Genomic DNA, 60,386 nt, shown 5'->3' with positions numbered 1-60,386 from the left:
TAACTTCAGTAACACTACATATGTGACAGAACTTTACAAGGTAAGTAAATTAAAATAGCTAACTTTTGGTTCACGCTGGACTCCTACATGGAAGTCCTGCTTGTTTGGCCTGACCATCCATCACCGACCTCCTCCCTGCGTGGACCATATGACTCTTTATACAGCGTTCCCTGATGTTCTTGTTTGTGGCCGTGACAAAACCAGGTATTTTAAACCAAAACACATTTTTTTCCTAACCCTAACCAACTGGTTTCTGTACCTAAACCTGTAACATGAAATTGAAAATTTAAACATAACATCCCATCATTTATTCTGGCAGTTGGGTTGCAGGCATAGACCTCTATTTAACCGCTCACATGCATTTCTGGAGGGAAGGATTGCATCTATGATCAGTATCAAGTATCAAATATTCCCTAATTTCATATATCATCCCAAAATTTAACTGGTTGGGGACGAGTGCATTTATTGATCCTAAAAAATTAAGAGTGAAAAACACTATTTTATTTATTATGTTTCATAAATATTTGTGATTCCACAACATTTCTAATTCAGGAAACAGCGATGCCGGTGACAGAGATGTTGCATAATGTCCAGTTATTGTAGACACCCTTGTTTCTTTCTACGGAGGACAAAAAACAGCAATAGTTATATGTCAAACAGCTAAACTGCGTAAGATTTAGTTATGTGAGCTATATAAAATACAGTCCAAACCTTTACAATGACCTTGTTGTCGCTGAACTGACAAGTGCATCAACACGTGAATTATGTTCCAATCATATGGAGTAACATAGCTTCTACATTCATCTGTTGTGACTGTGGAGGTGTCTTGCAGAGGGGACAAATCATTCTCTGCTGAATGAAGGATAAGCTTGTGGATTTTTTCCCCGAGTCCAGTTTTGATTTGGTAATTATGTGTGTATTATGTTTTCAGCTTTGACAAATGGAGTTGTGCAGGTTCCTGCTCAAGGCTGGATTTGGACTCATTTCTTTTAAGTTCAAGTGAAAAATAGCTGACTTGTGGCCATATTTGATTTATACTTTCCATTCTTTTTCATAAGTAAAGGAAAAGAAAAAAGATTTATCACCATATTATGGATGTAATGTAACAAAATATAATGCATATGAAGCTCATATTCTCACATCTTTTGCAGTTTTCTTATCCTGCCCAGATATAGCAACCAGGAGCAGCACACCTGCCTGACAATTGTGAGAAAAGGTGTTTGTTTTTTTTCTTCTTAGCACATTTTAATTACAGCTGACATTAGCTAATTCACAACATGCATCGTGAATGCCTCTTGGGTCTGGCTTGGCTGTTTCATTTGCTGGTGTTGAGCCAATGTGTCTGTGATTATAAGACCAGCAATGCTTCAACCACATCTGGACACTGGTGGGACTTGCCGGCTGCTGGGCTATCATTACTGATGATCACTTGATGACAGCGAGTGTGAAGCGCTATTTAGACGGAGGCGGCAGCGTTCTTTTTCATATGCTCTGCTTTTCTTCATTCATATCCTATTGTGTTTCCCTCCTGGAACAAACCAATGATATTAGAGCTAAAACATCCTACTGGTTGGAGAAAAAAGGCTGTAAACCCTGTTGCCAGAATAAATGTACATTACTGGAAACAATGGATTGTTGAAACTTGACATTTCTTGATGCAGTTTCTTTGGGTTCATTTTTCAATATAATCTTGTGCAACAGCTGTGCTTACTGACTGGTTGGCGTTAGGCACAAAGGTCATTTGGTTAGGGTAAGGAAAACATCGTGTTTTGGGGTAAAATACCCGTTTTTGTTGCCACCAACATGGCTGGAAAGGTCTCAACTTTGCGTCAAAATATCACATTTTTGTCACCACAATCACAGAGGGAAGTGTCCTGACTTCCCCTCAAAATATCAGGTTTTTGTCACCACGAATAGAGAGGGAAATGTCCCGACCTCACATAAAAATATCAGATTTTTGTTGCCACAAACACAGAGGGAAATCAAAATATTGGGTTTTTGTTGCCACAAACATGGCTGGAAATGTCCTGAGCGGTCCTTAAAAATATCCAGTAATTTCACACTTGTGTTTTGCAGAAATGTAAACAACAAACTTTTTTATCTCGGAGGACTGGGCTGGTAAATTTTGAATCTCATTTTTGAGAGGGGAAAGAGACGTTTCTCAAGACACATTCGAGACATGACCAAAGGCCCAACATAAAACATTCGCTCAGATCTTTTATGTGCTTTTGGCAATAAGCTACACAACTGACATGTGGCGGAGAAGATTTTAATTGCTCCGGCGAGCTGAAGCCGTTGAATCATCAAGCTGATATTCAAATAACGATTTTTGCAATGTAAATATGTCAGACACATAATCAGCTGTTTTACATCGTTTCAGATGCCGCGGCCGTTTCATGTCTTTCAGTCTGAGAGGGTTTTTTTCCTGCGATGAAAGAGCAAAAAGACAGAAATAGAAAGACAGACATCGGAGGAGGAAGTGGAAGATGATTTTAAGCAGAGAGGCACGCAGCGGGGAGAAGGCTGCTGTCTCCTTGTTAGATGCCCTTGGAGTGCAGCTTTGTGGTGTGAACTCCCATAAGACCTCTCTTTGTTCTCAGAAGATGAGGGCTAGCAGAGTGTGACCGTGCACTTACACCTGAAGCGGATGGAATAACACTTTTATACCGTACGATGCCTTCTGCTCTCATCCCCCCTGATGTTCCTGGCCACAAACAGGCCAAGAGGGTCCTCCTGGAAATACTGCACGCCTTCACACGGATGCAAAGAAACCAACTGTCAATCAAGTGCGGTCAAAAAAAAAAAAGAAAAGTCCAAACCTGCATGTGTAGATACACAAATGGCAATCTGAATGTCAGATTTTCATCTTGGTTGAATGCACAGTTTGACATTTGCATCAAAGGAATGTGCGATGTGTTGCAAAATTGAACAAAAAAAACAGCAGAGCTCATTATTGAGATCAATTTAGGAGCTGCCACACACGGATTATTGAAATATTGATTAGGACGACGGCAGAAAATCAATGCCGGATTAATTACACTCGACGACACCGTTTTGTTTCATTTGCATATCACCTTTGAAACAGTGACAGGCTAGCTACAGTCACACAGCAGTGTTTGTGTTCGCTAATAAAGTCCAGGGAGAAGTGACAAGAGTAGAAACCTTGAAGATAAGACAGAATATCAGCCTAAAAAGCCATGTGTCCTACATCCTGTGTCCCATATCTCCCTCTCAGAGGAGCAGGGATAGATAGCACAGAGGAGTGAGACTGGCAGGCAGAAAAGAGTTGTGGACACAACAATAGAGCGGTTTCCTGGCAAATCATTTAGTGTGACAGCGAAGGTTTTGTCAGGTTTGATTAAGATTTAAGAGTTTATATCAAGTTGGATTATAAGATTTTTTTTTTTTGATTGATTGTTTGGTCAGAAATGATAAAAAAAAATGTCATGTCCAATTTCCCAAAGCCCAAGATGACATCTTAAAGGAACAGTTCAGCCAAAACTGAAAATTCAGTCATTATCTACTCACCCTGATGCCGATGGAAAGTCAAGTGAAGTTTTGTAGTCTACAAAACATTTCTGGGGCTTCACAGCAAAACAGCATCGCAGCATTCTGAAAAACAACTGAAGCAGATGGGGACTTGATTTAAAAACATTAAAAAAAAACAATAGTTAAATACATAAATACAGAGAACATAAATACATGCAGCTCTTCCAGCGTAATCTGAGTCATTCAATCCCAAATTGAATTTAAAAAAGACAATATTTACGTCCTTTTTGAAGCTGGAAACTTCACTGTAGCGTCTAAGCTAAAATAGTTAGCCCGCACCCCGTCTTAAGTGGCCACACAAGCTCGACTACACATTGAAGGCGTAATAAATAACATCTTTTCAAATCAATTTGGGGTCACGGGGCCTCTGGTGACTTGGCTTATGCCGGAGGAGCCGTATGGAGCCATTTTGAAACAAGTCCCCATCTACTTCAGCTGTTTAGGAGAATGCTGCGACACTGTTTTGCTGCGAAGCTCCGGAAAGGTTTTGTGGACTACGAAACTTCACCTGACTTTCCAATCGGCATGAGTGTGAGCGGATAATGACTGAATTTTCATTTATGGGTGAACTTATCCTTTAATTGGAATGTCAAATCTAATGCATATTCACTTTCTGTCGCTCGACTGATCGATTAATCTCTTCTCTTGAGCTTTCTGAGCCAAGACGAGCACTGGCTCTGACGCTTCTACATGACCAGACTGCCTCTTTTACAGAACGCAGCTTCCTTTTTTTTTGCATCTGAATTTGGTTGCCTGCCAAATACTTTACTTCTCTGCTTCTATTTCTACGTCCCATCCCATTTTCCCCCCTCTTTGTTTACCTGTCACACTACAGTACATACACTCATAGCTGAGTTAAATCAGTGAGAGCCTGAAACACAAACAGCTATCAGAGATTGGAGAGAGAGAGAGAGGGAGGGAGAGGGAGGGGACAGAAGGCATGTTAGTGTCCTGGTAGCATGGCAGAGTGCTGGACTTTTTGCATCCATCTGTCACTTTCTTACACCCTCCCTGGCACTGACGGGTCATGGCAGCGGCAGCCTGTGACGGATGACTAATCTTCCCCTGGTAATGAATGAGACACCACCCCCTGAATGCCAAGAGGGTGCTGCTTGTGGTGGTGAGGGTGGCAACACAGAAAATCATATGATGAATGGTATGCGGGCATGATACCACGCGTCGGTGCCAGGCAGAAAATTCAGTGCAGCTGCCAGCCAGAGAAATTTCATGAATCACGGTCTGAAAGCATTGAAACACAGTGCATCTATTAATTCTCCTCATGTGAAGAAGGAGGGGGGAAAAAAAGGGGGAGGGACACAGAGCATAAATGGATCAACATGTGAGAAATTAGATTGCGGTGCTTTAATGATGGAAACATGTCATGTGTAGGTGGAGAAGGGGAGGACATGTATGTGTGTGTTTATGTGTGTGTGTGTGTGTGTGATGGATGTGATCGTCTTGACTGTGCGTTGAGTAGCTGAGACCTGTCTTATCTTCACCTCATAATGCGCAGGCGTGATCCTATCTGAGCCCCGCAACAAAAAAAAAAGAGAAGAAGCTTTTACCATCACCATCTGAACTAGACGTCGTGCGCGCTGCTCCTCAAAGGAAGACATCTGAGAGAGAGAGAGAGAAGGAGAGAGATTTTTTTTTTTGCAGATCGCATGCAAACACAGCCGCAGCATGAAGCTTTCTGTGACAGCTGATCCCTCCGAACAACACACTTCAACCTGTGGATAGTGCGGAGCGCGTCTGGTGGCCACCGGCCAGTCTCGGCTATCTGGGACGCTCTGCCTCCCTCCAGCCGGGCTTGTGCGCGTCTTCTCCCCCTCTCCTCCTCCTCCTCCAACCCCCTCCTCCCCCGCTGGCTCCCCGCTCCGTGTCGGCGTGTTCGGTTTGACCTCAGCCGTGAGCAGGTATTCAGTTTATGAATGGCACTGACATGGAGGAAATACCGTTTCAGAAAGTCAAAACCAGGCGAAAGAGAAGTCACTGTCCACCGGGCGTCCCCTTGACCACCATCGTGTGCGAGGACGAGTTCGACTGCAAGGAGCTCGAGTCCCTCTTCCAGAACTACAACCTGAAGCTGGAGCAGACCTCCACCCTCAAAGCCCTGGCCGTGCTCATCTTCATGTCCTCGACGCTGGCCGTGGTGGAGTTGCTGTCCGGCCCCAGCCTCACCATCTCCAAGGGGTCCCATCCGGTGCACTGTGTCATCTTCGTGTCCCTCTTCATCGTAACTAATGTCAAGTACCTGCAAGTGACTCAGCTGCAGCAGATCGTCAACCTGACGCTGCTCTTCGGCTTCACCTTCTCGTTCCTCTGCTGTCCCTTCTCGCTCGGCGCGATGGGGCTGGAGCCCCCGACGTCCCCGGAGCAGGGCATGTGGCAGCTCATCCTGGTCACCTTCGTCGCCTATGCGCTCCTGCCCGTGCGGACGCTGCTGGCCGTCGTGTTGGGAATAATGGTCTCCATCTCGCATTTGATTGTGACCGCCACTTCTGTCACGGTGAAGACACAGAAACTGTGGAGAACGGTACGTGCAATGCTTTCACCTTCATCCGAGGGGGTTTCATGTGAATGTTTCACCTTGAATAAGCCTTTATTTAATAGTCAGTCCAGCTTTCCTCTACATGCACGTACAGTATAGTGACATATGATATAGACCCATGCAGTGGAAAACACTGTCAGGAGCTCAGATCAGCACCGAGGACAGCTCCCACCACTGTGGTTTGACTTGATGGGATTTGCTCAGGCTTTGATCGAATTTGACCAAAAAAAAAAAGTGTAATTCTGCCACAACCTGTTCTGGTGAGAAAAAACTACCTCCTGTCAACCATAAAGGAGAACTTCTGGTGGACGAACACAAAGTGAGACTGTGTTTCTAACCTAGAAATACAAGAACATCCCACCTGTATGCAGTTCTGCATGTGTACACTGGACTGACAAAATAAGTGAACAAGCAGTGTACGCAAGCAGTGGTGATCCTAGTCTGTTGGGGCCCAAGGGAGAAAACAAATCCCAGGGTGCCCCTCCAACCAGCCTTCATCACCATGGTGTTAAAAAATAGTCTGACACAAGGAAAAGTGTACACGATCCTAACCTTTTCATTTTTATTTCCAATTTCAGGTTAGTAGATTTAGAGCGATCCAAACCTAAATTAGCAACTAAACAACTTCAGCATTGTCATATAGTAAGGCCAGTGATCAATAACACATAAAGCATTGACTTTAAAGGGGCTCCGTGTAACAAATTCTTAGTCATGTGCATGTATTAATCGCTTGTTATCGGCCCTATGTGAGGCGACAAAATGAGACCTTCCCCGTCTGTACGAGCCTGTGGACGATTTGTTGAAGTTGTTTAATGCTGCAGGACTGTGGGTTTCTTTGTGAAGGACTCGGGTCGGGTTTTCCAACGACAGTCCAAAGGATGTGGCTCGATTCACGTTCTCGAGCGCCTCTCTGCTCTGCTGACAGAGAGCAACAGTAGCTAATGTTGCAAAGAGTAAAAAAAAAACTAAATTGTCTAAAAACAAGCCTCATTTATTGGGCTCCTTTCTAGACGATTGAGTCTTAAAGGTGCAGTATGTAGGTTTGGGGAAGCTATTTCAATCACTGACTGATTGTTTTGTTTGTTTGCCTATATAAACAAACTCTCTACGTTTTCATGCCTGAATAAACTGAATAAACAAACTGACCTTAAAGGACGACACAATTCCATACTGTTTTACTTTGTTTATATGTGGCGGACCCTGCCACCTTTCTAGCTTCAAACAGTGTTCTGGGGACCTTATTTCCCTCTGAGAACAGCTTGTTTATTCCGTTATGTAAAAAATAAATATTTATTATTACCCCGTTAATATTGTAAATGTTAAAATTCTGAGTTTGAATTTCTTCTCCCAAACTACGTAGTGCCCCTTTAAGTGTAATGAGATATTTTTGACTGGTAAGACTTCTACTACAGTCAGGTTATAGTGGACTACTGTATAGGACGTAGCGGGTGGTCGTGCATACCTGAAGGCTCCTAAAAAGAAAACAAGGAAAGACAAAAAAAAAAAAAAAAAAGAGCAGTCTGTACTTGCTCACGGCTGTTTCCCCTAGGGATATGATTCAGTCCCAAAGGAGCTGGCTGGGAATGAAGAACAAGACTGACATCCTGAAGTAGGGCAAACAGAGGGGCACACACACACACACACACACACACATACTCACACACACTTTCACCACACTATATGCTTCAGTTATGAAAAAGAGGGCAGAGTCATGCATGCCATTTCCCAAGCTGAAATAGAAATTGATACACTGCTCTCTGTACATTTATATCTTGGCACCTTTTTCTGTCACAATGAAACACACTCTCTTTCTCTCTCACTCTCTCACACACACACACACACACACACACACACACACACACACACACACACACTCTCTCTCTCTCTCTCCCTCACACACATTTCAGACTGTCATCAGGTGTGAGGAAAGAAGATATGTCACATCAGTCAAACCCTCCAGGGGTAATGGAACATTTCTGCCTCCGTATGACACGAAGATTGTGCATTTCTTGGCAAAGGAAAATTGAGACGCGATCAGTTCATCACGCCCTCGGATGATGACAGCGTATTTGCCGAGGAGATTGTTTTTCCCTGTACGTAGGCTATGAGATACCTGCGTAGCCATGTGAAGGACAGTGTTAGCTGGACTACCAGAGATAGCTAATCCATTAAGCTTAGAGATGAGCTGTGTGGCATGACCCCGCGCAGCCCAGGCTCGCACCAACCACCCACCGAGGTCCCAGGCACTCAGCCTGCAGTACTGTCTGCTTTACCTGAAATATCTTATTACTGGAGCGACTGTTGTGGAGAATATAACTTGGTTGAAAACCTGGTTATTTCTCGCTCCCTGCTCTTGAGTTGTTGTTGTTGTTGTTGTGTGCTGTCAAGAATATAGTCCATTCTTCTCACTGCCACATTTTATTGACACGCTAACAAGTTTGGAGTTATGTGGCATTAGTTTACAACCTTGCATGTCTAGATAAAGCCGGCTTGGTTAAACAGAAGAAGGAGAACAACACGGATCAGCTATTATATTAAACCCTAATGCAAAACATAGTCAAACTATAATGGCTGCGATAAACAACAACCAAGCCCAGGAGTCTTTTATTTAAGTATAACAGTGAGAACATGAAACACTGTATATTCAAATGTTAGATACACGTTTGCAACCATAAAGGTGCACTATGTTGTTTTGGGGGAGAATTTTGAATCAGAAGAGAAAGATCTTGATTGATTGATTTTTTTTGTATGCCTTAACAAACTAAACTCTTAAAGGACAACACAACTTCATATCATTTTTACTCTGTGTACATGTGGCGGACCCTGCCACCTTTCTAGCTTCAAACACTGTTCTGGAGACTTCCGCTGAGAACAGCTTGTTAATTCAGTTATGGAAAAAATAAATATTTCAGAGCTTGTATTATTATGTATGTACATATGTATTGTACAGTATATCTTACTGTCAGTGAACGCAACGCATGAGGATCATTTATGGCTGCCCAGAGTCAAATTGGGGTTATCGCCACAGATAAGCAGAGGTGTGAGTGTTTTACACCACTCAACTCCGATGCCAACGTTTACTTACTCGCGGCTGTAGAGTAACTCGAGCATCGTCTGAACATGCCGATGCTCGCCAGCACTCCTGCCAAGCACAAAGACAGACCGCTGCTGCCAAAAACAGTCTTTTCAAGGCAATGCATTATTCATCGGACTGGGAAACATGCCTGTCTGCAGTGATAGAAGTTTGTTAAAGTTGAGAAGTTGTGTGTATACTGTATAAAGCTTTGACAGTGTGTTTATGATGCTCGCTGAAACACCAGCGCCCTGAAATGACACTGTATTTTTTACAAGTGAAGAACAGTGTAATTTGTAATAGCTTTTCCTGAGGTCAAATACGCTCCACTGTTGACTCCATCTTCAGAAAAAAAACACTGATGATGAACGAGCCGAGATATAAAGAGAATGAATACCTTTATTCTTTACGAATATACAATTACTGCCCGGGGTGACAGCCTGCTTGTGTACACTCCAGAGGTGAATATAGGACCTTGTTTGGTTTGTGTACAAAGTCGCAGCCAGCGGACCTCCGTCAAGTAGGAAAAAAATGCTCTTTTCTTTTGTGTCCTGCACAAGGTTGAAGCAGTCATGCTGCTGTGCATCCGCTGTGATGGATGAAGCAGGGCACGGATTCAGAAATGTTTTAATGTCACAGACCCCAAAATAGAGAAATATTAGGCCCCACCACCCTCTCGCCCATCTCTCATGTAGGAGGAGGTTTGTTGTTGTGGATTTAGTTTTCAATCATTTTGCTTCATACATGAGAGAATCCAAGTGAGACAAGTAAAACCTGTTGGAATAGGGATCCATACAGCAGCTCTATACACTGGTTGCTATAAATCTAAGTAGTTAATTACAGAGCCTCGACCGATATTGGATTTTTGGAGGCCGATGCGATACTAAAAGAATCCGATATCGTTATGTCGGCCGATATATACACATCTTTTGTAATAATCTCACAAATGTGGTTATCAAGCGCTTGTCACAGAGATATGTAGCAGGGGCAGGAGAGGTTACAGTTTAACAATAAGCTGTAGTGTCTACAGTCATCATATTCTGCATTATCAGCTCTAAAAGAAAGTTTTCATATCAGCTGACATCGGAAAAAAGAAATGGGGAATTAATAATAAATACCTTCATAAAAAAAAATCTCAAAAGATCTTCTACTTAAACTCCGTTTAGGATACTTAACCCCTGGTTTCAGGGCTTCAGAATGAGAGGCACGCTTTCACTGTTACTGTCTAACGAGTATGAGCATCATGTACGCGCGTCAATCAAATGACATGTTGAAAATCTGATAATGTACTGTACATGCGTGAAACTACAAATCCTCCTCTCACATCTAAGGTTATTAAGCGCACTCGCAGATAAAGTGTGAAGAGTGTATACAAACACACAAATTGTCTGATAGTCGGTACATTCACAGCGTCTCCTAATGACTGCCTAGCACCGTATGTGTCAGGAAATCAAATTTTTTTTTCTCTCCTGTCTGCAGTTGGTTGCCAACACAGTGCTGTTCACCAGTGTCAACCTGTCAGGGCTGTTTGTGCGCATCCTGACAGAACGAGCCCAGAGGAAGGCCTTCCTGCAGGCTCGCAACTGCATCGAGGAGAGACTCCGCATGGAGGACGAGAACGAGAAACAGGTACGGGCACCTGAGCTCAAGCTATTGGTAAAATGAAATATGTGTCTATGTTTTTTTTACCCCCACCCCCTCCCCCCTTCTCTCTATCTTGTGCCGTGAGTCATTTCGACACATTATTCATTTCTGTTAGATTTCATGCCTCTATGTCTCGCACATTTTCTTATCGCTACTAACACTTTGTCCTATGATAACTTTGACTGTATGAATGTATATTTTAACTTACTTCTTTGCTCTCTCTCTCTCTTTCTCTCCCTCTGACACACACACACACACACACACACACACGCACACACACTCAGGAGCGCCTGCTAATGAGTCTGTTGCCCAGGAACGTAGCTATGGAGATGAAAGAGGATTTCCTGAAGCCCCCAGAAAGGATCTTTCACAAAATCTACATCCAGCGCCATGACAATGTCAGGTAGGATCCTCACATCAACACGACCAATGCAGACCAATCCCAGTGATATTTATATCCCTCTTTGCTGTGAATTGTCTTAACTTATACCAATTTTAACAGTGGTCTTTAGTACAAAACTGTATTCTCCATGGGAGAAGTAGTGGCGTAAACGCTGTCTCGATGCATCATGGCGCATGCTGAAAATGAACTGTATAACTTGACCAAACATGTCCTTTGGAAAGAACACTTAGGGCTACACAGTGTAGTGTGATCTGACCCAACAGTGTCCTAAAACATCAACAGCGCCCAAGGCTGCAAAAACTGAAACATTTAATTCCTCACGTTGAATATCGAGGGTTGGCCCCTGAGTCACTTCTTTGCGATCAGTCCTGAAAAGTCCAAAGACATAAGGCTGCGCTCTTTCCTTTTGTTTAATATGGGGGGCAAATTATGGAGAGAAATGCTATATGGGCAAAAAAAGGAAATAACCCAAATCCGATCATATTTCTCTGCGTTGAGGCTAACATGCCAGTGGTGCATATGCCAACTCCCTGGCTGTCATATCTCAGTAGCCCCTGGGGGAAACAAGGCTTTTGGAGTGAGGGATCCTACTGGGGAAATAGAAGGGCAGATTAAGTGATGCTTAGTGACGAGAAGCTCCCTCTGGTACTTTGTTATGTGCCGTACAGTTGCCAGCAGTTTGAGAGCGATGTGTTCTGTCTTAAGATTACTCTTTGCTAAAGGTTCATCGCTACCGCACATAAATTATCTCACAGTAGCACAATCTCTAGTTAATGGATATTCTCTCTCTTGGATCCAGTCTCTCTCTTTGAGAATTTATAATAACTGCTTCTTCAGAGGACATTGGCTGTCGTACTGTATCAAAACAAAGCTGACACAATTTTTTGCAGAATTAGTTGGGAATACCTTGATTGCTCAGTAAATCCCCAACTTCTTGCCTTCATTTCATCATCGATCTTTTTTTTTACCTCACCTTTCTTCCTCCCAGCAAACACACCAGCTATTAATCAATTTTATGTCTCTGGGCTGGCCCTTCAGTTTGAGCTATTCGCCAGGTTTCTGCAAACTGCAAATATGTTGAATATGTTAATATGTTAAATGTAATCTTCCTTATCTGTGATAACACTGTGCTGATGGTCTGTTTAGATTTAGGTCCAAAAAACACTTGGTCAGGGTCAAGAAAAGATCATGTAGCGACTTGCCTGTGTCACCACAAGCACAGCTGGAAATGGTCCTCACGTTATTGTTGTGTTATTGTTGCTCCTAGAATATTATAATTAATGTTGTTCCAGGGCCATCACTGCAAGTGACCAATCACACTGTTGTGACGTCATACAGAAGCTCTGTGACTCATGTCGGTGTTGCTCCTGGAACATCATAACTAATGTGGCTCCAGGAAGTCCAAATCTGGAGCGAGCTGTCGTGGCTGAGTGTGTTATTTATTTACTTATTCTTCTTGGTTTCTATTCAGTTTTCTGTCGTTGTTTGGTTAGATTTAGGGAACTAAAATACTTGGTTAGGTTTGGGGAACTAAAATACTTGGATAGGTATAGGGAACTAAAATACTTGGTTAGGTTTGGGGGACTAAAATACTTGGTTTGGTCCAGGGAAGTAAAATACTTGGTTAGGTTTAGGGAACTAGAATACTTGTTTAGGTTTAGGGAACTAAAATACTTGGTTTGGTTCAGGTAACTTAAATGCTTGGTTTGGTTTAGGGAACTAAAATACTCCATTAAGTTTAGGAAAATGTGCTTTGGGTTAAAATATACCTTTTCACATCGTTAAACACGTGTCTGGAAGGATAACTTCTTCCATGTGTGTATTTTTCTGGTCTTTTTGCCCAAGTTGCTAAGCGATGACATTGCAAAACTATGATTGGTCGGTCTCGCTGATGCTCCTGGATCAACATTAATTATGATATTCCAGGAACAACACCAACACGGCCATATCAGATTGTGCGTCTCAAACAATGGTCTTGGCAGCCGTCTCGTCCATCTCTCACACCACCACTACCCCCTCCTCTTCCTGACATGAAAATCCACTCATATGATGTGATCTGAACCTGATATGACACGTATTGTGGAAGTATTGATATGATTCTTACGAAACATACAAATGTAACATATTCATGGTTTGCAGAAATTTACAGTGCCAACAGATAGTCTCTTGATTGGGCTGGTTTAAGCACATTTAATGTCTTAATGTTGCTTATTTACTTTGGTCTTGTGTTATATTAATATTATTATGTCTAATTGTTACAGATTCATTAACATGTGAGCAGCATTTCAATGTTGGAGCTAATTTTACTACTTTATTTACGTTGGTTTAGTTTAACCTGAAGCAACGAATCATATTTTCTAAACTGATTATATGTTTTGCATGTTAATACTGTGTGAGATACATTCTCAGTAAAGTAAAGTACCTGTTAATCTTACTTGGTAAAGTACTTAAGTAAATGCACTTAGTTACAATCCAAAACTGCAGATCTGCAGAGTCATGACCTTCACTCTTCTGACACCTGCAGCTGTGAACAACCTTTTAACCCTTCACATGTAAACAGTATGTTAGAAAGCGTGGCATTCACCGCTCCATTCCCTTCAATCTATAAATTCTCTCCTCTTCATCATCTACTTTAATCTGCGTTTCTTACTGTATTGCCAGATCTCCTTTATCATGCTACATTTCCTCATTTCCTTTCCTTATCTTCTTCTCTCCCTCCTTTCCTCTGTATTCTCAGAGCAGCAGGGAGGCTTGAGGAGAAGGGTTTGCTTAGCCTCAGGATTAAGTTGCTACAGGGGATTAAATGCAATGGAGACTAAATTCTTGTTGCATAACGCTGTGTGTTTGCCCGTGCGTGTTGCGCACGTGTGTGCGCGCACGCACGGCGGTTAAATATGGACACATCTCAGTGGAGCTCTGCTGATTACTTTCGTGCCTTGAACTCCTTCAGATAGCGCCACCCTTTGAGAGCGATCTAGACTGGATGCAGACATGATTTATGTGATTTGGGCGGACTGTAATTAGAAAGTAAACAGTGTGCAGCACAATGTACTCCGAGTTTTCTTCATTACTTTCTAAGACTGTGGGCAGTGTTTGATCTGATTAAAATCCAGCCAGGGGGATATTGTAGTAATCACTCACTAAAAGAAAAAGAATATGACTTCAAAGTAACAAACAAGATATCGGAAATATCAGCCCCATATTGACTTAAAATGTTCATTATTTTTAGTGGTGGTAATACAGGAGCTCATATATTTTCAAAAATGCTCTCGATTATGAGCATGCACAGTTTAATATCACACCGTTGTTTCAATGGAAGAGCATTTCCTGCATGTGTATTTATAACGTTTCATTCCACCATTTGTTTAATGCGAGTTAAAGACAAATTCCCGCTGATGAAAATATTCACATCACGAAATAGATGTTATGTTGCTCAGATTGAAGGAAGCTTTATAAAAGACTTTTTCAAGTTCGCGTCAAATAGAGTGCAACAGGGATGATGTATTTTGCAGGTTAACCCGGGAGTTAGCATCTCCCTGGTTCCCTCGACAAAAATGATACTTGCATGTTTTGTTCAGCAAGATAACAAACACCACTCTGCATTATTTTTAAGGGCGTAAATGCGACCGCCAGAAGTAAAAGTGGACATTAGGCTATAAACAAACTACACTTTACGATAAATGTATCAATATACAAGTTGGAAAGTTCGAGTTAGAATGCAACTAAAGTCCACCTGTAAAGACATGAAGTAGATGAGTCTCCGTGTTCGGCATAATGGTGTCCCACAACAACCTCTCTAGTCTCATTTAGCCTCTTGCTAGCAACTGCCTTTTCGAAAGACACAAAGACACGCTTAAAAACTCACATGTGGGGTATTTACTGACATATTTTAAACATGAAAATCTGTTAAACCAAGTTGTATCTAAGTTCTATCTTATCTTAACCAAAAAACCCCACTGATTTTGAGACCAGGGAGCCGGAAGTGCAAAAATGCAAAAATTCTTGCAGCACTCTAAAATGCCTAAAAAACAAATGAGTTCACTGAAGAGAAACATCAGAAAAATCTAAAGTATGTCATTCTGTTTTAAATGTGACCTACTTGGGTCACTGATGTCTCCAGCAGCTCACTCATACAGTACTATCACAGAGAAGTTACAGTTTCCCCTTTCTAAAATGTGTGATTTGGATCTCTCACACTCTGCTGTGCTGGCCCCTTTATTGGCCTGACATCAGCACACACTGGGGTGTTCTGGGGCTCTGGAGGGGCCGGTCCAAACTTAACCCTTGAGTTGGCATGCGGCTTGTCTTCCACTAATTGAAATAACGTCAGCCAAAATTACTCCAGTAATGCCTTCCACAGAGGGAAAACGGAGATTAACATACATAATTAGGGGAATAACTTTGCTCAAATATGTGCCAGTGGAGAGGAAATAATGGATGAGGGTCTGAGGGAGGTCGAATTAGACAATATTAGACATGAGAGAAGTTACCTCGGGGAAAATCATGTTTGTATTACATGGCTTAATCATTTGAATTTGCAGTGCTTTGCCTGCTGTAGATAATAGAGTTTACTGAGTCAGACACTTGCATTGGGGATGTGGTTTTGACCTTGAGCAGTGAATATAGTGCAGTACAGTACAGTAGGTGTGGTGATAGGCAAAGGCGAAACTTATAGCTGCTGCCAAGAGTGCTGCGGTGTTTGTTTTGAAGTTTTTGCTGGAGGATATTCAAAATCAGATACAGAAGTTCACAGCCTGCGCTCTCTGCGCCTTTCAGTGCTCCAACTCATTAAAACAAAGTCTATCTCAAATATCTCTGGCAATGTACAGCGAGTCAACTAGTCTATTGGCGATAAATGCAACTTAATCCTGCATTCGGCACAAGGGTCTTACAATAGAATTGTAATCATGTTTTGAAGACATATGTTAAAGGTCCAGTGTTTAGGATTGGGGGGGATCCATTGTGAAACTAAGAATCTTGGTGTTGTGTTTTCGTGTTGGTTGTTCCACCAAACACTGGCTCTAGAGAGGGCCTTTCACGTCTTTTTTGTGATTTCAGTGCCCACCATAGGGGAGGGTGAGATGAGGGGTATTCAGTTGGTCCTGGTCCTTTAAAAGTAATGCTGTGTAGATTAAAATAAGGCCCCAGATGTATGTGGTATTAACTGCATGCTCGGTACACACTCATTGTGATTTAATGTCCCTGCAGAGCACACGTGAATAAGGATACTAATTCTCATGTGTGCTAATGTATATTTACTAGATTCACGTACCTTTATGATGTGCTAAGCAGAACAAGCTGCTCATGTTCAAGGTACTTAATCATAAACATTTTTAAGAGCTGAAGATGCAGCGACACAACATTTGTGGCTTATTTCGAATTTAGCAGCATCTTTTGACCCATATAACAAGCTGATCGCAGAACATTTTCTACGGGCTGAACACTGATTTAAAGGGCTGTTCTGTTGCATTTTTTCCAACAAGGCCCACATCTCCCACTGTACAGTGTTGTGGCGCCTCGTACGTCACGAGTGCCTCACGTGAAAGCAGTGACAATGGTGCGCATGTGGTTTAACTGGGGCCAAGAATAATTGAGGTCAGAGAAGTTCACGTGGGGTCATGAGACATTGGGACCATGCACTCAATGGGAGGCTCTCTGCAGCACGTTACCAGTTCAACATACAGCAGGGAGAGCACAAACCGAGACATGTGTCACTTTGCAGGAGGATGTGTGTTATATTGGCGTTCAATATCACATCAGAGAAAGAGATTAGAGGGATCAGATCTTTACTTTTGTCCCACCGATATGAAATATGTTATAGCATCACTTCAGTTCTTGTCAGAGTTTTAGTGGCTTGAACTTTGAGTGTTTACTCCACCACAGTATTTAACGTTTCAAATATTTGTCAGCCGCAGATGGTCGCCAATTAAAACATTCACACAAATTGAATCCGTTCCCCCTCGTTACCGTGACATCTGTGAGACAACAAAATGACATTTAGCAGCTCCTTCTTCGAGATCCAGCACTCTGTCACACTGCGAAGACTCCAGCCCACATGCAGACAGCGCCGCAGACATGCGAGTTGTTCAGGACAGCCAGAGTTTGATGACTAATCCCTTTCACACCCTCCGTCGCCACCTAGCACTCAGGGCGAATCCCTCATGGTAAAAGTTCCTGCTCCGCTCTGATGTAGATTGATAGTGAGTCGTCTCTCAGGGGCAGCGGGGCCATATTAAGACACCAGAATTTTCAGCACAGGTAACCTTTCCTTCAGGGCCCGTTGTCAAGTTTTAATGAAACATGACAAATGAGATTATCAGCAAAAATCACAAACAACACACACGAATGCGTAGGGTTTTTAATGTTTTAAAAGTTTGGGCATATTGGTGGAAACTACAGGTTTCTGGAGGGGAGTAGCTTCTCATGACAGCGTTTGGATCTGATGTCTTCTCTCCCTTTTTTGCAACAAGGCGCTGGTTTTGTACTTTTAGCAGTTTAAGACTTTTCATGTCCCGCACGCTACAGGCACACCAGACCTCAGACACCCAGTTTGAAAGGAGTTTTTCCCGCCACAGCACTTGAATAAATGGGAAGTTTAATGTTTAATGTTTGATTCACCTCATCTTTCTTGGTGTATTTCTCTGTGTATTTGCATGATATCCTCCTCTCCCATGCCTATTAGAAGTGAGAACTATTAGATCTGCAGCCACTCCAAGTCAGTTGAAACCGTTGTGAATCCCGACTGTGTACTCGCGTCAGTCTAACAACGCGATAGGCGGATGTGTTTCCCGGTTCAGCTGTGATGAAGCAGACGGTTGGCTTTTGGACTTTCCTTGTCAAAATGCTAGGCTAACTAGCTTCCACTCCAATGCAATTATTTTTTTTCCAAGGACTCTGCCTCTGATTGGCTTACCCTGATAATCTTTCCTTCGGCCTAACCAATCTCAATCATCAAGGCTAAACCTAACCAACCCAACTAATAAAGGCAACAAGTATTAGCCAGTCACAGGCAGAGGAGGGCAGGTCATGACTTCACCACCCTGGGAAACTCAGACGGTGGAAGCCTCGCTCGTTACCATTACCTGATTGTCATGACACATTACTTCTGTACACCTGTAAAAAAGCATATATGAAAAATAATTTTACTTTCAGTTCAACTTTAAACCTAAAGCACTTTCAGTCCAATATACCAGCTGTCAAAAGGGAATACAAGTTCACCTGGAGACGGTGACAGTGCCTTGTTGGTTGCATTATATCCCAGAACAGCTCCTCACCAGCTCCTAACAGGACATGTCTCCTCCTTGATCCCCATGAGAATGCTCTCGCTTCTATTTTGAGTCGCTCTGCTTGACTGCGCTGCCAGTCAGTTTGAGAATGGAGCAGACTCTCTCTCTCTCTGTTTTATTTCTTTTATTTTTTTACTGCTGCAGGTCATTAATTTGAAAGTTTGACTTGTCTCTCTTTAATCATCCAAGGAGTGTTCAAATTGACTCCATCTCAGGCTTCCTTAATGTCATTTTAAACAAATTCCTGAGAGCTAATCTGATCAGGCTTCCACTAATTCTTCTTTTTCTCTCTCTCCCTCTCTCTGTTGCAGCATCCTGTTTGCAGATATAGTCGGTTTCACCAGCCTGGCCTCCCAGTGCACGGCCCAGGAACTGGTTAAACTGCTGAATGAGCTGTTTGGAAAGTTTGATGAGCTCGCCACGGTGAGTCTGTTTCCCTTCCTTGAACACATATCCCTCAATTAGAGCCACTGTTGGCATAGGAAGCTGCTCTTTTTCTCTGTGTCTACATTTTGTCCAAACTTTGACGCGGGAAGGGTGTGTGTGTGTGTGTGTGTGTGTGTGTGTGTGTGTGTGTGTGTGTGTGTGTGTGTGTGTGTGTGTGTGTGTGTGTGCATGCACTGCTCAGGCCACAGGCTGTTGGCACATGCCACTATAGTACCAGCTTAGCATGATGTCACACTGAATAATGGAAGCCCATATGATGCTTAATATGATTATCCAGTGCTTCATTTGAGGAGGAGTTGACAGACCTTTTTAATCTAGGCCAGATTTACCCAGGGCTAAACCTCGCCTCCACTCGGGTAGTGTGAATGAACTCAATGAAGGGGCCACTGAGTTGCACTTGTTGTCCCAATCTCTCTTGGTTCGCATGTGTAAAAGATTTTCAGCTCTCCCATCTGTCTATATTTCTCCCTTTGTGATTTCGTTGCTGAAAATCCTCTCAACTTTCACTGTGAATTCGACCGCTGCGGTTAATCTAGTCGCTCTCAAATGTGACGCCGTCAGTGGTCGCGCTGCAAAATCTTTTAATCAAAACACAGCAGGTACTATGACGTGCTTTTGCCTTAAGTTAATCAGAATCAGAGCACATCTCCAGACAAGGTGCAGTATCCCTCCGTCTGCAACACTTTCAGTTTGGCTGACACGTACAGTATCTTTGTTTGGTGAGAAGGTTGAGCCCCTGCAGATCACCCTGCCACAGCCTTATCTACATGTAATCTGGCCTCTATTACTTACACTAGGCACATGCCCTTGTCAAATCCATTAATCCACAGGATTACAACTAACCCTTTTTTGCTTTCATAGAAGGTTTTACTTGGCTGTGTCGAGAGCTGCTATTTTTAGCTTGTTTGTTTACAGGCTCAAAATTAGACCTGACTAAAAAAGAGAGGGCCCCTCTTGTCACGTGTCAAATAACTGTCATTGCATTTCCAGATAAATTGCAAACCAGTCACCAGAATAAATGTTGGCAATGTGTGACTGCTGATATGTTCAAGCTTTATATTTGTTTTCACTGTGTGTTGGTTTAGTTATTTCCTGTTTTATTTTGTAGTTCTCTCCTCATGTGTCATGTTTTGCTTCTCACTTCCTCCCTTCATGCACATTAGGGCCTCAATGAAGTCCACAAGCTCATCTGAAATTGTGCCTGCTGGGTCCATGTTTGGTCAGTCAGTATAGTCACAGTTATGAAAATAGGACCCGAATGCAAACACACAATGTCAGGCAGGTAACAGAACAAAAGGCAAGCTTTAATAAAGTAAGCTGTAATCACTAAAAATACAAAATGCAAGAAGCAAAAGGCAAAAAATATGAAAACAAACCAATGAAGCACTGGGAACTCGAATACAGGACTGACACGAGGAAACAGAAAAGACAAACTGACAGAGAGGGAGAGAAAAACACAGGCTGAAATAGACAGGGAAAAAGCAAAACATGACACATGAGGAGAGAACTACAAAATCAAACAGGAAATAACTCAAAACATGACAATCTTGTGATAAACGCTGTAGTTATGGTCTGGTTAGGTTTGGGCACAAAAAACACTTGGTTAGGGTGAGGAAAAGATCATGTTTTGGCTTAAAATACCTGAAATCGCCCTGAGGTCTTGTTAAAAGCAACAGTCGTTGTCGCCACAAACATGGATGCAAATGTCCCGACTTCCTGTCAAAAATATTCAGGTTTTTTCGCCACAAAAGGGGTGTCACGTTTACAAATATTTTAGCTCTGCAGTCCCTCGTCAAATATACAGTATCCAGTGGTTTCACACTTGTTAAACAAATGTTGATCCGCAGTCTTGAACTATGGTCACTGGTTTGCCAGCCTTGTCGCCTGTAACCATCCCCTCCACATCCAGTCATGAAACGTCTCGCTGTTTTGATTCGAGCTGTCTCGTTCATTTGGTTACAACTGAATACATTGATCTGATTGGCTGCTCGCTGGGATCCCCGTGTTACACTGAAAGGCTGTCCGCAGCCGCCAAAACTGTCTTCAAACGTTTCAGCCTTGCCCTGACCCAAAGCTCCACTCATTCTGATCCACTTTGGCAGGAAGTGGCAGTGCCAGTGACTCATAGCCGTGGTCACTGTGGGCACTCAGACTCTTCTCGTTCCATACGAAGAGCGGGCGATGCCACATGGCCACTGGGCATCGTCTCATAATACCATTCCAGCACCATCCCCACACCACCTGTCCACTCTTTGGACTTGTCAAGCTGCATGGGAAGTGGGCCAGGAACGCAGTGTTCTCCTAAGTGCTGTTGGTGTAGTAAACCAAGTCTCCTCTCCTCTCCTCTCCTCTCCTCTCCTCTCCTCTCCTCTCCTCTCCTCTAGCTATCTGGCAAAATTTTTAACATAAACAAAGATTAGGCTGCAAAAAATGATCCAAGCTTTATCCGAAAGCTTCCACTCACATTACAGGCTCATCTCGTTTTAACCCCAGGTAGCTTTCAAACACGTACACGAATTTCACACGCATCAGATAAAAATAGGCACTTTTGTGATTGAGCATTTAGGAGCAGTTTGCCACTTTTTCAACCTCATCTCCATATCAATTATCACTAGTGCACTATTTCTGGTTAGCTGTGTCAAAGAGGCTTTGATTTACTCAGATCTGCACTGGTGAGAATTTGAAACTCATTTGTTCTCTTCCGGCTGTGTGCATACAAAAACACTGACATATTATCTCCTCATAAAGATAATATCTGTTAGTTATTTACACATCCAGCATTGGCATTCACTCAGTGCCGTGTTTTTAGCCCTGTGGCAGATATAAGTTAAGTATTCAGTCTACTTTTGGCTCTGTTTCTGGTCTCCACCAACTCCTGAGGGAAACATGGGGCTCTTCAGTTCCATTCCACTTTATATTCACTTGCTAGTCGCAAACTTTGTCATTAATTTTGCAGCCACCTTTGAGGGTTTTTAACAAGATGTCGCGACATTATCCGGCCGTATTTGTGGCATCAAAGCCGAATATTCTTAGCGAGCCGTTTTCTAGACGTGTTTGTGGCGACAAAATCCGGTGTTTTAGGCCAAAACATGATCTATTCCTGCCCCCCAACCAAGTGCTTTTTGTGCCTAAATCTAACCAGCATTGTCAATTAATCACATCCATCACAGACATGTACAGTATGTGTCTATATCAACGGAGCACTTTCACTGCATCCTGGGTTTAGTGCTGCCCAAGACAATTGTGTTAAATACACATGTTGATAACGCCTGATGAGATATGTAGATTGTGAGCCTTTTCAGAGTGGACATTTCACTTAGAGGGAGAAAAAAAAAACTATTTCTCTCTTGCACTGTGCCATATTCAGTTGGGAGCGTAGCTTGAAAATTGAAGTTTACAGGGAACCCACTCACACTGATAAGTATTTGCTGTTTGATTCCCACCACCCACAAGAACACAAGCTGGGAGTAATTATAACTCTTCACCACCAGGCTGAGAATCTGCCGACTACCGCTGAGATCCAAGACAAGGGGCGCAAACATCTCAGGAAAGCTTTGAAACCTTATCACTATCCAAACTCGGTCCGTGTTGAAGTAGTGGAAATATAACACCGAGACTGGCTACACAGAATAGGCACATATTTATGTCGTACATGGCATGGGAACTTTTCTGTGCGAGTCTAATTACGGGAAGCGTTAAAGATTAACATAACCGTCACAATAATGATGACATTGTTTGCTTTTAAAGAAAGTGATAGAAGGGATAGATTTATTAAGAGAATGTAAATTAACACACCAACTGGTCGCCCCTCTCACACGATAAACACTTCCTCTCCCTGGCTGAGTTTCCCACAGTCTGTCCAGCACCCGAAACAACAGTTTCTGTTGTGAGAGGGACTCTGTGATTAATTTATGGTTGCCGTGATGCTATATAACATTAATAGCTCTGGACTGGATGTGCTTCTGTGCCTGTAAGCATGTGTGTGTGTGTATGCATGCGTGCATGTGCCGTCGCTGTTTCCATGGCAGACTTTCACAAAGCTTTTTCATTCTTGTCTCTCTTCTTTTCTCTCCTCTCGCAACACCTCCCTGCATCACAGCTTTAAGACTCCTCCGCTCCTTGTTTCTCGGCTCCTTGATTGACATGCAGCAGCCTACTTCCCTCAACTGTGTCTTTTATGCCCCGTGGTTCTCTGCACTCTCTTCCTCTCTCATGTTTCCATTTTTAGGACAGCTCAGTGATGTATCTATCTGCTGCCTCTTACTTCCTCGACAAGTCAGAGTTCCCTTTTTTCATTCACATATATGTGTGACTGTGAAAGCTTAGGAAAAGGCCTGCGCCACATGTGCTGTGCGTGAATCTGCGCTGTTGTTTGCACGCATTGGATTTTTAGAAAAATATTTTTTTTCTCGTTCTTAAAGCTCGGGATGGTAAGATTTTCAAAACCAGTGAGAGCAAGCTAAATTTTCAAAGTATCCAACCGATAAAAATCCCACCTCATCCCTTCAGCTGGGAGATAGCGGATGTGTTTACAGCTAGTTTGTTACGTTTCACAAGCTCTCTTAGCTTTTTTAGTCCAATAAATGCATAAATAAACAACTCTGTTAAATGCCACAATCATATAAACACAAGCAAAAAAGCCATCAAAAACTTAACCTCAGGCTGGGTTAGCTTGGTTCAGGGGCTGTTTGCTTTGAGCTGACGTTAACCGCTGCAGGAGGCTGTTGCTGCCACCAAAGCTCTGTTCGGCTCAGAGGGTGTGTGCTTTGTGCTAACGTTAGCAACTACAGGCATGTGTTGCTGCCACAGTGGTACTTTTTATTGGGCTCAGGGGCTGTTTTCTTTGAGCTGATGTTATACGCTGCAGGAGGCTGTTGCTGCCACCAAAGCTCTGTTTGACTCAGAGGGTGTGTGCTTTGTGCTAACGTTAGCAACTACAGGCATGTGTTGCTGCCACAGTGGTACTTTTTATTGGACTCAGGGGCTGTGTGCTTTCTGGTTCTCTGTTAGCGGCTAAACAATGGCAATGTCACTGCCCCTGCCGCTCACTTGTCCTTTGGGTCAGGGGCCTTAGGCTAAGTGCTACTGAGTTAGCAAGAATGATATATATGGAGCCTGTTTAACCAGTACATGACTCAATTTTAAGGTTTCCTGACTAATTGAGGCCTAATTCATGATCAATTTAAGAATATAAATGAGTTCAAAGATAGACATGAGTAAATAACTTTTAAAACAAGATGATTAATCACATTATTTCAAATCAAGGAGCTCTTTGTAGTGTGAGTCACCTTTTACAACTATTTTTAAGCAAATAACACTCAACCCAAGAAGCATATCTGACATTTGATAGTGAGAACTATCATTCACTGTTTAGACATGATACTGTGAGTACATCAATTACTGTCAGAACTGACAGAGCAAAGACGAGGTAACCTGATGTGGTGCAATGTCAGTCGTAATCTCTTTTTGTGAGGAAACAAGTTTTTGTAAAGATTGTGAAAGAAATCGAACTACACACAATTATATTCTCAACGAAAGCGTAATTCTGCAAAAAGTTAACTTTAGGAAACCTTTTCCAAATCTAGACGTGATCATTTGTACATCTGCAGGTTTATATAATATAAAATCCTATGCCAAGAAAAATAGAACAAATACAAGTGGTTAGGAGGCTAATAAAAATTTGTGATATTTTTAAATTGAGCACAAGGACTGCTCACTGCCCACACTGTGACAGCTGCCTGCTGGAAAACCAAAGTCTGGGTGTAAACACAACTCAAATAACCCTGTTTGGGTTTCTCTCACGAGCAGGTGCAAGGATCACTGTCGAGTCCTGCAGTTTCCCCCTCAGGCGCCTGCGAGTGAGAAAACTGTGGACTGAAGCAAAACCCAAACCAAACAAGCAAGCTTCAGTTCTTGGGGGAGCAGTACGACAGGAAAAATGTTTCTGTTTCAAGAAAAAAAACAAAATCAAGAAGATGGCTGCCATTTCAGTGACCGTAAAGCATCTTGCACTTCCATATCTGAACACTGAGCAGTCGTTATCTGTCATATCCGCCATGTCTGTTAAATATATCCATATAGGTTTACTTCACAGATCTCCGACAGCTGCTCACTCCAACCCACCAGGTTGTGGTGGGAGGAGGAAGTGTTGATATATTATTCATTTTGTTGTTGCACATAAATGATTGCACATGAATTCAAATCAATAAGAGAGCTGGTGACCAAAAGGAAAGTATCCAGTCAGTGCAGCTCGAGAGAACTTTTTCAAAAAGATTTTGCCCAACAGAGGCGCCTCGCAATGAATCATCGTCTGCCGATATTGATGAAATGTTGACTCGAAGTAATTCAACAAATCAAGGTAGACTCATTTTTCTTTCCAATCTATGTAATGTTCTGATATAGCATGCATAAAATAGTGTGATTGCGCGAGAATAGTGTATGCTATAAATCTACACGGTCAAACAGCTGGAGACAGACAGCCTGTCCTTTCAACCACCCGAAGCTACAGGAGTGGAAACCCTAATCTTTGGCCTCATCAATAATGTGTACACAGCACTGATCTTTGTCTTTGTATGACAGACAAAGCACGGTGTGTACTGCTCTGTCCTTTGGGGCCTCATAGGAAATGAACTGCTGCCTCTCTCAGCTGGCTCATCTTTTCCTTCATCATCATTCACTGAATATTCCCCTTCCCTGTCTCTGTCCCTCTTTGTCTCCCTCTCTTTGTCTGTGCGCACTGAAGTGTTTGCTTATTTGCATCTCTGCAAGCGTATGGGTTTACTGTATGTAAGGTGCCTGGTAATACAGCTACACCTGCTCTAAATATAGTCTGACCTCAGCGAAAACAAAACAAAATACCCAAAATATATTGCCTGTGCTTCCTTTCTAGTGGGAATAGGTGTCTGACTCTACCTGTGCTTAATACACTCTGCTCATCGTTCTTCTTCGCTGATGACCACCCAGATTGCCCACAATGCTTCAGTCACATGACGGTGGTAATCCAGCTTGTGACTGAATCAGCTCCTAAGCCCTCACAGTGCAGATTAGCACAGGAAAAGTACAGAGTAGGAGACTCTATAAGTACCAGGGCTTTCCCTGCTTCCTGTAGCTTCAACCATGCCTCACTGTAGCGCCATCTGCTACTGCTCCACTGTGACCTTAGTTACCCCGAAAAGGCCTGAGTAACCTTTATTTATCTAATCAGGTATGTCCCATTGAGATCACTACATTTCATTTACATTAAAATATTACCAATAGTTACGTGATAGTCAATAGACCTCTTTGGCTCTGTTCGGAAAAGTTTATATTGCCAAATGAAGATGTGGAAGACTTCAAACAAGGGAGTAAATACATTGAGACCGAGTTTCAGGACACCCAGTTTAAGTGTTTAGGTAAATAGTTTTTCGACATGTGACTCGTAAGTTGCTTTTGACACCCATTCTAGGCATCTGTCCATAGAGCTCCACCTTACATCATCATTACATCTTAATTTTAAAGGCTTAATCTAAAGACGAAAAGACATTTTCTCAAAAAAAGTGTAATATTTAATGTTCACAAGTCTTTCTGCTGCCAAGAAAATAAATATCATATCTGCAATGCCCAGCATTGTTTTATTTCTCAAAGATGCTATAAAACATTGATATTTTTCAAGATATTGAAATTCACTAATTCTGCATGAACATATTTATTAAATGTTATTAAGGGCCCATACTGAGCAAAGCATAGTAAGATTTTAATTTATGTACAACAACTTCCTTCCTTACTATCAATAAGCAGTAATAAGAAGGTTAGAAAACCCTGAGGTAATGGCCTTGAAGATGGTCATGCAGGATAAGGCATCCATAAGTGTTTTATAATGACTATGCATGCTAATAGGTAACTGATTAATGGTTAAAATGTGTTCCTTAACCTTAATTAATCAGCATGATGTTTATCTAAGTAGCTAATTATTATATCTCAAATAATTTTGAGTTCTTTTTGAATGAGATCAGTAGTTATCATTTCATTTTGGGATTCAATATTCCCTAAAATATTTGAACAGAAGCTGCCTTTGTCAGAGCAGAACTACAAAGAGCTGCTCAACAGTCTACAGTACCGCTGCTGAGTGCTTTTCACTTTATACCTTTGTGTCCAACATTATATTTTACATGACCGGCACGTGGTGGGCCTCCATGCCACGAAAGCATGGCCGGCAAATATTTGCCGCCGACGATCCCGAGCTGTCTCTCTTTCCTGAAACTCACATGGCTCGCATGTTAAAAATAGAGCATCCATCTTGTCTTGTGCCCACCATTGTGCATAATTATGAGTCTTTGTGCTCGTCACATGCATGGCCAGCGATCCCATTACCTCCATGGAAACAATAAAGGGTTATGAGGAGGCGTCCACGGTAAACCCGGTCTCCCTGGTAAAATGAGCGTCTGTTGCTCATATCCTCTAATAATGGGTTACGTTTGTGAGCCGCCTTTTCATGCCGCTGCTTAGAGTGAGAGAGTGACTCACCTTATTCCCCAAAGTGAGGCTGAGCCGTTGATTTGGTGCTGCAGGTGGGGGAACCATTTCGGTGTCGTGTTGTTCAAGTTCAAAGTCTCGAGAGTTTGCATGGGACAACGAACATGTGATCAGTCCATGTGTCGTGGCTGTTGTGTTCTAACGGTCTTTTACCTTATTGACTGTCTCTGTCTCTCAGATTTTGTGCCAATATGTATACCTATATATACATCAGACATGAGTCTTTGGTTGGGTACTGTTACTCCGTTGCCTCCAACATTTTTTGCAATTGGTCATTCCGAACCACACAGCAGGTGTTGCCAGCATGCTGTCTACTACCGTGCTGGCATAAACACTCATTTATGCCAAGGTTATTTATGAGTTTCAGGCTTTTTCATGCCCTTCTGTCAGCTTTTGTTGTGGATCTCTAATATGCTCTAAACTATATCTTATGAAAACTCATCTCTGTACTACGTTGCAGCCTATATACTCCACCAGGATCATAGAGGCACACTGCTGCCTGTAGTATTCCTATAAAATTCCAGTAATATTTCCGATATTTCAGGGGGTGGTGCTCCCACTGGGGCATCCCCACTGTTAAAAACAATCAGCGAACTGAAGACCAGAAACTGTTGGCGTTTAGCTGTTTCTAACTGTTTCCAATCTTTGAGTGAAGCTAAGCTAACCTGCTGGCTGTAGCTTCATATTTAGCATCAAGACATGAGAGTGGTATTGATCTTCTCTCATCTAACTCTTGGTAAGAAGAGTTTACTGTTGTGTTGGTGTTTCACTGTGGCCAGCAGATTTTTGAAAAATGTCATTGTTCACTTTACTCTAATGTTTCAAATAATCCCAAAAATGTGCCGATATTGTCCAAAAAAACACATGTCCAGTACAACTTTTAAGAAAGTATTGATCGTTAAACTCTTACATCACAAGTGTGATTAGCTTGAAATGTTTGGTGAAGACAGATTTTTTATGATGATGATGATGATGTTACACTTTAAGGTAAAAACCTTCGTATTTTGAAAGGCTATAACTCCTGCACCACAAACTCAATCGACCCTGTTACTTGCAGCAACGGGTAGCTTGAAGCGATACTTTATAAATTACACTGATGGATATGGATCGGTGTAATTAGCGTAATGGATAAACTGTAATTAAATGTCAGAATTTTTTTAACACAAACAACACTGTTGCTGCGATTTTGATTGAGCTAGAAGAATGATGCCTTTTGGTCCTGTTAGAAAGGTTTTTAGTAATAAATGAGCCGACTATGATGATTAAAGGCTCATTTTGAATCCTGTGAAAGGCCAGAAGTGCTGCACCATGACTTGTTTTGTGAAGTCGATCTTGTTACTGATTGGCTGATTTCTTTTTTGAGGAAGACGTTGAATCACATGTAAGATCTTGTACTACATGTGAATGTACATGTGAGAGTTATTGGCCAAAATGCACCTACCTTGGCGGTGGACGTGTGTTTTTTAGGTTTGTGCAGGGTTCTATACCACCCCTGAAATTTCACCTGCATAACCATGATGGTGTATGCTGCAGTACCACTTCGACCAAAGGAAGAATTATATAATAACTAGACCTACAGGCAGGTTTTAACAGCGTCCAAGCCCCCCGTGCAGGTCGCACCAATGGCCGTCAAGGAAATACAAGTCAAGATCAAAATCATGATGATGTTACATTTGTTTGATGTAAAGAAAACATTTTCTTACATCTGAAGAACAGGATTTATAGGCCAGGGCATCCCTGCAGCACTACAGTACTTTGTTATAACGCTGTTTTTTGGTTTGCAGGAGAACCACTGTCGCAGGATTAAAATCCTGGGGGATTGTTACTACTGTGTGTCTGGACTGACCCAACCCAAGACCGACCACGCCCACTGCTGTGTCGAGATGGGTCTGGACATGATCGACACCATAACGTGAGTGTTCATATTTGTTTGGGTCTTTCATTTCATAGTGTTTTTTATATATATATATATATATATATATGTATATATATATTGAAAGCGACATATTGAATTGTTTTATTGTTGTAATCTTTATCCGTCCATCTGTTCAGCAGAATATGCTTTTGCACTATAATCGTCCTTCTTATTGTTATTTGTTATCCAAACACACTGTTTAACTGAGTCCATGTTGAGAGATTTCCTTCAAGTAGAGCAAACTGCAGCCTGATTAGCCATGTGTGCTGCGATTGAATTCTAACACTGAACATTTGAGCGAGCAGAACCACAGTTGGGTGGGAGACAAGGCTTTAGTGGCGGAAGAAAATAAGCAATTTTACCGAGCTTGAAAGTGTTTCCTCTCTCTGCATAGCCCGCGTTGTTTGGAAGTGTGAAAAAAAAGGACAAAAAGAAAGTGAGAGATTGAGATGCAGCAGAAGATAATATCAGATACTTTCATGACTTGACTGAACGCCTGCTAATTAAGATTAGACTTTTTCCTCAACACTGATTAAATAGAAATGCTCAACTTAGCAGTCTGTTTTGTTCTTCCAGTCTATTTTGGGATGTTAGAGCAAAGTAGAGATTTTTTTGTTCTTGACGGACTGACATACAGTATTTACAAAGAATGCCTGTAGTAACAGATTCTGAGTTCAGGACGTGTGTTCGTCGCCTGTATCTGACCTCAATCATCATACATAAAAACTTCTTTTCTTGAATTGCCTAATTACAGATATACTGTCCATACTGATATAGATTTGATCCTACGACCTCACTCCCACCCTCCATGTGTTCTGCCCCTGCAGGTCAGTAGCCGAGGCCACTGAAGTCAACCTAAACATGCGCGTGGGCTTGCATACAGGTCGGGTGCTATGTGGAGTGCTGGGCCTCAGGAAATGGCAATATGATGTGTGGTCCAATGATGTGACCCTAGCCAATGTGATGGAGGCTGGAGGACTACCTGGGTAAGTACTGGACTTTTTTTTGTTTTTTTTACAAGCCTCTACGCCGATGAACACATGATTTATTTTTTTGGTGCTCTGGAAAAAGGATTTTAACTGATGATGAAAGCTAGAAGCAACTATTGAAATCTAGACACTACTGGTGAATAGAGTAAAAACTTTTAATTGATACACATTTTCCCTGTTGATTACTTACATTACGATGATTAAATTTTGCATCTAAATTTTCTAAAAATTGTGTTTAAATATGCTAAACATTGGATAAAATTAGGTAAAATATTCTTGTTACATTTTGTTGACAATCTCTTTTTATCAGTCTATAAATCAGAGAATACTGTCAACAGCCATTAAAAATGCATTTTCACCATATTTTTTGTATAAAATGTTAAATCAATCAGGCTCTGAATGATATACTGTACGAACAAACCCCTCAGTAAACCTCCAGACTATGGATAGGAATAAAACTGGATAGTTTGGTGTATGTAAGTGCTACTGAAGTGGAAATATCTGGCTCAGATTATGAGAAAAAATGGCTTAAATTCCATGCACTTTTAAACCAGGAATGAATAGGGTTAAGAATGTAAACATTATAACAATGTTATGTGTTGAAAACTTGCATGCTGAAGTAAACATGTATGTAACGCTGTGATCCCCTCTCACTGAAGTTACATAGTGCAGAAACAACTGATGGGGGTGCAGAGACACCATTCACCCTATTACAAAACACTGTACCATCAAAATGATTTTGAATCTGTTATTTTATGGTAAAAATGTTACATAATGTTGCTTTATAAGCAGAATGACCTTTTTTTCAGTATCCTAAAGTAAGTCTTGTCATCTTTTCATTTTTGCAAATTGCCTACAGGAGCAAGATGTCTCCTGTAAAACTCTTTTGCAGATGACCTGCCCTGAACAGTTTGTGCCAAAATGCACCTAACTGCTGCTGCAGTGGCTCTGAGTCTACTTTTCTTGTGTATATTATCCTGTCCTGCCTGTCCCTGTGCTCTGCAGGAAAGTCCACATCACCAGATCCACGCTGGAGTGCCTAAATGGAGATTATGAGGTGGAGCCTGGAAACGGACATGAAAGGAACGCCTTCCTCCAAAAACATGAAATTGAAACCTTCTTTATAGTGCCATCTCACCGACGGAAGGTATCGTATTGTAATACTGTGCTCACAAATGTATATTTAATATACTGTATATTTCTATGAGCCTTTCGCAGAGGAAAATGATATGACAGTGTCAGTTTTATCTTCAGATAACCCTTCCTATTAGACGTTGGCCTTAGCTGAACCTTTTATCAGCTAGACAGTGTACTGTACACATTAGCAAAGCTTCTGCAGGTCGTATGCTAATCCATATTAACCGGAACTACAGCACGTGGTAAATCAGAGTAGGTTGACAAAGCAGGCTTATCTTGACCAGTGGTTGCCAAGATCTACAATAACACCATCCTTTAAATAGAAATATAGCGTCCATCATATGATGGAGCTGGCACACATTTGTTGTTGAGCCGATCTCACGTCCAGCCTATAATGGATTGGACTGGGGCTATAAGGAATAAGAAAACAGCCAGTGGCATCTTAAATCTGCACAGTCTGACAAACTAACAGAGATATGTGTGTGTGTGTGCACGTCAGTGCATACGCATTAATAACATGGACATCTCCAACAGATGTGCCACAAGCAGCTGGAGAGGGAATTTCAGTCTTGTTTCCTTTCCTTTCCTTTCCTTTCCTTTCCTTTCCTTTCCTTTCCTTTCCTCTCCTCTCCTCTCCTCTCCTTTCTCCCTCTCCTCATTATTTCTTGCAGCAGGTTTCATGTTATGCAAGATAAGGCTTTCACATAGGTTACATGAGTCCTTATGTGACCTGTGACATCCCAGTTGCGTGCTTTTTTATTTCTTTGATATGCAGGAGACTTTGCTAATCCTCTTAATGGAGCTGATGGTTGGACTCCATCAAAGACAGAGTTTAGAGAAAGATGTGCCCTAACTAAGCTGTGTTGGATAGGCTTTTACCCATTTCTCTATTGTGCCATTCATTTCTCCTGCTTACTGACCAACCTCCAACCTTGTGTATCGAACAAAGCATATATTTCTTACATTTCCCCAAACTCTATGCTTAATCTACATCACTCTTTCTAAAATAGCTTTAAGAAAGAGAAATGAGGGCAGCAAAGTCCTGAAACTATTAAAATCACCTAAGGGATTGACCTTGTTTAACCACTTTAGTAAAATTCCTGAGCCTGGTAATAGTGATTGCATGCGTGTGTGTGTGCACGAGCATGTGTGCGCATGCATACTGACAGTCCAATGCCTGTGCATGATTTCTAGACCCTTACATAATATATATAAGTGTGTGGGGTATCATGACTAAATCCTTGTTCCCGTCTCTTATCTGGTGACAGATATTCCCAGGATTGATTCTTTCGGATATAAAGCCCGCCAAAAAGATGAAGTTCAAAACTGTGTGCTACTTACTAGTGCAGCTTATGCACTGCAGGAAGATGTTCAAGGCTGAGATTCCCTTCTCCAATGTCATGAACTGCGAGGACGGTGATAAGGTATAAACTCTCAGTGTATGTCTTGACGTTTCTGTGTTTGTTCGTGCTGTGATAGAGACATAAACGTACATTGTCTGAATGTCTAGCGTTTTCTACAGTAGTGAAAAATGTTTGGTGAACGCTTTGTTTTGAAAAACCTAGATTTGTAAATACCCCTAAAAGTGGGCTGATCGCTCTATTTAATCCATAACCCAAATCTTTATTGTCTTTATTTGTGGTATTGTTTAAGTATCCCCGTATAAGTTAACACAACTAGCAACAATATTTTTCAGGAAACTATTATCTGTACAGCAATTTAGAGCCATTTCAAACTACTCTCCTTTATAATCAACATTTTTATTTTATTCATATTAAGTGTCTTTTTATAAAGACAACATTTCTTGAGTTGCGGATCATCCAAATGGCATTTGACAAACTGAGGAGCAACAATGTGCATTCGTTGATTCCTTCACGGTTGAGTGGCTTTCTTGATGTGAACTCTCGGACATATAGTAGATATTAGCATGTGCAAGAGGCGCTTCTGCAATTGTTCTTTGTCACCTCATTGAACATTGCACATTGCACTCCTACAGTGATATTTGCAGCACGGCCAATCTGAAGTACAACAGTGCTGCGAGATGATGGTCAAGAGTCATCTTATCACATTTCTGGGCACGTTTCCTCTTCCACAGATCTTGAGAAGTAATTTTTTTTAGCAATCTATTCCTTGCCTTGAGTTTTGGAGATTGGAGTGTGTCACAATGTTCTGACATCGTATAGATCAAATGATTAATCGAGAAATAATTGGCAGATTAATTAGTGATGGAAATAATTGTTAGTCGCAGCCTTATTCTGAATCGTAGACTCTCTAACTGTTCGTGACATTTTTTTTTAATCGATCTGGGAGACGTCCACCCACACCAAGTGGTTAGCAATCATGACACCCAATTGTTTGTTTACATATAAGACTACAAGATTGTGGGTTTAGCTAAATTAGCAAACCACCGTTTAGAAGAAAATAATTCAGCCTGAGAGGCTTCACAAACCTTGGTCAGTAAATAAATACATGGCTGACACATGATGTACACTTTATTGTAAGAAGATAGGGAGTGGTGGTAATTGATGATCCTGTCAGCTATAATGACCTCAGCATGTTGCTCCTACAACATACCATCTCCCCCGCACATACTGTCAGTGACACTGGCAATCTGGCCGAATGTCAAAGAGCTTACTTGACCTTGTGCGCCTGAAGAGAAATCCTTTGGCCTGGCAGCTGTACAATTCTTGCAACAGCTGTTTTAATCCAGATTTTCAGGTGTACGTGTGTGTGTGTGTGTGTGTGTGTGTACGTGTTTGTGTGTGTGTGTGTTATATATTTTTCTCGTTTGTCACTTCCACATAAAACAGTCCACATAAGGTTAATGATTGCTTTTAGGGTTAGGACTAAGATAAGGTATGTAGCAGTTATGTATAAGGTCATGACAAGCATGCACAGCATTAATTTATGTCCAATCAATGTCATGACAAGTATAGTGTACTATTTTTATGGATAGGAAAACACCAGGAGGGTGCTTTATATAGGTCATGAGCTGTTTACAAGGTGTTTTAACATTTATTATGATAGTTTGTCGAAGCATCATCTTCCCACTTTCATAATATCGCCCTCAGTAGGTGCCTTCAATGGATCTCGCACTACATGATAGTATCACCTCTTAAATCTACATTGCCAGTAATGACTACATCCTCACATTGCAGACAGAGGGCAGATTAGTATAAAACAGGCAAATAGAAAAGGGAAAAGTGGTGACAGGTTAAGTCATACATGCACCTTCTACTGAATGGTAATTTCACATTCAGACCACACACACTTGGATTGTGTGAAATGACATATGCATTCAAGGCACGGAGGGGAGCGATATGCGGGACCTGGGATGAATGAATAGGATTTTTGGTGCAGCAGACATGGCTGCCTGATGTGTCCTGCGCTACGTTGGGCACAATATGGAGCATAAGGAGAAGTCGGCATCTGCAGGTCACTGTGTTACTGCCTCATAAATAACAAAACAAGAGTGTGAGGGAGACGCAGATAAATAAGGGATGGTAATGGGGAGAGAAACAGAGAAGAGAGTGTAGATGGAAGGAGGGAAGTCAAAATATAAACCAGGAAGATAGTAAGGAGGTAAAGATGAAGGGAGGATGTGGAGAAGGAAGTGAATAGACCAGAGCAGGGGAGAAAGAACGGATTGTGGACAAATAATCACAAGCAAGGAAAAAATTTGAAAGAAATATAGAACAGAGAGAATTAAGATGGGAAAAGGGGAAGAAGGAAGAATATATAAAAACAGGGAAGAAAGGAGGGGACTGAGGATGGATAGATGGAAGGAAAGAAGGAAAAAAGGAAGTAAGGAAGAATATATGAAAGCGAAAAAGTAGGTTAAAAAATATACGGAAGCAAGAAAGGAAAGAGAAGGTAATAAGAATGAATGTTAAATGAAAGATGGAAGTAAAGAGGAACATATAGATGCAGGAAGGGAAGAGAAGAAGGAAGAATATATGGAAACCAAAATGGAAAAAAGGAAATCTATATGCAGGCAAAAAAGTAAAGAAAAATATATGGAAGCAAAAAAGAAAAGACAGGAATAAATAACAAGACAGAAGTAAGGAAGAATATATAGAAGTGTGGAAGGAAAGAAGGAAGTAGGGAAGAAAATATGAAAGCGGGGACTGGAAAAAGAAAAAAAGGAAGGAAGAATATATGAAAGCAGGAAGAGGAAGAAGGAAGTAAGGAAAAATATATGGAAGCGGGGAAGGAAAGACAGACGCAAGAAAGAATTTACAGAACTAGGAAAGGAAGCAAAGAAGGAAGGCTATACGGAAGCAGTTGGGGGGGAAGGGGACTAGGAAGGAACAAAGGAAGTAAGAAAGAACATATACAGTGCAGGGAAGGAAGTAACGAGAAAAATGCAGATGCAGGTAAGGAAAGATGGAAATTGGGAAGAAAATTTGTAAGTGCAGAGAGAAAAAAGGAAGGAAAAATATGTGGAAGTAAGGAAGAATATACCTACAGAAAGATGGAAAGAAGGAAGAATATACAGAAGCAGGGAGAGAGGTCACAAAGAATAATGCAGGAAAGAAAAGATGGAAGTGGGAAGAATATATAGAAATGGGCGAGGGAAATAAAAGGAAGGAAGGACAGCAAGAAAAGAAGGAAGGAAGGAAGCACAGAGGAGCACGGAGGGAAAGCAGCAATTAAGGAAGGACAGACGAAGAAAAAAAAGAAAATGAAGGAAGTCAGTGAGCCGTACACGTTCATGTCATGTAATGAACTCATGAACACTCTCGGTCACCCTCTGCTCTCCTACTGTGCCACTGAGCCACACAATTCATCCAGCATGCTCACTTACATGTACACTCACCCACCTACACACACACACACACACACACACAAACATCCACTCTGCCGTGTTAACTCTCTGGCTTTGCTCCAATGCCCAATGTTTTGCAAAGCTGCTCACTTTGGCTTCCGAAGACACTCAGACACAGCGGGGTGCATTCAGTAATGAAGTTAAGTGTGAAGGCGACGTCCTAATTTGAAAGTATAATCAGCTGCCCGTGTTTGTTGTTGACTCTTATTCACCCCTTGTTCCTAAAACGATAATATCACACTAGTGCAGAGAAACACAGCCTCTTTGTCTCACTATTGTTTTCCAAGATCTATAATTTCAGTGAAGGTTTCTTCTTTATCCCACCAGCGGAGGGCCATGCGGACGGCTCCACAGAAGCTGAGGAATCGTACCAACGCAAACCAGGCTAATCTGATCCAGAGCAGCCCCAGAACCCGGGTCAACCGCTACATCGGCCGGCTGATCGAGGCCCGCCAGACCGAGTCGGACACGGCGGACCTCAACTTCCTCACACTCATGTATAAGTGCTCTGAGCGCGAGCAGAGGGTGAGAGACTACAGACGTGTAGTGTAGCTGTGCAGTGATGAAGCCTGTGAATGAATGTTAATGACTCTTATCTGGTCTCTGGCATTGCATAGTACCACCAGGTTCCTGATGAGTACTTCACCAGCGCAGTGGTCCTCTCTCTGATCCTAGCTGCCTTGTTCGGCCTTGTCTATCTTCTCATCATACCACAGTATGTACAGCATGTTCTGTTGCCGTTTCCTTTTTATTCATCTCTCCTTCAGGTGTCTTTGTCTTTTGAACTAACTCCACCATCTGCCTCTCTCCTTTCTTTCCACTCAGGGGCACAGCAGTACTAGTCCTTCTCGTCTTCTGCATCTGTTTCCTAGTAGCTTGTATCATGTACCTGCATATCACTAGAATACAGGTAATAACAGCTGCTTTCTTATCCTTACCCGACCCGAGTAATAATCTTCCTTTCCACGTTCACATTTTATTCATGCGTCACCCTTAACCAATCCTGACCACAACAGTGTGACACGTTTTTCTACTCTTTAATGCTTTTATAGGTTCATGTTCTCCCTCTCCTTCTGTTCTTTACTCGCCTTATTTTCCTCGTGTTGCCTGAATCTTTGTCTGCACAGCAGTTTGATTTCAAGTCTTTTTTCCTCACGCTACTCTTACAGCCAACACCCTTTGTCCTATTTTAGTTTTGCCACATATTGAGACATTTAGTATTATATAAGTACAACATAAATATTTGTTTGTAATATAATTCAATTTCTCTCACACAATACAACTTTTTAAAATGTTATTTTTCTTTTCTTTGCTTTGCAATCTGTGTAGAAAGTTTGCATGTTGTCTGTTTTTACACCCCACAAGAGGAACTAAAAATAAAAACAAAACAAAAAGTCTAATGAAATGAAAGATGCAAATATCTAAAACATTCACAAAAAACATTCATTCATGCGCAAAAAATAGGCGGTAGTTTTTAGCGCATCTACATTGTAATTTGGCTTGAATAACAGTGGTAACACTTTATAATTGCCATCATTAATAAATGGTAAATGTATAGTTAATCAAACTTTAGCTAATAGATATTTCACTGTTAACAAACAATGACATGCTTTATAAACCAAATATTTAGCAACGTAAAGGTTTTTAAACATCAGTTGCAACCTCATAATGGATCTATAATGTTTATAAACGAACTACACACTATTTATTAAACATTTACAAAGTATTATAAATATCAGTTGCAATATTACCATAAAAAATAGCTTAAATGGTTTATGTTGTCAATAACTATCAACTAAAGTTTTGTTTGTTTTTTGCTTTATATATGTCAGAAATGGTTAGAATGCCACCCAACATATACTTTATTTGCCTCCACTTTGTAAATATAAATCATCTACCAAATAAAGAAGCTACTTCATCCGACTTTTCTTTGTTTTTGTCTCTCAGTGTTTTCCAGGGTGCCTGACCATTCAGATCCGCACTGTTCTCTGTATTTTCATAGTGCTCTTAATCTACGCTGTGGCCCAGGCCTGTGTGGTAAGTAGGAAGGGCAACTGTAGAGTATGTTTTGGGAGTGAGATGCTTGCAGTGAGTTGTATCAGCTGTGTTTTAGGTAGGGTGCAGTAAAAAGCTGAAATTGTTACTACACACAGGTGAATTTGTCATATTAATGTTTGTCATTCACAACAATATTATTAAAACATAACATGTTTGAGCCATTGCCCACCCCCTGCCTTATTTGTGATGGACTCATATTAAAACAGCTGTGATATATTATCTTGTAACAAGAGAAAAGTGCAGACATGGCGGACTGTTGCAATCTATTCTCTACTTTAATATCTTATCATCTTTATGCACATGTATCCTCCTGTTTGCCTCTGTCAGGTGGGCTGTATGCCCTGGTTGTGGGGTAGTGCCAACACCAACAGCTCCATCCTCATCATTGATGTGGACAGCGGCGCCAACCACACCATGGCGGAGCTGCCTTGTGACGGTGCCCGCTACGCCTTTCTGTCCTGTGTGGTGGGCACACTCACCCTGGCACTTTTCCTGCGGGTCTCCTGGCTGCCAAAGATGGCGCTGATGCTCCTTCTGGGGGTGCTGTATGTCACCGTGTTGGAGCTCAGCGGCTTTCGCAAGACCGCAGGGTGAGGTTCACAGCGCAGCATGACCACAAACACTGAACAGACACAACACACTAAGTTTACCCAAAAATGGAAATTCAGTCATTATCTACTCACCCCCACGCTGATGGAGAGTCCTGTGATGTGTCTTCTTCCACAAAACATTTCTGGGGCTTCAGAGCAAGACAGCGTTGCATAGACCATATTCGTACGTCGGCCATTTTCCTTTGACATCACGCTCACGGGTGGGAAGCTCAAATGTTGTGCTGCTGTGTTCAGCATTTTCAACCTTGACGCATGGTTGAGCTCCTGCACCCACTTCAGACGCTTGTAGCTTTGCAGCTACTATGAAGATTTTGGCTGAAAGAGTGTGTAAATAACATCTTTTCAAATCAATTTGGGATCTTCGAGCTTCCGGAGACCATCTTGTATTGTTTTTTGGTTGTTTTTTAAGCCCCTGTCTACTTCAGCTGCAACACTGTGAAGCTCCAGAAATATTTTGCCAACTACAAAACCTTCCATCCGCATGAGGCTGAGTAGATACTGACTGAATCTTCATTTTCGTGGGGACCTGTCCTTTAAAGTAAGAGCCCCGTAATCTAGTTTTGATTGCGAGTCATTCAAGTTATCAGCGGAAGACTCTCTGTGAATGAATTTTTGCCCGATCCGGAGAGAGCACAGATAACCGGGAGTTTAGGAGAACGTTTACAGTACGTGTGCCAAAATGTATGCATGTGTGCGGAGGAGTCTTTGCTTGTCTGCAGCCCACACACTCTTTCATGTAACACCCTCCGATGCTGCACATGTGCTCATTAGTTCCAAATCAGAAGCCTGAAAGGACAATGTGGGCTGGATGATGGGAGCGCGTTAGCTGTTTCAAACCAGTACCAAGGGGCCTGGCCAATTTTATTGGAGCTCAGATCATTAATGTGCTCCTGGAAAGTGATAACGTTGGATTTGTTAAGCTTATTAAGATAAAGATCCCTCTTGAAAAACTCATTTTGTTTAAATGCAGTCATGCTTCAGCAAATAATATGATATTATATGGTCCAAAAATGTAAAAACCTATTTAATTCTCTCTTCTCTTTCATTTCTCGCTTGAGTTTTTTCCTACTTATTGTTTGTCATTATTTCTTTAGTAAAATTAGCTCATGATTGCCTCTCGCTCTGTGGGGGGTCCACTCAGCCCTTACTTGTAGTTTCTGTGTGGTCCAGTCCGGTCCAGTGCTGACTTGTGTGTCGGTGTCTTCCACAGTGGGGGGTCCTTCCACATCCGGGGCTACGAGCCCATCCTGTCTCTGTTGCTCTTTGTCGGTGCCCTGGCCCTCCACTCCAGGCAACTTGACCTCAAACTACGCTTGGACTTCCTATGGGCTGTGCAGGTCAGGAAGTGTGTGTGTCAGTGTGCGTGTGAAAGAGGCTTACGGATGTCGAGAAGCTTAAATCTAATTACCATAACATAAGTTCACCGTAGAAATGCTGCCATTTCAGCTTTCTGTTAGGCCATGTATGGAGGATTTGTATTTATAGGCTGCTGGCTGTCTGTTCTTTGGCAAAAATGAGGGTAAGAAGCTTGTTCTGGCTCTGTTTTATTTGGCGCCAGGAAAAAAGGACTATTGTGCAGAGTGAGATTGAAGTGCTGAAGCTTACTTTTAAGCTATTTAATCATTTAACTGGCAGCATTAGTCGTGTAATGTATCCAAGTTCATTTTAGATCCAACTGCAGAAGAACAGTTTTTTACTGACCCCATGTGGTGAAAATGCGGGACAGTCTCACAGCTGCGTATCTGTGTATTTATGTGTGCTACATTTGCTGTCAGGCTGAAGAGGAAAGAGACGGCATGGAGAAAGTCAAGCTGGACAACAGGAGGATTCTCTTCAACCTCCTGCCTGCACATGTGGCTCAGCACTTCCTCATGTCGAACCCCAGGAACATGGTGAGCCTCGCTAATAAACAGGCAGGCAGGCAGACTGACCAACAGGTAGATAAACAGACATAGGACAAAACATAAGAAACATGTGAGGTATGTGATTCTTTTATACCGTGTTCTCCCTTTTTCCATTTAGGATCTGTACTATCAGTCGTACGCACAAGTCGGCGTCCTGTTCGCCTCCATCCCAAACTTCAATGACTTCTACATCGAGCTGGACGGCAACAACATGGGAGTGGAGTGCTTGAGGCTGCTGAATGAGATCATCGCTGACTTTGACGAGGTGAGGCAAAGATTTTTTTCTTTTTCTTGAATTTTAAACAAAGGGAGATTTTAATCGTGTTGCATTGTGTGTGTTTTGCAGCTCATGGATAAGGAGTGCTACAAAGACATAGAGAAAATCAAAACCATCGGCAGCACATACATGGCAGCTGTGGGCCTCGTCCCCACCATTGGCACCAAGGTGACAGGACGTTTTCTTTTTTGCAAGTGTATAAATGGATGTAGGACATCATCAGGTTGCAACAGTACCAGATTTTACTTGCTTAAATCACGATATTTGATATATAAATATTACTATAATCAGTTACAATGACCCTTAAAGGTGCAATATGTAAGAATTGGCGGAAGTCATACTTAAAGATTTAGGGGTCAGCGTATCACCGTCGAGTATTACCTAACTGTTGCTAACTGTAGCTGCCTTTAGCTAGTTAGCTCAGTTAGCTGTGCATCTAGTGGTCCAGACTGGGAACAGAGGAGTGTCGGTGTTAACAACGCTATGACAGAAACCTCAGACTGGTATGGGCCAGGGCTAGCTGGTTAGCATGCTAACTGCAGTAGATATCTCTGCAACAGACATCATAATGTAAAACCTGTTATTTCTTCACATTACGTTGCTCATTTCTAGTGGATTTTCTGAACGTTTAAACTAAAATTCTTACATATTGCACCTTTAAAGAAATGAAAACAGAAGGGGTGTTTTGGTTGAACCAACGCTTTATTATAATTTTGTGTCCTGACACATGAAAGTGGATATAAACTTGAAATATATATATAATGCAGTAGAATTCAATACCATAGATAAGCAAGTGCACATGTATGATAACCATCAATGTTCATACCACAGTATGCCTTGAAAATGTTATACAGCTGCAACACTAGAAAATATGAAGGATAATTTCCTGCATAGATACTAACAGCTTGGTTTACTTCCTTTCTTTAGGCCAAGAAGTCTGTTTACGACCATCTAAGCACGATAGCGGACTATGCCATTGAGATGTTTGACGTTCTGGATGAAATCAACTATCAGTCATACAATGAGTTTGTCCTGAGAGTGGGTACGTCTGCCCGTGTGTTAAACTGTTAACACAATCACAAAGTAAATCACAATCTGAGTTTGGCATTGTTTTGTACTTAAACATTTTCTCCTGTTTGCGCAGGTATTAATGTGGGTCCAGTGGTCGCGGGGGTGATTGGGGCACGACGGCCTCAGTATGACATCTGGGGGAACACGGTCAACGTGGCGAGCAGGATGGACAGCACGGGAGTACCGGGAAAGATACAGGTATCCAACGCATCTTAAATATTTATGTAAATGTGGTTTTTATATGAGGTTCAGTTGGTTAATAGACAATGCTTATGGGGAGAACATGAATTAAAGCATAATAAAGACACAAAACTCATTAAAAAGAAATACAAAGCGCAAGGTGCATATCCAAGTAGACCAACGTCTGGAGACAGAGGAGTCAGTGTGGAGATAAAATGCAGCTATAAAGAGGCGAAATTGAAATTTCTTCTTCAAGAATAAGATATTGCAGAATTTAATGTGATGTAATGTAATTTTATGGTCGCTTCCAGTGTAAAAGTTCAAAAGTATTACCAACTTAATGTACTGAAAGTATCGAACGTCTATAAACATCCTTTTATCTGATGTTAAAGAAGGTGTGGGAATCCTGTTGATATTCGGTTGAACCCCAGGAAGGCAGTGAGTGTTTTCCTACATTAGTTCACATGAATACATTCACATGTATGTTTTCCTTGTTTCATATAATACAGGTAACCGAAGAGGTCTATCGCCTCCTGAACACCAACTACGACCTGGTGTGCCGCGGCAAAGTCAGTGTCAAGGGTAAAGGTGAGATGCTGACCTACTTCCTGGAGGGGAAAGTTCAGGGCGTGGGCACTACGACCATGTCTTCAGTGGTGCGTTCCGCCAGCCTGGCGCGCCGGATCCACTCCTGCGGTAAGACGAGCGTCCCGACCAATCTGGGCAGCGTCTCCTCCGCCGCCAGCCTGACTGTTTTTGCCAGCATGGGCAGCAACATGCAGATGAACGCCACCAACAGCAGCCACGGCCAGGCGACATGCCTGCCCCCGCCCTGCGTGCCAGCGGTGGGCGAGGAGGACGAGGAGGACTTAGAGGTGACAGGGATTGAGATCCAGGCGGTGGCAGCTGTTGCAGATGTGGCAGTGTAGGATGAAAAAGACTGGAAAGTTCAACTTGAATGAATAAAGGAAGGAAAACCCTGGTTGGAGGCCTAAAGAAGACAGGGCTGTCCAGGTATTTCCTGTAAATCCTGAGCTACTGGCACAACCCAGAATATGCTCATTCAGGATATGAACATCCGGAGAAATGACATGGTGATGCGGACAATCATTCTCGCTTTTAGGGATTTTTACTGCTCGGAAGACAAATGTGGAGTGAAGAAGAAAGAAACCCGGAATCCTCTTTTAACATCTCTATACCAGATGATTAGATTTGTGGTGTTCCTGGGTTCCCTCAGATCCAGGTATAATGTGCATCTTTGTTTCATATGTACTACATATTCCACGTATAAGGGATATGTGCGTTGATATCCAGAAAAAGACTGATCATGCTATTGCTTTTGCACTGTCTTTCTGATTATGCCAAGGATACATTGCATTATTTACAGTGTAAAATGGTGTTTCTTCTTTTTTTTTTTTCTTTCCTTTCTTTTCTTTTTTTTTTTTGGTGTATGTAAGCATGCATGCGTGTACTTTGTGAGTGTGTGTATGCATGTGTGGTTAATTCTGAATTGTAACAAAAAGCAGCACAAAGTTCTTTTTTATACTCGGAGCTCACTGGATGAAATAGGCTTTTTTTGAGACGTATTTACAGTTAAATAGTGCATGACTTTTTAAGAGTTGACAGCCATAGTAACGGTACTCCTGTTGAAAGAAAACCAAAGTATTGAGCCTTCCATAGATCTTTAGTTTTACCGCTTGTATTGCCTCACCACGCAGGAGAGAGGAGGTTGAGCATATTTGGCTTTCAGACTTAAAAAAGTGTATTTTTGCGCTCCTGGAGAGACAAAATACATCTTACATTGTCCTAATTCATGATAGTTTTAATGCAATGTGGCGTGTGCTGAGTCTTCTCACAGACAGCGGTGGGGGCAGTAAAGGTGTGTAGACCCAAAGAGCAATGGAAACTAGTTAATGCCAAAACTGGACCAGTCACAAAGTACGATAAGCATCACATAGAGGAGGACCAGGGCACCCTTACGTAAGGTGCAAACACGCATGTAAACAACATCCGCGGAGGCATTCATCACACACAGAGGAGAGCACACTGTAAGCACATAGCACAATAAGCACACAACTTCTAACAAATTGCACGAGCTGAAGCCTTTTTCAGACGCTCCACGTTAACATTGGCGCATTTCTTCGGTGCAGTGTCTGGCTATCTTCTTTTATTTTTTTTATTTTTTTTTACAGGGCGTACATCGTTGTCTTTTCGCTACACATCGAAGCTACATTTTGAGTTTTCCTCAGAAAATATGAGCTTTAGCACGTCCCTCAGACACGCTCTCGGGCACGCGAGGTGCTTCGGATATCTTTATAGCCTGTTTCTTCATCATCGTAGAACTTTCACTGGATCTGCAAACGTGTAAATACATCATGTTTCAAGTTTTTTGCCTTACTCAATAAGCTTACAGTGATTGCAACCTGCCTTTTTAGATATATTCACTTTGATATGCAGATCAGACTTTTTGTAAATAGCCAAAAGCTGTAAACTATGTTGTATCTTGTACAGTGTAAAGTTGGGTTATTGAATATTTTGTAATAAAGACGATATTGGTGTATAAAATTATTCAAGTAAATGGATATTATTGTCAATATTTAAACAGGTAGGCGTTCGGGATGGTGGTTTAGGTTGTAAATGAGGATCTATTGGTGGATTTTTAGGTACGAGCCATGTGAGGATTTTCAATCTGAAACACAATATTTACACTTTAACCCCCCAGACCTCAACATGCAGCACGGCAAACGATCAGCAGCTAACAAATATAACTTTTTACGAGCAGTTTTCCCTGTTAGTTCCGCTCTATAAAATTTCATTTCTCACACCTTCGTTTATGGCTCTTAAAATAACAGCTTTCACTCTGCGCAGCAAAATATGGCAGACATTGACAGATTTACTATGCCTATCATCAGCCAGCAGCCGGTTGAATGTCACTATGCCCCCAAACACCGAGTGGGGGCCAAAATTGTTTTCCCAGCATTGATGTAGGATTTGTCTTGGGTTCACTCAGTCTAACAGTTAAGTCAACAAACACCTGGCTCGCTCCACCATTTTCAGGGTAGTACAGCCGAGGAGTTATTTCTGCTTTGGAGTGAAATGTAAGAAATTCTGATCAGTTAATGAGGACGTGAGATGAAGTGTAATGCTGATGTGTCTTGAATGAGATGAAAAAAAAGCTATTAAAAGAGTGCAGCTGCTGTCATCACCCTCCCGCTCAGGTTGAAGTGAATCTGAGGTAAATGATGGTTCACAAACAAACACTCCCACTGGTGTCATCGGGGCTAAAGAGGGTCAAGATGAGTTAAGTAGGTCGTGACATGCATTAATGATTACATTTCAACAACCAAGAAAACAACAGACGATTTGGATAATACTTAAATTTGTGGATCTGATTATTTATTATTATTTGAACTAATTTGAGGGAAAATAGAGAACATATTTTATAGATGTCCAGAGGAATTTCTTTTGAAAGAGCTGCTGAAGTTTGACCTCAAGTTAATATCCATTCATTATCCACTTATTTAAGCAGCTTCATGAGACTCCACACCTTTAACTATCATACATGTTAAATTGTTTTTTTAACCTGAGAAAATCTTCAGTTATTTTGCATCTTGCACTGAGTTAAAGAATCTCTAGTAGCCATGATATTTACACCAAATTTAGAACGCATATGCATTTTTTTTTTTGTGGGCAAACCTGCTAAAAATGGTGGATTCACTCCTTTCTCATTGCCATGAGCCAAATTCCCTTCATGGTTTGTCCGAGTCTGTCATGTTCGACATCACAAACAGGGAAGAGCAGAAAGCACCATGGAAGCCAGTCAGGTCGCAACAATGGTAACTTTTTTTATCATTTACTTCAGTCTCTGGAGAATGTTCGAAGGCTGATGGAAAACAAAACATCTGGAACTTCACGTTTATGCATCGCAGTGTAAAAAGGAGCGAAAATTAGGGTGTCATGTTCCCATCACTGCCGATCAGAGCTGATATATACCTGTGACTACTGCAGAGTAATTTGACCTGGTAATGATTGCTGGTTGTATCCTTTCCCACTGAAGACGAAAGCCAGATGTGAGTAGGTCTTTATGTTTTTTTTTGTCCAGTGGGAAAGGAGTACAAGTTACACTAGTTAATTAAAATTAATTTATAAATATTGGAAGTGTACCAAGTGACCCCTGTCTGTATTTTTACTGTAAATACCACATTACAGAGCTGTTTCCAGGGTATTCAAGTGAAATTATTGGAAAATTATTTTTAAAACATTACACACAGAAATTTAGATCAAAATTGGGGTCCAAAAAATGACAACATCAGGTGTTATTTTTGCTTTGAAAATCTTCAGAGCCATTTACTGTTTTCACTGGATGAATACTACCATATATAAGCAATAAACTGACCTATAAAAACATTGTTTCGATGCTTTCAAATGCAAAACACCTATAGCTTTTTCAGTTTTGGCTCAGGTTAAATTCCTTCATTTGTCACTTTGTGTGTCAGACAGGACGTCCACTTCCACCCTCACCTGTCTGTCGTTAAGCTTCCACACCTGATTTGAATAATCAGCTAATTACAATCTGAAGCTGCAGGGTCCTTTCACATGAGAAGCTCAGTCATCAAGCAAAATGGACCTTCAGCAGCAAAATGTAAGTTCTAATCCACTGTTTTTTTGCTATCTTCATATTTGAAATAAGTCACGGTTCAAATATCTGTCATTAAATATGAAAATAACACGAATGTAAATGATGGAACAGAGGCCACATCTGGAGCCAATACAGGAGGAGTCAGAGCAGGAAGATGACATAGAAGGAGGCAAAACAGGAGAAAGAGAAGAGGAGGATTTTCAGATTCAAGTAGGTGTGGAGACGAAGGAGGTGACGACAGAAGAGACAGAAGAAGACGAAGATGATGAGCTGAGGGTCCTGAGACCGAGGCGACTGTCTCGTTCCCTCGGCCACGTGTTGAGTTTTCCTCAGAGGCGATCCTCCAGCAGTCACCAGGAGGAACTGGAGAGTTTCTCTGTGTCTGATTTAAATGATGGAGCTACCCCACCCAAACAGGCAAGGCTAGGAAATGAGAGGAGGTCTAGTAGTGGTGAGCTGAACATAAAGGTAAGTATTTTGCCGCAATTATAAATAAAAACGAAACATGTGACAACTCAAATGACAAATGAACAGGAGGTGATGCTCTTCTGTGTTAAGATCTCCAAGATCATATGGCAAAAACACACAACACCTAAACCGCCAGTGCAGAGGAAGGCAAGCAGGAAGAGGCCCAAGAAGGAGTCTCTGGTTGTAAGTGTTCATTTTAAGCAAAGATGTTTTAATGTTTAAAAATGTAGATTATAATTTTTTTTTTTTTTCCACCAATATCCTTAAAAATATTTCAAAGGAGGAGCCGTTTCCTGAGTGGCTGGTGGACCTGATGTTCAACATTGAGGAGGCAACAACTCACCAACTGGTGGTTGAGTAACAGCTTTGGAGGTGGAGGTGAAACACGTCGGCCTCGTTGGTGAACACTGTATTGGAGCAAACTTATCACGGCTGATGGGCCATATTAAGGGTCAGCATTTAATGAGCAAGTCACTGTTTTTCCTTTTTTGTTGTTATCAGTGGATAACAAACATAAAAAAATAGAAAACGCACAATAAGGCTGCTCACTGCATTATGAAAACATTTGTTCTACATGAGTAGTAGTGTTTGCATCATCTTCAATAAATCATCAGCTTCAGCCTGAACCTGTTTACCTTTTCTCCAAGTCGGTGTTCTTGATTTCAGGGCCAAAACACTGTTTGAGAGGCCAAAGCTCTCTCCGAGCCGTCACACACGTACACAAACACGCACGCCCCCACACATAGTGGGTGGTGGGTTAGCTTGTAAAGAGCAATAGGGGAGAGGTTATCTTTCAGCTTGCTGGCTGACACTTTGATTCGATTGTGATTTATTTAAATAAGATCAAGTTTCATTAATTAAAAAAACAGAGATACCAAGTCGGCCCAAAGCGTCAGTTTTTGATGAGCTGGGAGTGAGACTCCAAAAATCCTTGACCTTTCTAAAGGCACACTGTGCAACTTTTTTACAGGCCAAAGTCAAGTCCTCGTGTGTGTTTTACAAGTACTTTAAAGGCAGATATGTTTACATGTGTATTTGTTAACGCTAGCGAGAAACAGGCTTGTGTTTTGAGTTATGGTGGGGTGAGAAGTTTTTCTGAGGAGAACGGGTTGAAAAACTTACTTTTTCTTCTTGGTTTGTAAAAATAAGTTTTACAATCGGTCCAGTAGATCGCCTCAGCTGACATGACACAGCTGAAATGGCTGCAACGTAATCCTTCGTTATTGCTGCAACTTCCAAAGTTATTAAGTTATGTCCACTGACAGAATAAGTTTATTAAAAGATTAAATATTGATTATTAAAGATTGCCCTTGTTGTTAAATAATAATCCATTACATAAATCCCTCATGTAACCAGAAACACAAGTAGTGCTCAAGGTGAAGTCTCGCTCTTAAATCTGCCGAGGTATGAGTTGTTTTGGGGAGGCGATGTTGGAAAATGTTGGGGAGAGGAGTTTGACACTTTTGATCTGGTTGAGGCAACAAACTGTAACAACTCACCTTGTGAGATTTAAGATGACTTCTCAAGTGAGACTCGTGTTCCTGGTTACACTTTAAACAAGATCTGATTCTGTCAGCTGAGTCGATATACTGGACACATTACAAAACCTTTGGTATGAATCATTTACACACCTTGACATGTTAACATTTGAGTACTTTCTACCACTAATCTTTTTCCAATATGTTCCTCACAGTTATTCCAAGGTCAGGGAGTTTATGTCTGTACCTTTTTCTAACTTCAAACACACATCACAGTCCACATGCTCATCATTTCAGTGTTATTCATTGTGCTAAAACACCTCGTCACCACCACCAGTGTCCAGGGCCTTGACTGAGCATGGTCATGTGAACATGTTTGAGTTTACAGACTCACTGAGGGGCAAGTGAAACATTTTATTTTCTGGTGATCCATTTTCTAAGTTTGATCAAAATTGTTTTCTTTCCTGTGTTTATGACTTGATGACTTGACAATTTTGTTATTGTCATGTGTAAAACAGTGGAAAAAATGTAGAATTTATTTTATTTTTTTTAGAAATTTTCCATGTGCGTGATTTTTTTACTCTCTGAAAGATGTGTGAAACCAAGTGCGAAAATTTTTTTTCCAGGAGAATTAGTTTTGTGTGAAAATGTGAAAAAAAAAATCTGGATTTAAAAATATATATATATTTTCCATGTGTGTGAAACTGAGTGATTTTTATTTTTCAGGAGAAAGAAAAATTTCATGCGTGAACAAAGTGCAAAATAAAAACTTTCCAGGAAAGAAAAAAATTGGTTTCACACACGAAATAGAAAAAACTTTGTCTTCTGAAGAAAAATTTTCAAACAGTTTTTACAAATACATTTTCTTGTAATCTCCCAGAAAATAAATGCAGTTACACAAATAAAAAGATGTTCTCCTGATTTTTTTTTTTTCACTCGGTTTCAAACGAGAAAAAAAATTATTTTTTCTCCTGAAAAAGTGGGGTTTTTTCATGTTTTTTTTACAAATGGGGAAAAAATGAAGAAACTGAGAAATTTTATCCTGGAAAAACTATTTTCCCATGAGTTCTCAAGTCCTAAACACAGAAGAGAAAACAATTTAGATCAGACTAATGTGGAAAAAAAATCCTGATTACTTAATTGGTTGAAGGATTGTATCCGAAGTGGTGGCATTTGTTTGTATTGCAGCACAATGCATTTCAAATCAGAGCTTACACATCAGTCCTCTGTTTAAAAAAACAAACACAAGCTTTGGGTCATATAGAGTACACAGCGAGCTTGATGTTGCTGTTTGTATCACAGTAAGTGGAGGTAACCGACATCTGCCATATATATCGTTATGACAAATACTACACTGAAGAAACGACCAGTTACTACAGTCTCTCTTCCGACAAACATGTTATGAGTCTAGCAGAGCAATCCATAATGTTAGGGTTATGCAATGCAAAAGGGGAATGATCTTGTTTATCTGTCTGCCTGATAAGAGGAACCTTCACCAAGGAGACTAAAGGGACAAACAGGGTTTGAGTGTGAAAACAGTGTCAGAGCAAAGAAAAGAAAATCTATCAGCATCACTTCACAAACGTGTTGGTCAACAACAATCACAGATGGCGTTTGTATAATCACCAGTCATTATTTTATGGCCTATAACTCCTTGGACTTATAGAGTATTCCTTATTGTGGATGTTATTATTTACTCCTTCATTGATACACATCTTACACATAAAGCAGTTTTGGTGTGATTGTTGTCATAACCTCAAAGCCACAGATGAGTAATTATGGCCGTTCAAAAACAGGGTTGTTTTGATGTACAATCGCTATGCTCCAGAGTCAATATTGACAACAGACCTTGTGAACGTGGATCTACGCACGTCAAACAGGGTCATCCACCGTTTACAGCAGCTTTGTCAAAAATGTTTTATATCTGTGGTCAGTGTGTCAATCATTAACGCCTCTGGAGGCTGTATAAATACTGCTGGTTCGGAGAAGTCACTTTAGAAGGAAAAGTACAGTCGCAACAGAGACAAAAAAGAAGAAGCATCTATCTGAAGACTGGAGATGCCTGGATTATATGAGAAGCTGATTATGGTGGCAGCAGTGTCCTCTCTGGCTGTCTTGGCCGTGGTGAGGTCGTCCCCGGTGGTGGGGCCCGAGCCTATCCACTGTGCCCCCTGTGTGCCGGAGAAACTGAACAACTGTCCGGCCATCCCGGCAGACTGCAGGCAGGTGCTGAAGGAGCCCGGCTGTGGCTGCTGCATGGCCTGCGCCCTGGATAAAGGAGCATCCTGCGGGGTTTACACAGCCCACTGTGGTGAGGGTCTCCGCTGCATTCCCAGGCCCGGTGAGCCCAGGCCGCTCCACGCTTTGACCAGAGGACAGGGGGTCTGCGCTGAGGATGTGGTCCATGGTAATCTCAAAGTTTTGTTATAAGATCCTTAAATAACAAAAATGTGGCAGAGGAAACACATTTCTGATAAAAAATGTTTAAAAAAACAACCTTATTTTATACATTAAAGTCATTTTATCCTCTGAACTTGTACAGAGGAAGCTGATGGAGCCACTGATCACAACTCCCCTCCCTACATGCTGGGTGCCAACCATGCTGTGGACCACCAAGAGACTGAGGGCCAGGAGAGCTTCAAGGCCAAGCTGAACGCCATCCTCAACAAGCTGATACCACTGGTGAGGGAAAAAACATCAATCTGACACTTTCAGATGATTAGTCAGCCTTCCACTAGAGGGAGCACCTGTGAGTTGCTGGCAGAGATAACTGGGATTTCTATCATTTTGAAGTTAATATATGATGTATTTGTTTATATGTGAGTGCAGTTCTCACCGTTTGACTCTCTCTTGTGCACAGGGTCCCTGTCACATTGAACTGCATGCAGCACTGGAGGCAATAACCAACTCTCAGCAGAAACTGGGAGAGAAGTTCACAACTTTCTACCTCCCCAACTGTGACAAGACCGGCTTCTACAAGGCCAAGCAGGTGAGAACTGAAGGATTTCACAAGGGGTGCACAAATACTGATGTTGAGGGCCGGAGTAAATGGACAGATTACACTTGGGATACTATATTTTTCGGGGGCCCCTCCATACACATTTTGATTTTTGGTAAACAAACAAAACTACTTAACTTCCCCATGACTGTTATCGTGCTCACTGATTTAGTTAGGTATATATATATATATATATTTTTTTTTTTTTCATCTGTCTCAACGCATTTAGATTTAGATATTTAAATGGCAAAATGTCCATTTATGGATGTTTTTCCTCTGACTTGATGAGGTGAAACCACTGAAATATATTACCCTTCACCTTAACCCTAATATTATGTATGTTTATAGTTAATAAAGAAATATATAAACACTGGAATAAAGTTTGAGACAGGAGATTTTTTCAAATTTTTTTATATTTTTGGAAAATATGTAGGGAGTTGATGCTCTTTTCTCGTCTGTCGGGGCCCTCTAGTGGCAAGGATCCGGCCATGCCAATGTTTAAATAACAATTTGGCTAAAAGCTGAGGCCGATACCGAAGAAACCTTCATTCCAAAAATAGATTCAAAGTGTTTTAAGGTCATTCACACCTTCAATACACTATCTTTGAAAGATCACAAATTCGATCACTCAAATTTTTTAAACAACCTTTAATATAACCTTGTTTTTGTAAAGGTAACTGCTTCAAATGCCCTTTTAGCTGCTACACAACTACCTACTCAATGACAGGAATTTTTCAGGACTTACATATCCTTACAAACTGATGGCAGGGATTTCACGAGCCAGTGCTGATGATGATGTGACACATCAGATAAACATCACCCAGAAATGTAATCGTATTTGCCAAATGAAGCCATATATTGGCCGACACAGATGTTTGGCTGATTAATCAGTGCATCCATATATTTTCCAAGAAAAGATTAATTCCACCTGTTGAGAGGGATTCATCTCGCAGCTATGGGTCATTTATTTATGTGGTTTCCCATCCCTGTTTCTTTTTCAGTGTGAGTCATCTCTGGTCGGACCTCCCGCCCGCTGCTGGTGTGCCTCTTCCTGGAACGGGAAGAAGATCCTGGGATCGGCCGACCTGCTCGGTGACTCAGAGTGTCACCAAGAAGTCACTCACTGAAGGATGGACTCACACATAAACACAAGCAAACATGCTCCGTGGCCTCAAATCGGGAAATAATGTAAATTGGATTGCAACCACCTGATGAACTGCAATCGTTCAGAGAAAATGTAACATCCTATTTCTAAAGGGGGAAATTTCCTCTCACTTTATTTTCATGATGTATGTATCTATCAAGACTTATTTATTCAGTGCTTGTATATTCTTCCTAGCATCAACCGTTTTGTCATTTTTAGATTTTTTATATGTCTGCCTATTTTTTGTGATTGTAAATAGGGCAACACTGTATACATTTGTGTTTCTGACTAAATAACTCCATTGCTAAAAAACCACAGGCCCACAGCTCTGCCAAGCCCTCTTCAGGATCAGCTTTTTTTTTCAATAATTCATTCAAAACTGGAGCTGCACACGGCACGAAACGACACAGCCGCTCATTCATTCAACATGTTGACATTGTCTGAATGTATCTCCATTGGCGTTTCCTCAATGGGTATTGGGGGAAATACTTAAAGTGCCACAAGTATGCGCACGGTGGCCAAGCACAAACATATCAGGACTCATCCAAGCCGCGGTGAGGTTTGGGATGGGTTGCTCTGCATTTGTCTACCTCTACTAGTCTCTGCAGGTCCACAGGTTTAGCAGAGGATTGCTGAGGGCTCTTCTCAGCTACAGCTTTCTCACACTTATTTTGACCTTTTTTCTTGCATATATTCAAGTATTTATTATGATTCACTCGTGTGTTTATGCTTTTTGTTTGCTGCTGAGCTCATGTTGAGAGAATGTCTAGGATGCTGCTATTTCTTTTTTTGTCTTTTTGTTGGAAAAATGCACACGTTCTTCTAATTCTGTGGATGTGCTTTCAAATAAAATGCTATTTAATCATGACGGGGTCGTGTTTTAATGTGTTTTTGCCACAGTTTAATACCCACTCAAAGCAGGCGAAGGTACTACGAAGAGAAAAAAGAATAGAAAAGCGATAGATTGATCTTTTTAAACTGCCTTTATTAAGTAAAAATAGACCTCTGAGGGTTGCATTGTACATGCAAACAGCGTATTTACTTTGACCAAGGCAAGTGATGAAAATAATTTCATTATTTGTGGCCTTTATCCCAAAAATTCAGCTTATGCAAAATGACAACAAAACAGTAACAACCACCGTACAGGTTGAAGGAAACGTCCCTCCTTCTGTGGCTCGAGATCAAGCATAAAAAAGTTTATATGCACTGGAGTGTTTGAGCTGCACAGTCCGGTAATCCAAGCAACCGGAAAAAATGGAATTCATAGGAATAGGAGTTCATAGTAAGGCACTGCATGCTTACTCTGAAAAAATCATACATACATACATTTTTATGGTTGTCACGACCACACGCAATATCTTTGTAATAAATCACAAGCATACAAATTACGAATATACATCACAAGCGTGTACACATGTGCAATGCCACTTAATTGTGCGTAAATGAAGAGCACTCTCATCAATGTTCGTGGCAGGTACAGTTGTCTCTTGTGTTTTTATAATCGGGCTTCTGAGATCAACTCTTTAAAGTGTATCCTCTTCTCAGAAAGTGTCCTTGCCAGCTTATGAAGAATCCATCCACGGCATCTGGAGGCTGTTTTTTCCTCCCGCTACTCTTCCTCTGTTCCCTCTGCACCGCCTCAGAAAAGGTCCCACGGGCAACAGATAGAAATAGCAAACATCCATATATCGGCCGAGCCATCTCTTGACCTCTCTCCCAATATCCTCAGTGTCTCCGTTTGTTTACAATTCTCCTTGCGCTCACTCCCACCCTCCCTCCCTCCGTCCTGCTCCGCTCCTATTGGCTCTCGGAGTTGTAGTACTGGGCGTCTCCTCGCTCCTTCCCATCGAAACCTGGCAGAGGCTGCCCGTATTTGTCCACACACCAACAGAAGCCTCGCTTTCTGCCTTTGGACGGACGGCACTGAAAGTGAAGGAAGGGACAAGGTGAAGGGAGGGAAGAGAGAAGGGGGGGAGGGGGAGGGGAGCAGCTAAATGTGCAAATCTAGATGAATATGCAGCATTATGGGTAAACGAGCCACTTTACTCAATGAAGGAGAACAACGATAGTTAAGAGGCATTAATGGTCAGATTGTGCTGAGTCGACGCAGCCTTGGCTATCCAACACGCTGTGGTATTTTGAGCTGCTTTTATGGTCTACCTCCTGTTACACACACATATAGAGACCTTTAAGGTAAACAGAAACCTGGTAAAATATTTGCTTAGTCCCATTTGTGAACAACTGAGAACCAAGATCTATTTTCAGAAGCTGGTGGCCAGTACGAATCATCTGTTGCTGATTATACCCCACAGCTCCAAATTATGGGTACTACAAATGACTTACAGAGTCTGTGGAGCTACCCAAGGGCTGTTATTTTACTGCCAATTTTACTAAAGGTCAACCTCCACTCTAGTAAAACATGCAGCCATTCATTTCAAAGGCGAAAGCAACTGCGCTGCTGCTGCTGCTGCACAGAGGAGCTGATCAGAAAGGAGGGCATCCTCTTTTAGTTCGATAGTTCAGGGGGGGTTTGACTGAGAGGCTGATCGCAAATGAAGGAGGGCTGTCTAGCTGTCGGGCTGCTGGTGCGTTGGAGGTATAGAGGGAGTAAGTCGCGTGTAGCTGCGAGGAAAAAACTAATACAGTAATCAAAATTTTAGGCCCGGTTTCGGGGAAAAAAAAATGCGTCTGCTTCTAGCATTAAATCAGTCCTGGGTAGTCTTTTTTTTTTTCTTTCTAAAGACATTAACTGTTATTAAGAGCTGTAATAAGAGATGTTTCCGCTTAGAATCGTGCAAACGTCCAAATTAAACTGACCGAAATGAAATGTCTGCCACTCCTTCAGCGCCTCAGGGCTCGGCGCGGTACACTAGGCCCATTCTACATAAACAAAGACAATGAGCCTGGCGTTGTGAGGCTGGTTATGAGATGATTGCAGGTCAAGGAGAACACTTCCATTAAGCAGGAGGGACTGCTGTGTTATAAGAGAAGCTGCCTCGGTGATACAGTGGCGCGGGAGCCCTAAGTGCCTCCATATGAATGCGTCAGAACCGCTCATTTATTACAACCCGATCGTGGGTGAACCATGTGAGCGTGGGGATGGCTGCGGCTCTATTTCTGTGCACGCTTCTCAAAAGTCCAGCAATTATGGGGGGAGCGCATCGGGTGCCGGTGGCCACCTTGACGTCTGTCTCCCTGGGAGGGTTCCCGTTAAACGGCCAATCGTCCCAGCCGTCAACCCCACTGGGGTTTGGCCCCTGTGGTTGCCGTCTCCAGAGCCAGTGGCTAGGGTCTACCTCACTGGTGTGGTGGTGCAATGATGAGGCTCTAATAACTACCAGTGAATACAGGAGGACAGCTACAAATCTGTAATTGGGCTGCAGGAGACTTAAAGTTTAGAGTCACTAGGCTTCAGCATTGAATCTCTGTTAATGCAGCATGTAAAAAAGGAAATGCGGGTTTCCTTTTTGCTTTCAAAGTTGTGAACAAGCGTTCATCAATTAGTTATTTAAATAACGTGTAGCCTCTCATGAAATCATTGAAGGAATCTATATTTTACCATCAATAAAGGTGCTTTCTTACCTGTTTTTTCTTATAGAAGCCCTTCTTGTCACAGTTTGGTATGCGGAAACCTCTGGGGTTCAGGATGTCTGTGATCTTGAGGCTGCTGAGGATGCTCTCAATCTCTCTCCGACAGGGACCCTACAAACGAGGGAGCACATAAGCAGTTTATGTCATTTCTCTCAGATCTGAGTGCATTTGATGTTGTTTTACAGTGCGATTTTGACATCGATCCGCTGTGGGGGTGGGCGACCCGACCCAAAAAACTAATATCAGGAACATCTATTTAATTGCAATCACGATCTAAATTTCATTCTTTTTCCTCCGTTTTGAAATTTCCTGCAGACCTCAGTCAAGCTTGAAATAGTCTATGAATTACTCCTTAAGCATTAGCATCGTTTGAACCAGACATTGCATTCTAAGATTTTTTGGCACAGGCTCCTCGTCCGCCATGCTGCTAGCTAAAACTCACTGTCTCACGCACTCGAAGGAGAGCCACGTGAAGAAATTCATCCTATTAGCTTCACAGTCTAGTTAGCTTAACATAGTGTAAATCTGGACATATGCTCCGAGTGTTCTGCATTTCTTTATGGATGGTAGAGACGCTACCGCTAACGTGAGAGAGAAGATCATTTTATCTGTTTTTTATGTGCATGGAGCATCATCGAGACAAAAACAGGACCAAAAAATGCACTACAACATGTAAGTTTAGCCAGTTTTGTGAAATACTTTGTTAACTGACAAATGTTCCGCTTAATTACGCATGAGCTATATATGTTACACAGCTAGCATGCTACCAATGTTAGCTAAACATGCCGTTGAACTTTTCACTAGGAAAAAAAATGTATAAATAAAGTCAACTCAAGTCAAGACAGTTTTTATTAATTTAGCGCCGATCCGGAACAAAAATTATCTCACGAAACCAGAGTTGTATTTCATTTATCACTCAGTTAGCTGATGTGTTTATGCTAACTTCCTGTGGCACACAGGGCATACAGTTTGTCCATAAAACCCGCCGCAAATTTAGAATTGTGGTACTTGAGGCGTCTTACGGACCAAAACAATGGATGAATTTCGTATACACATGAAGATCACTGAGGATCTGGTAGGAGTGAATAGATTTCGGGTTGGCTCGCATGCGCGCACAGAGTCATGTGGAAATGAGCCATGAGAACACATTAACTGCTGCGATTTCAAGTCGATCAAGTTGAGTCAAGTAGATTGTGGACGCCTCATCTGATCGCTCACCCATAATTCTGTTTCATTTCGAAATAAAGACGTTAACAAAGCTCATTCACGCTGCATCGCACACCGCCCTGCGGTAATTCCTAAACAATGGTGGCCGCAATATGAAAGAGGTGAGGGATGAGAAATTAATTCATCTGGCCGATTTTGTAGCAGCTTAACAGCTTGCCAAAGCTGCTTAGGACTCTTACACTTTACACAAAGGATGGGGGATAAAGTGAATTCAAAGAGCTCAAAGAAGGAGCCAAAAGGCTTGTCCTCAAGTCCAAGTGCTCCAGTCACTAATCAAAGCAGCCAGTCAAAGCCCATTACTAGTGTGTGCTCACTTCTCTGGCCAAAGAGAAGATCAAAATAGCAGCAGGGCTTCCCAACAGGCACTCACATAGGCCAATCCATCATTCGTTGGCTCCCAGTACAGCCGGCACGCGGACGCCTTGTGGCCAAACAACCGCCTGACCCGGGTCAGCCGCAGGGCCATCATACCCGCTCGCTGCCATGCCATTCTACTGCTCATGATGCCTGCCAACCATCGGCACCGCGACCCAAAACATTTCATCACCCGCAGGGGGAGAAAAACACCAAAAACACAGAGGAAGAGGGGAAAAACATTCCTCCAGTATGCTCTGAAGACTGAAAAATATTGGTTGTGGTACTTACATAATCTGGCTCCTGTTTGGTCTCTAGAGAGAAGTTCTGCTGGTCTGTGATGAGGGGTCCCGGGAGCTCCTCCATCTTAAAGCTCTGGGTCCTCTTCTGCTGCTCCCGGCGGAGCACTTCTGACTTGGCAGAGGGGAAGAAGGGGTGAGGCGGAGGTCTCATGGGTCCCGTGGGTCTGTGAGTGCTGAACGAGGTCTGAAGGCCCGAGCCGGTGGAATTCCTCTCCTCGTCCTGACTCTCAATATTGTCTACTAAAGATTGAGAACAGCGTGTGTTTAATCACAAAACAGTCCACCAGCGTACATCATATTTCATTTAAGGAGGTATTTCTTAAGATAATTCAGATGTATAGATGTTTTGAAGCCAGCTGGAGGTCACTGATGGTCATGAATGATCCACATCTCAGGCATTTCCTGAGATGATGCATATCTTTTGAGTTTAAGATGACTCCCACCACCACTTCATTCCACATGTTTCTACCTTTGAACCTTGACTCCTTAAAACCATCTCAAAGTCAAACTCATCCTAACATGAAAATCAGCATTAAGTCTTCGCTGATGGGTTCAAAGAGGTCCAGGTCTTCAACACCTATCTGATAGTGAGCGGCACCTCTCTTCTCCAGGGCTCAAAAAACCCTTCTTGTGCTTCAACCTGTCTCATTCTCCACCTTCTCTTCCCATGAATGAGGAGGATTTAAAGGGGGAAATCAAAGGGTGAGCTGATCATCACTTGTAAACTTGTCAAATTTGCCTAAAATGGAGATAATAAATGGTGGAACTACTCCTTTAGAGCTATTAGAAGCTTCTCATGAACACATCTTCCTTTGTGATTAGAGGATTGAGGTGTAATTAGGGTGATACATACAAGTTTGTACACTTGTTGCACAGTGACGTGCGTAAAGTATCTAAAATGGACGCAAAAGGGGAAAAAAAGGTGCGCGCACCAGACTTACCTGGCAGTTCATTGACTGGAGGTGTCGGTCCGGCCGTGAGTCGTTTAGCAGTAGCGTTTGCACAGAGCCCCCGACCCTCCAGGAGAGCCTGCAGAGGTTTCGTCTCCCCGGGCTGATGCTGACAAGTCATCCCGGAGCCACATCTCCCGGTGTACACGCCGCACGGCTGGCCGAGGCTCAGCGCGCAGGTCATGCAGCAGCCGCAGCCCGGTTCGCGGACCTTCTCGGCGCAGTCCTTGGGCAACGGTTTGCACAAAAGCCGCGCTCCGACGTCACACGGCTCGCATTTGATAACCGGTCCGACCGCACCTGACCTCCGCGTGAGCGATGCCAGGACAAAAGTCATGCAAAGTGCGCGAAAACAGGAATCCATTGCGGGGAGTCTGCCCGGGGAGTGTGCGGTGTCAAGAGTCCTGCTTGTCCCTGCTGTGGTGACTTTTCACTGGGGCAGCCTCTCTCTCATTCACATAAAGCCACCGGACAAAACATCTCAATATATAGACCCCAGTGACTGTAGTCACACCCCCGGGTAGCCTGCGGTCTACTGATGAATTGCCTCGACTCCCGTTATTCATGACCCATCAGAGCTGCAGCACCCCGGAGCTTGTTGTGCAGAGCAGTAGAATAACATTTATGATTATTTTTCTTTATTTCTATTATTTATGTATTTTAAACAAATTGATTGATAAACTTTTTACCTGATGCATTTCATTTAAGTCACAATATTCTGTATATACTGACGCCTTACGCAGTTTTCAAGCTATTAGACACATTAAAGGGGAAAAACGTGCAAAGAAAAACACAGAAATG

General features: G+C 41.9%; 4 protein-coding genes across 5 annotated transcripts; 3 read left to right on the top strand and 1 right to left on the bottom strand.

Moving 5' to 3' along the window:
• Positions 1 to 4,982: 4,982 nt before the first annotated feature.
• On the top strand, positions 4,983 to 45,002 carry LOC311266591 (adenylate cyclase type 1-like). 2 transcript variants are annotated; one of them, XM_084369006.1, is made up of 20 exons: positions 4,983 to 6,085; positions 10,653 to 10,802; positions 11,102 to 11,220; positions 18,818 to 18,929; positions 29,249 to 29,376; positions 30,207 to 30,365; positions 31,374 to 31,515; positions 32,774 to 32,929; positions 36,661 to 36,858; positions 36,951 to 37,048; positions 37,159 to 37,243; positions 38,281 to 38,370; positions 38,719 to 38,981; positions 40,213 to 40,339; positions 40,778 to 40,894; positions 41,025 to 41,171; positions 41,253 to 41,351; positions 42,111 to 42,225; positions 42,328 to 42,452; positions 42,944 to 45,002. In XM_084369006.1, the coding sequence occupies exons 1-20, from the start codon at positions 5,477 to 5,479 to the stop codon at positions 43,361 to 43,363; spliced, it is 3,459 nt and encodes a 1,152-aa protein (XP_084225132.1). In that variant the 5' UTR covers positions 4,983 to 5,476; the 3' UTR covers positions 43,364 to 45,002. The 2 variants fall into 2 exon arrangements, with proteins under 2 accessions (XP_084225132.1, XP_084225131.1); XM_084369005.1 differs by having other exon boundaries at positions 40,778 to 40,939.
• A 1,948-nt stretch (positions 45,003 to 46,950) lies between these two features.
• Positions 46,951 to 48,187, top strand: LOC311266558 (uncharacterized protein). Its single transcript, XM_084368975.1, has 4 exons — positions 46,951 to 47,076; positions 47,185 to 47,541; positions 47,632 to 47,724; positions 47,822 to 48,187. Exons 1-4 carry the CDS (start codon positions 47,056 to 47,058, stop codon positions 47,900 to 47,902), a joined length of 552 nt encoding a protein of 183 aa, XP_084225101.1. The 5' UTR covers positions 46,951 to 47,055; the 3' UTR covers positions 47,903 to 48,187.
• A 2,890-nt stretch (positions 48,188 to 51,077) lies between these two features.
• LOC311266099 (insulin-like growth factor-binding protein 1) lies at positions 51,078 to 53,144 on the top strand (the record flags this gene model as incomplete). Its single annotated transcript, XM_084368285.1, has 4 exons — positions 51,078 to 51,426; positions 51,562 to 51,701; positions 51,880 to 52,008; positions 53,019 to 53,144. 4 exons carry the CDS (start codon positions 51,078 to 51,080, stop codon positions 53,142 to 53,144), a joined length of 744 nt encoding a protein of 247 aa, XP_084224411.1.
• A 1,806-nt stretch (positions 53,145 to 54,950) lies between these two features.
• LOC311266414 (insulin-like growth factor-binding protein 3) lies at positions 54,951 to 60,048 on the bottom strand. The gene is made up of 4 exons (XM_084368767.1): positions 59,577 to 60,048; positions 58,625 to 58,875; positions 56,744 to 56,863; positions 54,951 to 55,084 (listed from the first exon to the last, which is right to left on the bottom strand). Exons 1-4 carry the CDS (start codon positions 59,947 to 59,949, stop codon positions 54,959 to 54,961), a joined length of 870 nt encoding a protein of 289 aa, XP_084224893.1. The 5' UTR covers positions 59,950 to 60,048; the 3' UTR covers positions 54,951 to 54,958.
• Between the last annotated feature and the right edge of the window lie 338 nt (positions 60,049 to 60,386).

The sequence above is a fragment of the Pagrus pagrus genome (genome assembly GCF_965226575.1).
Source record: "Pagrus pagrus genome assembly, chromosome: 12".
Lineage (NCBI taxonomy): Eukaryota > Metazoa > Chordata > Actinopteri > Spariformes > Sparidae > Pagrus > Pagrus pagrus.
Note: the sequence above shows the minus strand (reverse complement) of the source record. Positions and strands in the feature narration are given on the sequence as shown.

Coding starts and splice junctions, on each gene's coding strand:
- LOC311266591 (XM_084369005.1), top strand. CDS start 5,477: ATGAATGGCACTGACATGGAGGAAATACCGTTTCAGAAAGTCAAAACC. Junction 6,086..10,652: donor CACAGAAACTGTGGAGAACG/GTACGTGCAATG, acceptor TCCTGTCTGCAG/TTGGTTGCCAACACAGTGCT. Junction 31,516..32,773: donor TGCCATCTCACCGACGGAAG/GTATCGTATTGT, acceptor ATCTGGTGACAG/ATATTCCCAGGATTGATTCT.
- LOC311266558 (XM_084368975.1), top strand. CDS start 47,056: ATGGACCTTCAGCAGCAAAAT. Junction 47,077..47,184: donor TGGACCTTCAGCAGCAAAAT/GTAAGTTCTAAT, acceptor ATGATGGAACAG/AGGCCACATCTGGAGCCAAT. Junction 47,542..47,631: donor GTGGTGAGCTGAACATAAAG/GTAAGTATTTTG, acceptor TTCTGTGTTAAG/ATCTCCAAGATCATATGGCA.
- LOC311266414 (XM_084368767.1), bottom strand. CDS start 59,949: ATGGATTCCTGTTTTCGCGCACTTTGCATGACTTTTGTCCTGGCATCG. Junction 56,864..58,624: donor CCAAACAGGAGCCAGATTAT/GTAAGTACCACA, acceptor CCTCGTTTGTAG/GGTCCCTGTCGGAGAGAGAT. Junction 55,085..56,743: donor GCTTCTATAAGAAAAAACAG/GTAAGAAAGCAC, acceptor CTTCACTTTCAG/TGCCGTCCGTCCAAAGGCAG.